Here is a 69,979-nt window from a genome sequence, read left to right on the forward strand (position 1 = left end):
TAAAGAGTGATGTATTCAAACCTATTCATGGAAAACTGTGGAAACTTTGGAAAGGTAGAGAAAGATGCTCAAGCAAAATGGAAAACCACAGCCTTGGAAGAACTGTAAACCTCAGAACAAATGTAACAGTGATTTCAAAAGGGTTTTGGTTCTAGGCCAGATTTATTAGAGCCACCAGGATGGGGCCAATGTTTTTTTGTTTTATGTTTTTTTCATGGTCGCTAAAAAGAGAAAGAAAAAAACTAACAGAATAGAGCACTGGTGCATTGTTTGAAATAAAGTGAGCCAAAAAGCCAATTGCAACCATTAACATCTAAGATTTAGTAGATACAAACTTGAGTCTGTCTGAGTATGACAGAAGCTAAACGTAGAACCATTGGCGTAGGTTTGCATAGGGACCATAGGGACATGTCCCTACCAAAATTTTGAACCGACCTAATTGTCCCTACCAATAATTGGATGTGAGCAACATGTTTATAATTTACAGCAGTAGTTCTTGCAGCAGTGGCTTCTATTCCTCTCGCAGCTCCTCTGCCTGGTCTCTCCTGTCCCTTACATGCAGCAGCGCATGGAACTGTGCTGCGCTGTTTAACTCCACTCTCATTGGTTGTTCTGAGTTCCGCCTTCTCTCCCTCTGATTGGCTGTTTTCTAGTCCGCGTGTGCTTGGAGCACTTCATTGAAAATTTATTCACACTAGAATGCAGCGGTTACTACAATTAATATTAGGCTACAAAACTAGTCCCAATAAAAAAAATTAATATCATGTACACTAAAAAACAAAAACCTTTTTTTTCTTTTTTAAAACGATATATTCTGAGTCAGCCAGGAGTTCTGAAGACTGCTGGAAAAATGGGCAAATAAAGGCTGTAAGCCATCAACATTTCTGATTCTTAGCAACAGCCAATTAAGAAAGAAAATGTGAGGGTTTCCTTTTTACCGATATTTAGTTGATATTACTGTTTTCATTTTTTTGTTTTTATTTTTACAATTTTAATATAACTTATCTAAGTGGGTTGCTCTGTGGTTTCCCACACACATTTTACATTTATATTACTGTATGTTTTAAAGTCTCTATACTCTAGTTAATGATGAATCACCTACTAAATTAGTTGACGATTATTGAAATAATCAATATGATTCATTTTTTTTCAGCCCCAGATGAAATACATGAAATGGGCTACACAGAGTAACTACAGCCCAGATGTTCAACTTTTATAGTGAAGTTAATATTTTAATGAATGTATTATTTTGCTTGATACAGAGAGAGAATAGTAGGTACAAATATTAGAGTGGGGTTTAACTCTGCACAATTCTATATCTTCAAAAGAAAATACTGTATTTACCCTCTCTTAGTCGTTCAAATGAAACCGTTTTCAAAGTGGAAAACAGTCCTAATTCCACATTCTTCAGAGCCGGTGATGCTTCAAACATTGATAAACAGCATCTAATGCGTGTAGAGCTTATAACATTTTTTTTAATGTAGCAAAATGTTGCTTTTCTCTTTTAACAATGAATTCCTCTTATCAGTACGGATGCTCACATCGAGCATAAAAAAGGGCATGCATATTGCATAGCACCAATGACACCAGACCAATAGTGTCCCTACCAAAGTTCAAATCAAACCTACGCCCTTGCGTAGAACAACTTCAATTTTATATTATTATATAAATGAAACCAAGAAAAGAAAAGTAATTGGTCAAAGCGACTTATCAGTTATAGTTTCTGTGTCAGCACATATCATATTTAGACACTTATTCAGCATAATGTCTAACTGGCCGCTGTTGGCCCCGGTCTAGAACCACCCATGGGGTTAGAGTATGTTTTAATTCACAGAGACATGATTTACAACTGTCACATTGTTTGTGTTAAGCCACCCACTGCTAAACCAAAAATATTGGCAGATTTTTCTTATCTGCATGAGAAAAAAAATGCTGCTGAGTGTATAAATGTCTTCTTTACTGATGAAAATAGCTTCTCTTAAATTGGCTCCCAGAGTCTGGATTAAGACTGAGGAGAAAGAAAATCTAAGCTTCCTGAGGTCCAGCGTGATCTTTCCTGTTTTGGTACCATGTTGTCTGCTGGGGTGGGTTCACTGCATTTTATCAGGTCAAGTAAAGTCAGAGCAGCCGTATACCAGGACATTTTAGGGCATTTCATATGTTCCTCAGCTGACAAGTTAATGTGGATTTTTTTTAAATATATTTTTTGGATATGACCAAACACCTGACTGAAACCCCACTAACAATATCTGGCTGTACTATTGGATTTTCTGTCCCAAATGTTTGTTCACACTGCAGATCACATGATCTGGTGCATGTTGGGATCTAATCTGAAAAGAGCATTTCTGTATCTACTCCTTTTTCCAAATAGCAAACAATGCTAAATAGACAAAAGGTTTAATTAAATATTTCGTACTTTTGTCATTCTGATGTTGGATGTTACATTTCTAACCAATGTTATCTACTTTGATAGGCCCAACGAGCTACTTCCAGACCTCTGATTTATATCTGTGAATTTCAAGTTCTGCAATAAATGTCAAAACATGAAATTTTTTCAGCCGTACCTGTGGTAAAAAAAAAAAAAAAAGCAGCCTTGACCAAACTAGAAAATTTTTAATTTTTAAATAAACTGAATGTTGGGTTTCCTTTACCTATAAAGAATAGTTGTTAAAGCTAAGATAGTTAATTGCTTAAAAATAATCTAATTATGCAGGTAATCTAGAGAATTTTAGTTACTTTGAAATCAACTTATCACTTTGAAAATTCCTCATTTTAATTAGATTATTTAGTAAAGAGAAGGGATCCATATCCTACAGTTTGTTTAATTTGAACGGCTTGTTCGGTTGTTATAATTAATTTCACACTCAGCTGGCAAACAGTTTGCATTCAGTCAGTCTAATTGGGTCCCGCTGCAGGACGGGACCCTGTTATCTGACTGGACAAAGTTTCTATCACTGTTAAATTCAGATGGGCAATTAACCAGTTTTATTGATTAATAATTTTTTTGTTTATAAAGATTTTGTTTTTGGGAAATCTGTTTTTTTTGTTTGTTTGTTTTTTCCCACCAATGCACTCCTTGGACTTCCATGGCTCACAGTAACATGAGTTCAACACTTTTTGTTCTTAGTTGTTTTCTCATAGTTGATAAACTGACTCACTGTGTTACCGCTAGCTGCTAACATTTACCGTTTTCCATTGTTTGTGGTCATGGTTATTTCACGAGCAAGTTTTACAGATTGAACTTTGTTTAATTATTAAATTAAGGTCACTTCCTGGAGGGAATGGCTGAAATCAAAGCAATATTTGTCATTTTTCTTATGAAACTTAAGAAAATATAAATGTATTGGAATTGTTAAGGGGGAAGAAAATCTTAGGTCCAGCTTTAAGCCATATTGCCCAGTCCCACTGTTAATCCCATCTCCTCACAGGTGTGCAGATTATAAAGTTATGATGCACTACAACCCATGACTTCAAACTTGTTTCATGTTGAAGCAGTTATATTTTAAACATAAAGTTATTCATATTTCTGTTATCTTTATATTCAATCATGTATTTATTGAATTTTAAAAAATGTAAATATTTGAGCAGCTCTATTTCCAGCAGGAAACTAATTACCACGTATTTGCAGCAAACCTATTTAAGCACTATACTCAGTAAAGTTTGGTTCTCCACTCGTTCTCGTTTTACAGTATGTTTTTTGCAGCGTAAATAAAAGCGGGATTATTTCACTTTAGTTTATGAAAATATTTTTTTCCCCCTAAAAGCTACCAAGTTCTAGACTGATTCCTGAAACAAACATACGCAAACAACCACACTGATCAGGATTAATACGCTGTAGTTTATTTTGGTTAAAGCAGTTTATCTGAATAATACTACTAGTGTTTTTTTTTTTTTTTATCAATTCTCCATCCGGTCGAAAGCATTTGTAATGCATGTTACCACTAAATCCCACCTTTCTGGATGAGGAAAATGTTATGTAGTGACAATTACAAAGCAGATGAATGTAAGAAAAAATAAATAAATGACAAGTTGAGTAAACATATTTTATTTATATACAGAAACCCTAAAATTAGGGTTTATATTGACATTTCTGAAGCGCTGTCCTTTCATTAATCCCATCATGAGGTTGAAGACCTCAAACAGCATCGTCACGTCGAAGTCTGGTACCAAGCTGCTTCCGTTTCAGTTCAACCTCATTCAAACCGGCTGTTGAGCTGCACAGCAAAAGTCCACAGATTTTCTATTCAAGCTCTATGTGGCTTCCTCTGCTTTTGGAACTACCTCCGCGTCTTTGTCTGGGCTCTGCTGTTTGATATACTGCTGCAGCACGGCGGAGAGATGGGCCGGGTGTCGCTGCAGCATTGAGGCAGTGCGGGAGGTTAGCATCGTGAAACCGCTGACGAGCTCGCCTTGAACGATAGTCATTGAGGGCAGTTTGGAGTAGCTCACTACGCCCTGGGCACTAAGCAGTGTGTTATCGATGCATGCGCCTGTGGAGAGGAGAGAGCAGAACACACATGTGGTTTAGAAAACACACAGTAGCTAAAATTATCAGCAATGAGATTTAAAGGAAAATTCTGGTTTTTAACACTTTAAGCCCATTTTCTGTAGTGTCCAGAATGAAATCGAATGATCGACACCAAAATTTTGACAATTGGTCCTGTCTCTGCTATTTGGCTCATGCAGAATCCCCCCCTGGCTGCTTCAGAATGGCTTCCATAGAGCATGTCCGATAATGTCCTTAAAACAACCTTAAACGTTCTTTTTTTTAAATATGCTACTCACCGGGTCGTCAGCGCTGTTCAATGACGTTCCAAAAAAAGTTTCGTAAAGAAAAAACGTTCCTGTAGTGTTTTATTTAGCATTTTGTAAATCCCATTGAGTTCTGTTGGAATAGTCAATATTCCTCCGCCACCGGAAACGGAAATGGGGCCTGTTTACACAGTTGTAGTCTTTTCGCTTCACTCTGTGTACTCCGACGTCGAGGTGCTAACGTCTCTGTTAAACACTTTAAAAAACTCTGAAAATGGAATACGAAAGGTGGATTCTTGAGGAGGACATATTGGACTTTGAGTTTGACGGTAGAGGATACCGTTTTGAACCGGAATATACTGAGGAGGAGTATATAGAGACATTGTCGCCAACTAGTGGTCTGGAGTGGACCACTAGTTGGTCAGCGGAAGCGGAAGTTTATAAGCGGTTGTGATGTATCGGAAAAAATAGTTCTGGGATTTACAAAATGCTAAATAAAACAAGACAGGAACGTTTTTTCTTCACGAAACTTTTTTTGGAACGTCATTGAACAGCACTGACGACCCGGTGAGTAGCATATTTTTAAAAAAGAACGTTTAAGGTTGTTTTAAGGACATTATCAGACATGCACTATGGAAGCCATTCTGAAGCAGCCAGGGGGGGATTCTGCATGAGCCAAATAGCAGAGACAGGACCAATTGTCAAAATTTTGGTGTCGATCATTCGAATGCATCCTGGACACTACAGAAAATGGGCTAAAAGTGTTAAAAACCAGAATTTTCCTTTAAGGTATTATAAAAAATCTGCACTTTTAGACATGAAAAACCGAAAGAAGCAGAAACAAATCAGATTAGCATGTGGGAAACCTACTCTAGGAATTGGCACTGGAAGAAGAGTAATACTTCTTGGATTTACCTGAACCGGTACTAAAAATTTTATAAAAACTGAATATGGAGTCTGTTACTAGCCAGTTTACAATCCTCTGCAGTTAAGTTTTTCCTATTGTATGTGATCTTAATTGGAAAATAAAAGCAAATATTCAAACCCAGTTGGTGTTTCCCTGCAGACATTCAAGTATATTAATAAAATAAGTTTTGTTTTAGGGATTTAAACCAGTAATCTCAAAGGTGTTTATGTTCTAATGGTACAAATTCAAACAGGAACTGTAATCTTATAGTTTACAAATACATCATTATCATGAAAAGAATTTTGAAATTATGGTCACAATGATGGAATTTATCTATTTTATCTGCTTTTTTTCAGCAGAGCACTGATAAATAAAAAAAAGTATATATTTTTTTTTTACAGTAAATATACATGAGTAGTTGTAAATGTTACAGTAAACAGTAATTTCCCTCTGGGATTATTAAAGTATTTCTGATTCTGATTCTGAAACAAGGTGCTGCAGGCTGGGTTACGCTTGATGTGTAGAACACAGCCTATGCAGCTTTTATACTCCATGGAGCTCCCCTCCCTCGTACCTAATATTCTGGCCGCTTTTAAGGCGCAGACCACAAGTTTACACGACACAATATGTAGAAGTAGAAAACACAATTATTGACCACATTTTCATAGTCTTTTTAGGTCATCCAAGAGAGATAGTCTTTTTTAAAGAGTTTTCTTTATAATCTGTTTATATTTATGGGCAAAATATAAGACCTATATAGATGTTTAAAAAGTTGCAGAACTTCGCCAATAGGAGCTGCAATGTCACAGGGTCCCACAATACTTGGGCGCCTGAAATGTATGTTTTTGATAATAATTACACTTGTTGTTTTAAATTATTTCTGTTTCTGTCAAGAACACATAAAAAAACTGTTAAAAATAAATTTTTTATTCAATTAAAATCTGGCAGATAGTGCCACTGTCAAAATTGGTTGAAGTTGTTTTAAATAATGTTCAAAACACTGTTCTAGAAATGAAGCTAACATAAACCAGGCTTAAATTTTCACTTTACAAAGTAAATCATGATTATACTATTACAATATATAGCAAAGCCTCATTTGAAATTGATAATCTCCCCTGCTTCTCCGTTTCTTTCAGGTAATGTCGTATTTTGGATGCTTTAACAATTCAGTACATCAGAGCTTATTCATGGAGGCAGGTAGTAAACATACCCAAAAGCGTCATCTGTGGGCTCGCCCTTAGAGCCGACAGCATCTCCTTCACCTTTGGCTCTTTGCTTACGAAGAGAACTGTGGGGCCGATGAACAGAGGAGCCATGTTGCTGTAAACAGAGTCAATCAGGAATGACCGCGTCACCTGGGGGGGAAAAAAAGGCAGAAAACAGAAAAGTTGGATAAGATCTTAAACAATAGTCTAATCCATTTAAATATTAATATTTATCACTAAAAGAGAAGCACTGATCATGCTTGTTAAACTTATAGTTTTGTCTCTATAATCTATCTGCCGGTTTTATTTAAATACCAAAAAATAAAGACTAAGTATAAAGGCTCAGATTTATGTTACAAGTTTATGGATCTGGATAGTAGTTCATAACAATAAAAGACTGCATAAATTATTAACACTGAAGATCAAACATGAGTTTGTGACACTTTTTCAGTATAACCTTTGCATCATAATGAACATGAAGTGTAGTTTTAATGATAATAAAGAAGATCCATTTTACCTGGTTTGGGAAGAACTTGATTCTAATGCCGTGTTTGAAAAGTCGATGTTTAAGAACCAACATGTCTTCAGCACTGCTGGCGTTTCTCTGAACCACAGCGATCATTCTGCACTCCTCAAACACTTTATTCAAGTCCTTCTTCAAGAGTAAAGCAAACCCATTTTCCTGATGGAAACAAAGAGAAGAGCTTGAGCTGCAGAAAACTGCAAATATATCATCATAAAACCGGTAAAATGTAGCAATGACATCTAAATGTGACCTGATTTACTTCTGTTTACATTATTTTAAACACAATAGAACACAAACATCAAAGAATACAGAGCAACACATGTAAAAGCAATGATCTGAAGTACCTTCAGTTCAGTTCAGTTTATTCGAACAACAAAACAATATAAGATGTGTAAATACAACACAACACAATGAATACATAAACCATAATAAATTGTTCGAAAAGGAATGGGACGAAGTATAAACTTTTAAGTTTCCCATCCCTAATGATTCAAGAGACCTAAGTTGCTCATTTAACTAGTTACATTCACTCTTCCATATTAATCTACCTGTTTTTTATCTTTCCTCTTCTACATATTTATCCAAAAGTAATTTTTTTTACCTTCTCTTAAACAAATTTATGTTCACACTCTGCTTTAAACACGGCTGTAGACTATTCCATAACTTCACTCCACTACTTGATATAGTCATTCTTTTCATCGCTGTTCGTATCGTCTTCGTTCTGAATACTGCATCTCCTCTAAAATTATATTTTTCATCTCCTTCTTGAAACAATTCATTTATATTTTTAGCCACTAGTTTGTTTTTTACTTTATACATTACTTGCGCTGTCTTGAATTTTACCAGGTCTGTGAATTTTAATGCATATAGCTGTATAAATAATCGATTGGTGTGCTCTCTAAATCCTACTTTGCATATTATTCTTATTGCTCTTTTTTGTAGTGTGCATATGGATTGTAATGTGCTCTTATAGATGTTGCCCCAAACTTCAACACAGTAAATCAAATATGGCAAAAACAATGAAAAATAAAGCATTTTTAGTGATTTTGGGTTCAATATACCGGTATGACTCGCCCTGCTAAGAATAGCACAGCATTTGGCAAGCTTATTTTTCACATAGCTTACATGTGGTTTCCAGCAGATCTTGTGGTCTAAAATCACACCAAGAAACTTTATTTCATTCACTTTTTTGATTTCTTTATTATCAATTGAAATGTTTCCATTAATCTCAGAATTCTTTCTTCCAAATATGATAAACTTTGTTTTGTCCAAATTAAGGGCCGGATTTATCAAGATCCAATTTTGCGTGCAGTAATTTGCGCTCGCAAACTGGAATTTTGCGCGAGGGGCTGAACCATGGTTTGCGGGTGATTTAACAAGAGTGATTGCGTAACTGGTGGAAGGTGCAAAACTGTTGGAGACGCCCTATTTAAATGATGGTTTTGCGCGTTTTGTGGTTTGCGGCAAAGTAGTTTGTAGTCTGTACAAACTAGTGCATTAAGAAATTTAAATCTTACAGTGACCCCCAACAAAAAAAATAAATAAGTAAATATATATATATATATATATATATATATATATATATATATATATATATATATATATTTATAAATTGACAACCTTTATTCCCTAAGGTGGTACTGTATGTGCTGCAGTAACAAAAAAAAAAAAAAAAAAAAAACAGGTGTTTTGTATTGGCCTGTGACTGTGGATGAGATCCCCGCAGCATTTGGCACGTTGCTCCACAGGCGCAGGGGGAGAACCCCGACCCCGTCGGACAGCACTTCTGAAAAAACGAGATTGGGAGATCCCAGCTCACGCTGCAACCGTACGCTGGAATGACCCAGATGCAAAAAAGTGCAATGTTGCGAGGAGTTTTGTGATATCTGGTATTGCGTGGGTCCTTCTTGTGGCTGGCTCCAAATCCATTCGGAGTTCCCCCAACAGCTCCAAAATGGCAATGCTGGATAAACGATATGTTTTGATGATCGTTTCCTCGTTCATTCCAAAAATATTCACACGGAGTGAAAAAATGCGTTCTCTGCGTCTCCTTGCTTTATTTCCATGTCTCCTTCTTGCGACAATAACCGCTGCCATGTGTGCGCAATTACGCATACAGACCATTTGCACCTTCTTTTGGAACGTGTTAAATATAGAGTCAGATACCGTTAGCAAAATTGCGTTCAAGTTTGATAAATCACTTTGCGAGTGCTAAATTAATATATTTACATGTTCTCCTCCCACAAGACGCACTTTAGCGTGTAAACGCCCCATATTGCATATTCATTGCAGAAAAAGTACTAAATGGATCAGAGGTGCTATTTACCACGTTTTAAAGACCAAATGCTTTTAGCACGCTGTTGATAGATCAGTTTGTACATTTTTTAGCGTGCGCAGTGAAATAGCTCACGTTTTAATACACGCAAACCTTTGATAAATCCGGCCCTAAGAGATAATTTATTTTTGTCAAACCAAATTTTAAATTTATTCATTTCTGTTCTAATTAGCTCCAAGATCTGCGGTAAACTTTCACCCGAACAAAATACATTTGTGTCATCTGCAAATAAAATCAATGACAGTGCCCTTGAAACTTTACAGATGTCATTTATATAAATGATAAATAATTTGGGGCCCAGCACTGAACCCTGTGGTACTCCACATGTAATTTCCAAGAGCTCTGATTTATGTTCCCCTATTTGAACAAATTGCTGTCTATTTCCTAGGTAGCTTCTTATCCAATCCAACCCAACTCCCCTTATCCCATACCTTTCTAGTTTGGTCAGCAATATGTTGTGGTCAATGGTATCAAAAGCCTTTTTTAAATCAATAAAAACCCCAACTGCCACTTTTTTATCGTCAATGCAATCTGTAATTTCCTCCATGAGTTGTAGTAGTGCCTGGGATGTTGATCTGTTTGACCTGAATCCATATTGATTGTCAGTGTATATGTTGTGTTTTTCCATAAAGATATCTAGTTTAGTGGTAAATAGTTTTTCAATTATTTTTGAAAATTGAGGGAGTAAAGAAACTGGCCTATAGTTTGTAAAATGGTGTCTGTTTCCGGTTTTGAACAGTGGAATAACTTTGGCTATTTTCATTTTGTCTGGAAATGTACCTGTTTGAAAGGACAGGTTACAAATATAAGTTAGTGGTTTAATAATTTCTTCCATAACAATCTTAACAGTCTTCATATCTATTTCCATCCAGTCAGCAGAGGTTTTATTTTTGCAGTTTTGTATTATTTCTCTAACATCAGTCTCAGTCACTGCACCCAGAACCCAGTCACTGCACCTCAGTTTATTGAGTTACACAGGTGATTAAGCAAAATCAACTGTTTATTAAAAAATGCAGCTTCCGGATTTGGATAATTTTGAAGAACAAACACAGATGAAACACACTGTGGACATGTTTTATTTGTTTTGTTTTGTTTTTTTATTCTAAAAAGGCTCATAGAATGATTATATAGGGTACTTGGTGCTGGTCCTTAAGGTCTCTGAATAGGGCGTGTAACATTGGTTGGGCTGAAAATGGCATACTTGCTGTTCTATGAGCCCTAATGTAAGCCTGGTTATAAGCCCTATAATGAAACGACAAGTTTTCTTCCTTTTATGGTAAACTCATGGATATATAGATGAGCTGGGTGCTTAATGGTTGGTTTACAACGAGCGAAGCTGCTGAGCAAAGACGCATCATAGCAACAAGCACTCACTTTACTGAAACATCAAATTGTTGATATGGTAGGGTGACCAGATGTCCGCTTTTTCCCGGACATGTCCTACTTTTCATACCTAAAAAAATGTCGGAGGAGAATTTTAAAATCATCCGAGATTTTGGTCGACTACAGTGCAACCCACCCACCAAACCCCACATGGGGGGCGTGACAAAAGTACAAGCCAGAACCAGAACATCCTTCAATTGCTTGTAGCTTCATATTTTTGGGCAATTAGCATTTTCACTATTTAATCAGGTGAGATAATGATAATAATTATGACGCCGGAATTAACCCCAGTGTCTCATCTAAAAATAGCCAACTTCCAGGTGTGTGACAGCAAAACTTTTTTTAATTATTACATTCTAAGTCTTCATGTTGTACATTCTAATGATTTCTCAGTTTTAGAATAGTGTAAGATTGATGGAAGAGGAGAGGGTTATCAGCCAGACACACCTGGATCAACCAGCAAAAACAGGAAACATAAATAAAGATAACATTTAAAAATCAGTTAACTTATTTTTATTTTTTCATCTTCCGTACTAATTTCATCTAGATGAGATGTAATTATTTTTTATCTATGAGCCTGAAATGTCCCCATATTTAATAACAGGAATCTGGACACCTTAGTCCAAATGAAATGTGTTGACATACATGTTCTGATAACTTCCCTATCATAAGCTACCTAATGCCAGTTAGGAAAAACACTTGTGCTATGTCATTATAATTAAGTATCTATTTAGCATCAATTCAGCTCCAATGAAAGGAAAGTTAATAACCGGGTCTCACCTCCTGAACCTGCTTGTTTTGGGACGGATAGACGCCCGGTGGAACGACTCTAGCTGGAGGAATGTACTCCGTTACGGCCAGGAGCTTCTGTTTGAGGATATGAAGAGGTTTCCTGTGACGGGTCACTGCTTTGGAGCCGTGACGGACACTTTGAACCAGCGGCAGCCATCCTGAAAGCCACAGAGTCAGTCTGAATTTGCTGCTACAACTGAAGCTGCAAAGTTAGCATCGGCTAGCAACGCAGAAAATCATCCAGTTCAATGGAAAGTTGGCAGACTATGACAATAACAGACATTTGTATAAACAGAAAACTACATTTACAACATTTTAAAGACTTAAATATGACTTCGAAACAAAACGAAGATGTTCTTTTTACCCTGGTTTCGTAGTAACGTTACACACAAGGTCGCGGCCATGTTGAACAGGAAGTACGTCATTCAAAGGGGAGAGTAGAACTAATGCTGCGTTCACTTACACGCCAATGAAAAGTATTATATACAACTAAACCAGTTAAAACTACTTTATTTTATCAGCCACTCCTTTTAAATGTTTTAAATGTTAAAGTTTACATGATGCAAGGAACTGTATCGTTGCTGAATGGATCTGTCTCTGTTAATTGTTGATTTTAAAACCTACATATGTTTTATGTAGTCATAGTTTTGGATGTTGCTTTTGTATGCTTTAATTGGTTTTAATGTAAGTGCATGTTTGTTTGTTTATTTCCTTTGCATTGCACAATTTAAGTTGATCTGTATATAAATTTTATTTTCTCTCTCTTTTTTTGTTTTTTGTAAGAATGCAAAGTGGAGATTCTTACTTGAGTTTGTAAATTATTGTTCTGTTCAATAAAGTTTTTTGGGGAAAAAAGACCTTTTAAATGTTTTTCATTTTGAGGGGGGTTAACATTAGAAACCTTTCTTTTTTAATACTTAATTTTTCATTAATAACTTCTTTTTACATTGCGTTTTACATTTAAATGTTAACTTTAAGTAATATGCGTGTTTATATGCAACTATATTAGCTACTGTACACAAATAACTTATTATTCAGATTTTACTTTGTGGCTATTTGTTTAACTAAATTTTAATATGAGTTGTATTCTCCAGACACTATTTGACTTCTCAGAATCAGACACACTTTAATAATCCCAGAGGGAAATTACAGAGGTGTTAGAAAATATGTGTTTCTTCCCCTCAGGTCAAGGGAAATAAAATGGGGGCAGATGTTGTTTCAATGTCACCCCATTCAGAAAATCTTTTTGTTGATACTGATACAGATTATTACATCCACCAAGGAGGTTTTTAGGATGGTTTTAGTGTGTGTGTGTTTATCTATCTGTGTACAAGATAACTTGAAAAGTTATGGAGAGATCTTAATGTCTTTTTTTTTTGTTTGCTTGTTTTTTTTTTTTTTATAAGAGGTGTCCCTCATGCCAAGGAACAATCCATAAAATGTTGGTGATGATCCAGATCGTGTATTTTTTTAAGATTCTGAGATTCTCAAAGTAAAAAAAAAAAAAAAACAAAAAAAAAAAATTTAAGCAGAAGCATCAAGACAACTTTGCAAACAAACACTCACACTTTTACTTAAACACTTACACTTTAACAAGAACATGCAAACTCCTTGTAGAAAGACCCTATAATGGGAATCAAACCCAGAACCTACTTGCTGCAAGGCGAAAGTGCAACGAACAGCGCCATCACGCGGTCTCTGATTCCAAAGTCAGGCACAGAAAAAAAAAATGGAGCTTTGCAAGAGCATGCAAGAAAACCCACGTTATTTGAACGCCTCATAACGTAATGACGTATTTTTTCATTGCCTTCAGTTAATTCCATTAATTGTCAACATTTTAATTCTGTTTTTGATTAATTCGGAGTAAATGTATATTGTTTTTCAGATTAACATTATTTTTACAAGATGAAAATATTATTTTTTAAGCGGAAGCAAAAACCCAAATGTTTCCATAATCCTTTACGTAAAGGTACGTTGCGTCATAGTCAGTGTGGTCAGCATGAGGCGCATACTCAGTGCGAGTTTATTAAGACATTTTAGCTTGTTTGGTAGAATTCCTCTCTGTCGAATCGGCCCGACTGTGCAGAAACGGAGCCCTTTTTACCTTAATTTCTGTAATAAAACGACCAGTAACGGCGGCGACATGGACCTGAGTAACATGAGGAAGAAATACAAAGGAGATGAAGAGGTGAGTTGCATTCAAAGCAGATGAGGTCAGTGGTGTTGGGCAATTAAAGCAGCAGTCTGGAGGTGTAAGGTCATGCAGCAGTATTTATTCTGTACATGGTTACTTAGACCTTGAGCTATGCCCTCTTACATCTATTTTTTTAAAGCATTAAATGAGCTGAGGGGACGTAAAGTGGAAATAAGTAGTGTGGTGTGCATGATGCATGGTTCATTATGGAAAATATAGACCTAAGTGAAATGATATGGAGTGTTTTGGCTGCAAGAAAAACTACAAAGTGAGATTTAATATTGATCAAAGATCAACAAAGTGGTGCATGCAAAATAGTTATAATTTGAATAATAATTTTAAATCCTCTCACACAGTTTTAAATGTATAGCTGAATGCTGAAATCCAGTAGGTCTGTCAAATCATTAGACGAAAAAAAATGCATCAATCAGCCACTATTCTTATGGAGGGACCTGGATTAAGATTTTATACAGAAAATGATTCAGAAAACAATTTCTGGGCATTTCTTCCAAATCACTCTGTACATGAAAGAATGTAGTTCATGTCAAACTGGGTTTTATTTTTATTTTTTTCTTTTAGACCAACTTGCTAAAATGTTTATATATAGGTTCTAATTGTTAGAATGTGTTACTGTAAAAAGCAGTATAGAACGCAGACCTTAACTTTGAGATTTCCAAGCCATAACAATACTGATGAATCCAGCAAAGATTGGACATTCAAACTAATTTAATTGCTGCAGTATTTCTAAACCAGGCAGATGAAAAATGGAATTAGAGAAGTTGGGAGACATACATCAAAGGTCACCTGGCTGGGACATGAAGCTTTGACGGCTGCAATGAGGACTAAGCCCCTGATCATCAGAATAATAATTTAACCTTATTGATCTCTGTGAGATAGACTAGCCAAGTGGATGAAGAAGGCAGTAGGCAGATGTCCATTGTAGCAGGTGGTTTGTTTACATTGCAAAAAGAAAAGGTGCAAAAATATATATATATATATTTACAAAAGAAATTTCCCAAAGAAATAACTCAGAGGTTTAACATGGCTCCACAGAAAATTAACTGAACTTAAATCAACCATAATTAACATCAAGTGAACACAGCTACACTGATCTGGTTCTTTCTTCTCTCTTCTGAACCTCACAATTGTCTGAAAGACAGGTAAGGTAAGTTCACCAAAATAAAACATGAAAGTTAAATAATCAAACAAAACCTAGAAAAGTTATTACCTGATTTAAACCAAGATGTTATAAATAATCTGTAAAAATGCAAACATAAACATTCCTGGGATAGTATATGAATGCAAACTACAGAATAAAGAGATGGTTAAATCAAGCTAACAAGAAAATAACAAATGAATAAACTGGGATAAATGGTGGTCTGAAACGCTTTGTCACAATCTCACATTAAAGAAATTTACCTCTGAATTTACCAATCTCCTTAGAGAGCAGTGGGTTGCCATCGTTCAGTGCTCAGGGAGCAATCAGGGATTAAGAGTCTTGCTCAGAGACCCAGAGTGGCAGTCTGTGGGAGTGGGGCTCAAACTCAGAACCTCAGGATTCCAAGCTCTATGCCCTAACCACTAGGCCGCCACTCCCCTTACAGATCCCATCATGGTTTGCGTGCTGTACTCCTGAGCCACCACTGCACCCCAGCCTTCCTGTTATCTGTTTAAAATTTTGTTCTCTTTAAATGGTACACTTAAAGAGAACAAGACATTTTTTTTTCTAGACTTAGAATCGGCTTTGCTCTGTTATCAGCACAGCAGACGGTGCAGTGGAGCGACTGCTGGTCAGTGTTTGCAGTGGAGGTAGGACCACCAAACAGTCATTCTAGGGTTACATTAAAACGACTTTTCTAAAAGCCAATTACAAACCTCTTAAAAGCATTCCCACATCACCCTTTGTCAACATTATTATCACTATCTTAAATTCTGCTGCCTCCTACACCAAAAAGAGTGATGCATTTATGAAGCAATAACTTACGGATTTGATGCTGTGATCAGTAATCGGCAGATACTGATTTTTGTGATTGGTGCTCAGCTCTCAAAATCATGACTGGTACTTTTCTAGTTTTTCCTGACATCATCTCTAATTTTGGTAGGTGGTATGACCCAGTAGGGCTTCCATACAGTCCCGCCACAGTAGGGGGGAAAAATAATTTTAGACATTCTAATTGGCTGATTGCCACTAAAGGCTTGTCAAATAATAGAAAGTCTGATTTTCTTTGTACAGCTGTGCAACATTCTCTAAAATTTCCTCTTTTCTGAATTATTTTGTGTGTTTCTTTATGCAGTGCTTTGAGGAGAGTCAGCTTGTATCTTTGGATCCCATCAAGGAATTTGGGAACTGGTTCGATAAAGCAACAAAGTGTCCCGAAATAGGAGAGGCCAATGCTATGTGCATAGCCACAGCCTCCAAGTAGGTAACCCTGTCATCTCCCAGCAGGTTTAAATCAATACATCATTGTTGAGTTTGTCATGGTGTCCCATCACCTCTGTCCAATCAGGGACGGACGTCCATCCGCTCGTATGGTCCTCCTGAAAGGTTACAGCCACGAAGGTTTCCGTTTCTTTACAAACTACGAGAGCAGAAAGGGTACTGAGCTGGTATGTCAGTTTATTTCTGCAGATTTAATCTAAAACCTGTATGTTTTCTTTTGGTTTTACAGGACCTCTATGAGGTTTTATTCAACATTTTTCCATTCAAATTTACAGAACAAATATATTTGATGCATTAAAAAAATGTACTGATTTGCTTAAAATTGTAAAATGTAATGAATAATGGTTTAACTTCAGTTTTCCCACCTCTCTTTGGGGAATTACCCAGTTATATCTGAGTGATGATGATGTTCATAGCAGGTCAGATTAAAAACAGATTATATGAAGCAAAAGCCAATATGGTCTCTTTTTCTAGTTTCTTCTTATTTTATATTTCTTTACTATGATTTGTATTGGCTTTTTTTTTTTCTTTAGGTCATGTGCCTCACTCTTAAAATTAAAAGTAAATTGTTATGCCTTCTATTCTAATATTTCATCAACCAATATGTTGATTAGAACGAGACATCGCTTTCCTTTGTGCTGTTTGATATTTTTAGCTATTTTGTGTTTGAAAGTTTGCCTTCAAAGTTTGTTTTTCACATCTATAAATCTAATTTAAATTTCAGTTTTTAAATTCACATTTTCACCGATATGATACTCTTTACTAATTTATCTGGAGCCATGTGGAGTTAAGTGGATGATTTGACCTATTGATTATTATTTCTTTTTATTGTTTGATCTCATTTGATGTTGATTTAATTTGGGAATTTTTTTTAAACTCTGATTTATTTTTCATTGGCAGGAGAGTAATCCATACGCATGTCTGGTGTTTTACTGGGAACCGCTTAACAGACAGGTAAAAGTTACTCTAAATTAAGTCCTGCCATTCATTCTGTTTCCCTGTTTTTCTGTGGTCAGTTTAAGCAAAGGTTTTGTCCTAGATCCGTATCGAGGGCTCAGTAGAGAGGATCCCCTACCAGAGCTCCTGTGACTACTTCCACTCACGGCCGAAGAGCAGTCAAATCGGGGCCGTTGTGAGCCGACAGAGTACTCCAGTTCCTAACAGAGATGTGAGAGATGGAGGACTGCGCCGTTTACATTCGTGCATTTAGGCAAATATTTGTTGGCTGATTTTGAGCATTTCTTTCAGTACTTGAGGCAGAAAAATGCTGAACTGGAGGAGAAGTACAAGGACACAGAGGTGCCAATGCCTGACTACTGGTGAGAATATCTATTATTACTAAATAATGTAACTCAGAACAGAATGAGTGATTCATTTAGTGCTCCAACTAATGATTATTTTGCAAATCGATTCATCTGTAGGTTTTTTAAGGTTAATTGATTAATAAGTGGAAAGCTAAAGGTTCCTTAAAGAATATTTTTTATAAAATTGAACCAGGTGAAACTAAAACTTTTCCACTTTAGGAGTTCTGGATAGAGCATATTGAGCGACAAAAATGTTTTTGTATTACATTTTTCAGTTAATTAATGTGTTCCATAACGTTTTGGATTATTAAATCAGTCATTTCAGGTCGAACAAAGGTTATTCTCGGCCGCCCTGGTGGTCTGTAGGGGAAATACCGTACTTGCAATTGCAGGAGCCCTCGGCCCGCACCCACAGGCTCAGAAGTCTCGTGCATCGCAAGAGTCTGTCTTGCTTTACGGCGAGAACTGCTACACGCCCCCAGTGAAAGGCATGCTTGTTGCTAGCACAGTGGCGATATTTGTGCAGTTATCATGTCGGAACCAGCGAGAAAACAGCGAAAGCCCATGTCGGAGCAGGCAAGAAAGAGGAAAAGGGCTCTGGACAGAGAGAGGAGTCGTATACGGGTGAACATCGGGCAAGCTTTTTCCGAATCGCGGGAGCTAAAAGACACTTTTACTTTCGCCCTCTGGGGGAGCCTCGCTGGAAAATCAACAGCGGTTGCACAGTATACCTTTAAATACAAAATGTTTATATATTTTTTTATTTTTAAAAGTTAGATATTATTACTGCTCTAAGTGGTTTGCCATGTCAGCTTTAGGCATGTTTTAGAATCTCTATACTCCAATTCATGATTTTTTATTTTTATAAAAACCCTGTACCCGCTCCTGAGAGGGAAGCTCTTTTAAACAAGTGCGAGAGCGTGCACGAGCCCATATCTCCTCGTGCATGCTCTCTTTAAAAGTTGCTATTCTCATATTTCATACAAGCTTACTGTGTCCGAGCGTCCACCCTAACCCCTTAATCTCTCAATCACTACATAGAGCAGGGAATATATAGTGAACTCAGTTAACTGACTGCTTGGACAGATGATCACTGCTTTTTGCTCCCTGTTGGTCACGTAAATCGTCCTCCTCCACTGCGTCCACTCCTCCATCTTTGTAATTAGTCGCAGCTCTCAGGTAGCGACTGCAAATCCCATAATGCTTTGCGAGGAGAGCTCTCTACGCAAAGCATTTTGGGATATATCAGCCTCTTCTGAGGTCTTTCTTTGCTTCTTATACACTTCGTAGACACTTTTTCTCTTACGACCCTCTGCCATTTTCAAAGAACCACACATATATGCCTGAAAGTGCACATGCACACAAAAAATAGCTAACTGGGGACGAGCACGTAGGACGGCCTTATGTAAACATATCACAGAAAGATTGACAATTAGGAGTACCACTTATTTAGATGATCCACCCAGAAATAAAAGATCGTCCTCTATACCTTTAATCGATTATTAAATTAGTTGACAATTATTACAATAATAGATTAATCTAATTAATTGTTTAAGCCCTTCATTAATTTATATATCCCTGGATGAAGAGCTAAGATGAGCTGTAATTGTAAAAATAAGAGGTTATATAAAATACAGTAGGGGGCTGAATATTGTTTTGTGTTGACTAGAAACATCAATAATAAACAGTGGAGTTTGTGGCTGTAATATGACAAAATGTTAAAAAGTTCATAAGGTATGAACAGATTTTTCAAGCTGCTTTTTTTTTAAGTAACTTTGCAAATGCTTAATCTATCTACAGGTAGGTATATCAGCTCGATCTCAAGGGTTTTTTTTCTCATTACTTTCCAAATGTCCTGTGATCTTCCAGGGGCGGCTACATGGTCAAGCCTCACTTGATTGAATTCTGGCAGGGTCAGACCAACAGACTCCACGACCGCATCGTTTTCACCAAGCTGAAGGACGGAGAGAAGCTGGGGGAGTTCCAGCACGAAGCCGAGGGCGGCTGGGTGTACCAGAGACTCTCTCCATGAGAACTCCCTCCACAGATTTTCCATCCAGAACATCATGAACTTAAGAAGTAGCCAACGAGTAAAATAGCTATTTGGAAAAACATTTGATGTTTGTTAAATCTGTGTCAAATGTGCCTGTAGTCTCTGACAGGAACCATCTGAATACTGTGTGTTGAAGCAACCTGACTGTACTGTGCAAATCCAAACTATATACATCATATAAAGAGTCAGAGCTTGTCTTTGCAAAAATATTCCAACCATTCAGTATATTTCTCCCATTTTAAATGTTATATTTTGGGCGCTTCGATTAGGGAGGGGCCTAATGAAGTGCATAACTGCTGTAAAGAAAAATATGAGAGATATGCATATGTATGCAGCCCTTTCTGAAGGCAAGGCAAGCTTACATAGAAAATTTCAGTTGAAAGGTAATTTAAGACAACCATCCACACAGTCACCATTTTTTCCAGCTGGGATGATGTATTAATGGTGATGTGCAAAGAGGAAGTTTTACAGAGTTTTGCATTTGGCATCTAAGTTTAATTACAGTACTATAATCATTGTGTTGGTCTAACACATCAACTCCTAAATAAAACATATTGTTGACACAATGTGAAAATAGTGAAATAGTATAAATTGTGCGAGTATAATCTAAAGGCTAAGTATGTGATGTCACCTTATGTGTGTCTTAAATAATTTTTAAATAGGAGCAGAGGTGGTTTGTGGAAGATTGCTGAATTGAGTTTAATGTCTTTCCTGGGAGTACTTGGAAAGGTAATTAGTAAAAATGGCATTTATAATAGTTATCAAGAAAACTTTTCATGCAATTTTTTTCCAGTTGCAATAAATATTCAAGTTTAAGTTGACGTTCAAGAAACTTCATGAATGATATTGATGTCATAGCCGTTTATTTAGCATTTACACTTTAGGATATTAAGCATTTTACCTCCGCTTATTAGCAGGGACTGTCATAAAATCCCTTCAGAAATTAATTTTAATGTTTCTTGAAAGAAATTCTTAAAAAGGGTATGACTTGTCTTTTAAATGGAAAAAGTTCTGACTTCAAGTTTGATAAAATGATTGTTGCAGATTATATTTGCCTTTTAATGCTGAGATTAAAAGTGCTGATTGTGTCAAATACCGTGCCAATTACCACGTGTCTTGTAAAATTTGTAAAGTTGTTCACTGTGTGATCTTTGACTTGAACTGTAATAAAGTTTCATTTTAAGCAACACAATTTTGACATTTTTCCAGCAGGTGGCAGCAGAATATGTACCGAAAAAATATAACATCCGAGAAAAGTTACATTTTGTAGCTTAAAGGTATATTTCAAATCAGAATTTGGTTGATGAGCTTGCATTGGCAGTGCTGCATCATTAAACAATGACCAGCAGATACGAGTTAAGTGTCAGTTGCTAGTGTCCGTTTACCATCACCAAGTCAACGAAACCTACCAGCAACTGTCAAGGGAAACAGCAAACTTTATAACATGATCTCACTTCTATCAACTTGCTTACAGCACAAACCATCTTAGAGTTTCCTCCTGAATTCAGAAATAATCAGCCAACTGAACAGACACCATTTACAAGAAGAGAATGACGGGAAGTTTAAGTTTTAAACAATTTTTCTACCTTGAATAACATACCTATTTCTCGAAAAGAATACTGTTTCTTCAGCTTTTTATATGGGTGCCTTTCTACATAATAGCACTATATGACCAAATAACTATGTTACTTTATGTTATAACAATTTATATTTGCATGTTTGTGGCTCAAAATTCTCTGTTCAATGAGCTTAATATTCAAGAAAAGGGAGAGAACTAGATTAAACTGCAGTTAAAGTTCAGTAGTCTAAAAGCTGTGAGGTAGAAACCGTTTCTAAGTGTGGTGGTTTTGCTATGGATGCTTCTGCCTGCCTGACGGGCAGCTGCTAGTGCCACTCAATGATCCAAGTGCAGAGAAGCCTCCACCAAACAGCAGAACTGAGGTCCTGAGTCCAGCTGTCTGCAGCTTATTGAGGAAGATGAGACACTGATGGGTTTCCTGACCAGACAGGGAACTGTTGGAACTCAGGGTAAGGTCACTGGAAAGATGCACCGCAGGTATCTGTAGCTGAAGACCAGCTCCACAGCTGCTCCTCAGTACAGAGATGAAGATAATCCTCTAACCTTCTGAAATCCACCACTATCTCTTATTCACATTGATACAGAGGTTATTGTCTCTGCACTACTGTACCAGGTGTTTAAACTCCTCTCTGTATTTGGACTCATCTGTTTGCGATGCATCCCACTACTGCTAAATCCTCTGCACACTTCCCTATATGACAGCTGGGGTGTCCGATTGAGAATTTCTATGTCAGCATAATAAACAGGAGGGGGCTCAGCAAGGAGCCAGGTGAAGGAGTGTTGAACGAGATGGAGGAGGATATTAGCGGATCCTAAAAGTTTGAGCTCTGTTGGTACAGAAGCCAGTTTCCCAATGTAGGACTTGGTCTAAGAGAGGAGAGCATTTGCACCAAGATATGTTTAATGAGGGATGCAGGTACCATGTATTTCTGCTCTCCAGAAGGCTTTGTAGACCACGGCTTTGGCCTTTTGCAATGTCTGCAGTTATTCCTTTCCTTGCCTCCCTGAGTGAGAGTCCTCATCTGTCTTGAGCACAGCATCCCTAGCTTTAAGCAAAGCTCTCACCTCAGCATGTACCGAGGGTCTCTGGTTCGGCTAACAGGTCTCTGTCCTAATGCTGGTCACTCATATGTGGCTAGTTCTCTGAAGACCTGCCAATAATGTAAACTGAAAACAATCCTGTAGCACAGCGGCTCTATCACAGAGCCACAAGTTGACTTCTTTCTTATTTGACATATTCTGTCTCAATGGTGGTGGATATGCTGGCAGCAACAGGATGGAGCTGTGGTAAACAATGCCAAGATAGGGTTGAGGATGAGCTCTATGTACGATGCACCATGAACTATAGTGTACAAGCATGCCAGAGAACTGTCTCCACACATGCATGGTGCAGGGTGTCAACATTTAAGCAATGGAGACAAACACCACAGTAAATTTGAATGGCAGATAGTATGGCAAACATTTCAGTGTCATTTGTTTTATTGCTTTAGAGCATTTCACTAGCAGGAAAAGAATGCATGGAGCCTCATAACCATGTAACTGGTATAGTGTGCAGAAACATCTGAGCATTATAGGAAGTAGAGGCCCCACAGGTCAAAATGGTGGTGAAGAATGATAGAGCTATGATGCTGTGAGACTTCCAGATAAAACAGACGCCCTGGTTGCTAATGTAGGGTTTAAAACATTACCAGCCTTGAGGAATGCTCACATTGTTTATTACCAGTCAAATGTAAAAACTTAACCTGGGGCTACAGTTTATGTATCTGAAAAGGAAACTGGAATGTGCTGGATTTATTTTCCCTCAGTTACCACCAGATAAGGAATCAAGACAAATGCTACAGAAGAATCAAAATTTAACGCAACTACTAAAAGCTTAGTTTGTCATATTTTAAATATTAGATAAACTAAGCCAGTGGTGGATGAAAATCTAAGTTAGCTTGGACTATGTAAGACTATCAGAAATTACACATCAACTCTGAAAAGAATAAAACTGCTGAGAACAGATTGAATATTATTGCAAGTTTCTTATAAGTAACTTCTGCCATCTGTAAGTATTTATTAGTGCAATACCTCACAGCCTTTTGATCTCTGAGTAAATCCTACATTTAAAACAGAAATGGACGACGTGCTTGGAGAAATTTAAAACAGAGAAAATCACAGGGTTAAAACCAAGTCAAAATACTGTTTAACTATTGGTATTTATGAGAAAAGGTATGTATATTGGATGTGTTTTAATAACATTACACTATTTAAGTTTTTTTTTTTTAACTAGAGATATGATGTACTTCTGGCACTAAAGGGATATTGCATATTTTTGTGTTCATTTGCACTGAGAGAGGCCATTTTTTCGCACCTAAAAGTGCTTGCCCGGAGGTCAATAAAACAGTTCAAGTATCCTATGATGGAGGCCCAAGGTAGGTGGTAATAAACCAAATTTGAAACTATTGTCATTGCTGTTCTTGTCTCTTAATGAAATCTACTACTTAAGCAGCAGCATCAAGACAACTTTTTGCTCTATCCATGCATCTTTTCCCAGTTAATGACTCAGGGTCGAGGTGGGGGCATTGCCTATCTTCAGCAGTCTATGGGAGAAAAGCAGGGTAGACCATGGACAGGTTGCCTTTACATTGCAGGGTGACACAGAGACACACAACCATGCAAACACACACTCACACTTAAGGACAGTTTAACCTAACAGTCATATTTTTGGACTGTGGACGGAAACTGTAGTACCTGGAGAGAGCCCACACATGCACAGGGAAAACATGCAATTTTTAATTTCATACTTTCTCTTAATTTTTAATTTATAAAGAAAATACTAGATGAGTCATAACACTGGAATTAAGCCTATTCTCAGTTTTCAACCTGAACCTTTCTGCAATATTTATACTACTATAAACAGACAAGACAAGTGAAGATTTAAATTCAGCTGCCTTATATTTATTTATCTTCTGTTCCAGTAAAAAATATGACTTTCAAAGAAAGACAGAGCTCTTTTTATTTTTCAAAAACAACAACTTTCCCAGATTTTCCTACCAACAAGTTGTGCCACATTGCTCAGACTTTATTAAAAACACACAAAAAAAACATTTCCTTTTTGTAGTTTTTTGTCTAGATAAAAATACGTACTATTTAGAGATGACATTGAAGGCACCAAATGGAGGTTTAGTACACGAGTGTCTAATGAGCTATCCTCTAAATTTAAAAAAGTAATAAAAAAGTCAAGTTCCATAAAAGTGCACTGCAATGTGATTTACTCTATAAAAGTACTATGAATAATACAATTTGTAAGCTTCTTCCCTCTGACAAAATAGGTGGCTGTCGTTGTGTCTCACCAACCATAATTGTTGTTATTGTTACATGTATATCTAAAATAACATTCGACAAAAATGTTGAAACAATTTATTCCAAGAAATAAATTAACGTTAGCCCCGAAAATCTTTACAAAGTTCATTTACAAAATTTATAAACTTGTATTAGATTAATAGAAAACTCATTAAATGACTATTTATTAGAACTATACAAACAGATAAAGAGCCCTTACAAAAAAAATAAAATAAAACAATTATGCAATTATGGGATGAAGTTTTTTTTTCTTTTTTCCCCCAAAGAATTTAGATAAATCTTTTCTGGATTTAGAAACCAGTTTTTCGTAAGAGCAAGTATCTTCTGGGGCTACAAAAAGCATAGAACATATTGTCTGACATCTCATATTTTCGTTGTTTTCTGTGGTCTCTCCATCAAATTTCAGCTTAATCGACCGTATCTTTTTAATAATGTCTAATTTAAAAAACGAAACCAATAACTGTTACACAACACAAAGGCAGTTAATCTACTTCATATTAACGCTTAGTTTCAAAAAAGAAAAAAAAAACAACAACGGCAACAATAATAAAACCAGCACAAACATAAAAAATGCTTGAGACCATTAAAACATTGGGTTTTAGAATTCAACATTTACAATCTGGAGAAAGGTGATTCCAGGACCAGTCCCTGATATGGTTTTTGAATATATGACGATTGGTTTTAAGATACTCATTGTTAGTTTCAGTTTGGGTATTCACTTGGGTTTGGTACATTGTGACAAAAACGGGTGTGTTTTTGAACCTTGGTCAAAGACGTGAGTGATTTATGACACATTTGTGATTGCCATGGTGTATTTTGCTATTTGTCCGTCGTGTTTTTATGATTCTCATTACTTTGCTCTGCAAACAGACTTGGGTTCTCTGTCAGTGTGGCCCGGACTTTCTTTTTCTCTTTGAAGCGACCGGAGTTGGACACTTTGACGTGGCGGCCCTTGGTGGCAGATTTATCCACTATCTTCTCCAGTCTGGCATTGAACTGGCTGTCCTTATTGTCTGGAGAGATGCCTGCTTGGTCTTTGTTCTCATTGTTGCTTCCATGCTCTGCAGGGATTTCATACAAAACCTTAGGTTCAGATTTCTTCTTGCGTGAGAAGGTAAACTTCCACCAGCTTGACTCAGCCATGGCACCAACACAGACTGGAGGACGGGCCTGCAGAGACCAGAGTACACAATTAAGCCTGCTTTTACCATTCAGTCAAATCTACTTTCTTTTATTCCCCAGTCAACCAGGGATGTCACAAAGTATGTGGCAAAGATTTATTCCAAGATGGCTAATGACAGGCAAATATTTTCTACCCAAAATGAATCACATTTTAGTCACAGAAATATAAAAAATGCATTGGAGAAAATCTACAATTTATATCCAGAATAAATGAAAGATTAAAGTTTTCCAAAGAATTTTAGAACTACATAAAAGAGGGGAATGGTGGTCTATGTGGTTAGGGCACTGTGCTTGGGTCCTGGAGGTTCTTAGTTCTAGTCCCACTCATTCCCAAAGACTGCCACTCTGGGTCCCTGAGTAAGACCCTTAATCCTAGACTGCTCCATGGGCAACACACAATGACAGCCCTGTGCTCCCCAAGGGGATTTGTTAAATGCAGAGGGTGAATTTCCCCATAGTGGGACAATAAAAGGATTTACATAAACATACATTTGCAAGAAAAGGCTATATATGAAGTTTTACTTTACTTTCTACAAAGAGATGAAATTAAATTCTAAATGTACAGTTATAAAAACTGTATTTTATTTTAGTGCTATAACATAAATGATTATTAACATATTTAACATGGAGAGATGATACTTTTTTATAATCTACATAATTGGAAAAGAGATCAATTTCTGAGCCATCCTTTGCATGTATTGCAGCCACACTGCTTGCTACCATAAAGCTACTGTTGTCTGCCCTCTGTGCTTCATAGATAAAGTTAATGCTTATAAAAGAGATAAGCTTACTAACTGGATATTCAGCGTTAACTTTCACAAGGCAAAAAATCATAACACATAAAAAACAATCCTGTTCGAATCATTTGCACATTGGAGTTACTAAATGCTATTTTCCTAACTATTTTTACTGTATATTTTTACATAACTACAAAAGAAAAATAAACAGTGGGTATTTTCTATACTTTTACAACATTGTGAGGATCTTTTGCTCCTCATGGGAGACAAAGCTTTGCCCTGATACAGAAAAGGTGTTGATTTGGGGTTAGGTTTAAAGAAAAGGAGTGAAATGATTAGGTAAAGAATAAGGATGCATATGTAACAATTAAGTTTAGAGTCAGGGTTAGGCCATAGAAATAAATGGAATGCAGTGTGCTTGTCATGGTGTGTGTGGGTGTAGGGTTAAGATAAGTTGCTTTGTCCTTTGGAGCATTGTAACCCTGGCTGGCTTCCACTTCCTGCTGTATTCGCTACAAATAAAAGTAGAAGAAGAGTAAAAAAAAGTGGCTAATTTAATGTCTAAAATAACAAAAGAATGATTTCAAAAGACTATCTTCAAACATGCTTTTGGTTGCAGCTTTGTGTTTGAATTAATCTCTGTCCATTAGTTCAAACGTACAAATAACAGTGTGCTCTCCTTATGTACAGAAGGTTCTGCTCTATAGGCCCTTTCTTAGAAAGCTGAGCGTAGCCATTGTTGCTCTGTTTCACCTGCTCCTCATCTCTTTAGTGAGGAGTTGGAGTGACACCTGACACCTTGGTCTCAGCTGCTAAATTAATGATTATCTGAACAGGATCCTGTGTGACACCGTGTGATCTGATATCAAATGGCTTCTCACTGAGCTGTCTGCAGTCTGCAGAACAGAGACTACTGTATGGTCTTACTGCTGATGTTGTAACAAGTAGCTGTGCAATTATCTGGATTGATTTTATTGTGTGAATACATGTACACTTCTGTATCCCACTTAAGTGTCCCAGACATCAAAAATCTTTGAAAAGATAACACCAGAAAAAAGGCATTTTTTTTTTTTTTTACAGGGGATAATATATATCCTGAACCAACCTGACACTATGTGAAAAATTAAACAGCCTGCAACTGTGATTACCTACTTTTTTTTAAGCTGGAACCAATTGATGTTGCTTAAGTTGCCATGTCTACGTCGGTAGAACCGAGAAATTGTTTGTCTGACTAAATTAAATCAGTAAAAAGTTTTCAAAAAGCAATAAATCGTTCTCAGAGCTGAATAAATTTAAGAAAATGTGAAAAAAAAAGTAATTGAATGACTGGAAAAAGGTTAAAGGTTAAGTCATTATCCACAAATAAAGAAAACATGGAACAGTGGTGAACCTTCCCAACAGAATATCAGCTGATCGACTCTACCCGGGACATGGTAAAATCATAAAATAACAAAATAAAACAACGTTTTCTCTTGCTTTGTTTGCTTTCAGTATCTACGATTCAAGAATATGAATAAGATGAGAACAAAATGTTTTTTTATGCGAGAGATATAAGGATAATCTATTTAAAGAACAATGAATATAAAGGAATGTTTCGCATTGGTCCAAGAATTTTTTCATGTTTTTGAAACGAGAACTTTATGCTAATTGTAAGGCCAATACTGTAGCTTTTCAGCAAAAGAACATTATGCTACTAGTCAAACACGGTGGTGCTGGTATTGTCAGTGTCTGCTCTGCAGCTTCAAGGTTTAGATTATTTGTTATAATGTAATAATATATAATAATATATATATATTGATATATCTATAATATATGTATTTGTTCAATTGAACCATGAATTCTGCTGCACCAAAAAATCCTGACAGAGAACGCCTGACCATTACCTTGTGGTGATAAATGCAACTAGTAAGGATTGCACACAAAGACAATAATCTAAAGAACACCATCAAGTCAATGAGAGAAAAATGAAAGTCTAAGTCTGGACCTTAAATCCAGCTTAAATGCTTTGATCTGACTTTAAACATAGCACCTCATGCTGCAAAACTCCCCTATGGAGCTAATGTAAAGAAATTCAGCAAAAATGGGTAGGTCAAATTACTATGTCACTTTGGTTTATCTAATTAGAAAATAAAACTATTATTAGAAAACGTTTTTCTATTCACTCATTGTCTTGTCTAGTATTAGATTTAGTTTAATGATCTGAAACATGCAAAAAACACATGTTTGAGAGGACAAACACTGTTCCATAGCATTGTAGATACACAGGAAACAATAACCTCTGTAATGCACCGTTGCCTGGCAACCATACAGCTAAAACAAATAACTTTTCAACAAAACAATCATTAACTTGGTAATCTGAGTGGATGGATCATAAACCGGTTTATGGAGCTCTTTTCGAAAATGGTCCCTGATACATCAGCCTGTTCAGTTGCTGTTTTTTTCTCAATACCTTGTTTTGAAGGTTTTCTTAAATGTTTCTATTGTTATATAAAACGGTTTCTCTTAGTATTTCTTTGTTTTGATTTACTGTTTTATATTACGACAGATTAAAGATATAATTCGCAAAAAGCTTCAATAATCCAAACACTCTGATGATGTCATAACTCAACTTCAGGGTTTTAAACGAATGTTTAACTCTGTGGAAAAGTAAAATGGCGGCACGTTACTTGATTTGCGTTGAATCGGGAGGTGTGCGAATAAAATAATAGTTACTAAGGTTTTGTTATTGAACTCATATCCAATTTCTAATTTCAAATGTTCTTTATCTCTTATAAGCCAACAAGCTACTATATTAGTTTTGTTAATTGAGTCGGATGTTTAGATGTGCTTACATTTAAAGACTGAAGCTTTTTTTTAAAATATTATCTCCTTCAACTGAAACGGTTAATCAAGCAATAAAAGATGTTAATTTTTATCAGTTTTTAAATACTTGTTGGAAAGTTGGGAGAGATCAAACTGAACAATTCATGGTCATATTTCAGTCTTCTTTTATTACTCATGTGTTTAAAAACTTTGATAATTAACTTTTAGTTTTTCTATCTATTGTTTTAAAAATTTAATGATCAGTTTAAAAAAAATTAAAAGAAACTAAATTGCTTTACATGAACATTGTCTTCTATTAGATAATGTTTTATGATAGTCAACACATTCCTGAAACCAACCGCTTACTTTCCCTTTTGATGAAAGAGTGTCAATCGTAAGCGAAACAATAAGTGACTCCAGGTTGCAGAGATATAATAGCACATATAGTGTGTTCTTTTTTGCAATAATTATGTGCATTATTATATTATTTGATTTTTTTTTTTGCACAACCGGTCCTGGTCTAAACTGCTCTGTGACTTTAAATAATTTAGCTCATCATTACATCTGACCTGTACTGGACCTCAGTCCTGTGGTTCCAACACCAGTCAATTCGAGCAACTACTGTTTATGGCCAGAAGTCTTCAACGTTTTCCAGGTCGAGAACCCCCAACCTAATAGCGAGATGGAGCAGGGACCCCCTAATTATATATTGCAGAAATTGTGTTACATCAAACTGGTCCTATATAGTCACTCTATTACAGATGAAGTTACGTAATGAAAGTAATTTCTCCCTGGGATTATTAAAGTATTTCTGATTCTGATTCCTGGTTAATGGGACAGGTGTTGTGAATGAAACGGTGCCCAGCTTGAAAGAGCTCCTGTGTGTCGCTGAATGTGTGCATTGATGACTGAAAGACATCTTCTGCTCCATTTATCTGTTTACTACAGTGTGTTGAATTCATGTTAATGTGATTTTAAAGACATTTTAATTAGTGGAAAAAATTGCAGGGGGGAATATAAAAAAAAGTCTAATCAACCAAAACAAACCAGTCATGTGATCACTAAACTCTTAACATTTCCTTGTGATGATTATACTGTATATTATATGTTCTTTGTTATGTATTTGCCTGCCTAGGGTCTACGGATGAAAACTAGCTTTGTAGCTATAATCCGGCATATTTACATTTGTTTTTATACTGATGTTCATTAATGCGCTTTGTCCCTATTAATCTAAAAAAATAAAAGGTTTCACGACCCCCGTGCAGTACCTCCGTGAACCCCCTAGGGGTTGCGGACCCCCTGTTGAAAACCTCCGGTTTAAGGTGTTCAAGTAAAATGCATTAGTTAGCAGTGTCCTAATTGAACAAAAGAAGAAGACATCTTCAGGGCAGTAGTAGAAGTATTCAGTATTGAAACACAATACTGTAAATACTTATCAATATCTAGCACATATGTCTTTTTTGAAAAATTTTTTTGATCAGCTGTTTTAAAGTATGTAGCAACATAATATGTGTAAAATAATTATACTTTCAGTCACCCAGTAAAATGGTGGCAAATGTTTCCAAATCATACAAAATGCAGACCTTTTATGATTGGCCATGTTCATTTCAGGAAGAACGATTGCTTTATCTTTAAAGATATAAAAAAAAGTATCAGTGATTATAAATCTAAATTAGGTTGTATTAAATTAATTCAAATTACCCTCCTTTTCCCAGCAAAGGATGGATTTAATTCCTTGACATATCTTAGTGTGCTTTATTGGACCTCTGGGGACTGTCTGAACACACCCGAAACTAAGCTGACAATGAGCGCTGCAGATTGTAGGCCGAGCTTTATGAGCTTCATAAGAGCAACAATATCCCTTTTATGAGGGCTTAAAGGAAGCAAAGAGGCGCACAGATCTGCCTTTGGTGTGGTCATTTTTATCATGAAGCACCTATGCAAATAAAGAGCCCGTGCCCTTTCACAGAAACTCTCATCGGACTCTTATCTGGATCATGTGACACCCGGCACTTGGCACGGAAAGTCAATGGCCCGAGGCGAGGATATTTCAGATTTCATTTTGCATTTTGAGTTCCAACTTCTGATTTTAGTCTGTTTAGTGAGTTTTACCATCCAACCCTGTTTTACATAATTAAAACAAATGATTATAGTATTCCAAAAGGATATAAAGGATTTGATTTCTCCAGTTTTAATAGTTCATAATGCTCTATTTCAATCATTTAAAGGAGATTTTTGACTCTCTGATGTGCATTTTCTGCACGCTCACATCAAATTTGTGACAACAATGCAATATGCACACATATTTCTGTTAGTGAGTCGTGTTTGACTTAGATGTGACCTTTGAGACGAAATCTCTTGTTCACATAAAGGACCCCCCCCCCCCCACTCGTTTTTAATAAGTCACCGTGTATTCTGTTGTACGTCCGGGCAGCACAGCTTGAGCAACTTCCAGAGATCTCAGGCGGGGGGAAAAAGAGAACAGACTTGGAAATGACTAACCAGAGGCGATATGTTTAAGCAGAGACGGAGGTATGGGGGGGCCTCTGAGGGCATCGGCCCCTCCTTTACTTTCACCATTAGAAGACTCACTTCAGGTCCTCAGGTTTCCCCTGTAGTAACAATCTCACTGCTGACTCTTGGCAGACAAGTTGACTTTGTTGATAAAAGAGGCGCCATGCACGGCGTATTAACTCCCATGTCTTGGTAATAAAAGGAACCAATTTATTTTATAGCAGCAAAGTCCAAGAGATTATTATCGCTTTTATGATTTATCTTGTGACAGCGAAGACTGGTATCACGTCTTCCCAGTTTCAATTGTGCATAATATTAGATAACAGTATCACTAGACAGGTTTCTGCCAACTACCTGTTGATGGCTGCAATTAAAAACTTAAAGTGTGTTTAATCCCCAACTGAAAAACAGCTGTAAAATGTCAAACTTAAATATCAGTAACAACAATAACAACAAAATTATAGTTTAACAAAATATTTCTGCATTTGAACGCCTAGAAAACAGCCAGAAAACAGACTCGACAATTGTTTTATGAAGCATCCATATATATTTCATCCATAAATGCTCACGATTGATAACTGAAAGGTTGCAGTTTTCTAAATTTCAATGCAATATTAGAGTTTAAGGAAATATTTTCTCTTATATCACTGAAACTCTTTCATACATAGCGTTACAGACATGGTACTACCATCTGTTGCAGACGCGAATCAGGTTTCACATGGAGCTCTTCTCTTACCTCAGGGACAATGAGCTGCCTGCCTGAAGGATTCTCTCAGATATAAAGGTGTCCCATCATGTTGATCAACTCTGTCCCTCTTCACACTGCAGCTCTTTAAATCTTCTGATTCTTCTCCTCAGGTGATCATGAACAGGTGTAGCATCTCTCTCCCTCTGCCTAACCCTGCAGCCTTGCTCCCCACGTCCTCCTCTTAAAAGCACACCCTTCCCAAACACACACATAACTAAGGCCCGCCCAGCTGAGTGCAAAGCAGCGCTGCAACATTGTCACCAAGCGACCTTCAGCATTGCAAGGAGCAATTAAAATCTTTCTTTGTCTCACCTTGAAAGGGAATGTTGTTTTCTTAAAGAGGAAATTGTCTGCAGGAAAAACAATATTTTTCCAGTTTTAGAGTGAACAAAACTGGAAGCTTAGAACTGGAGCAAAGGAGAGGGATTTAGAAGTGTTTTGCATGGCTTTGTTTAAAAATCACAGACAGCAAGCGGATGCCTTGGTGACCATTCAAATGAGCTGAAAATAAGGCCTTGTGTGAGAGTTTCTACCATTGCTCCTGCAGGGATTGAAGCAGGAGATTTTCATGACTTTCTAACTTAATTTCAATAATTCATTGCTTATTAAATAGAATACATAAAGAACTTTCATTTTGATGTTTTTTTTCCCCTGACAGTTGAATGTTTCAGATAATAATACACATTTTGATATCAGAGATAACCAAAATAAATACAAGAAAGAGTTTTAAAAAATAAATTTCATAATAACTATCAATCCAAGTGGTCCGATGTGAAAAAGGGATCACTCCCTACACTGTAGGCTGCCATTAAGTATTTATGATAACAGGTTGTGCGTGGGTTATTCAAATATGGACTTTGTGGTGTGCTTTAATCATCATGAAGCATAATCCAATTGCATTAAAGGTCCCAAATGCATCCTCCAAGATTTTCTGCTCAAGAGGAGAATGCATTGTTCCAGCAGCCAAGCAGCTCCAGACCATCACACTACCACCACCATTCCAAAAAAGTTATAAAGAAAACAATCCACTGGACTTTGTTTACAAATTTGAACACATCTTACCTCGTATCCAGGAAGCTTTTTCAATTCAAAATATGTCCAGTGGATTGTTTTTAAACTTTTTTGGAATAACTATGACCTGGATGACTGAGAATCTCCACCAGCATACCACCATGAGACTTTTAAAGTGATGTTCCACTGACATGTTTTTGTGTGTTTTCTGTGAGATGTTACAGGAAGCCTGCCTTCCAAAAAGTTCTACTTTGGTCCAATCACTCCTCATAATGTTTTCCCTGAAATTCTTGTCAAGTATCTAGATGTTTTGTATGAGAGATAAATGTCATGCTCTTCTCGTTCAGCAGGTGTCTTCACATTGAATCATTACCTCTGACCTTTACGGCAAGTGAGGCCTTCTGGGTCCTTTTGTGATCTGCTTTAAAAGTAGCTGACATACTTTTTTGAGTAACTTAGAAGGTCAGATACTCCTGGAAAGATTTGCCAAGTATGATTTCCTTCTCAGTTTGTAGATTATGGCTCTTATTGGTATTCACTTGAGTCCAAAACTGTTTTTAAAAAGTCTTTATAAACCTTTATAGAATGATAGTATCTTGGTCAGTATCTATGCTTGAAATTTTAGACTAAAATATGGTGCTTTTAAATGGTTTACTTACTTTCCTTTTTTTATTTTCTTTTATGAGTCTGGCAGTAGTTATACAAGAGGCTGCAAATAGTGAATAATGCTTTCCAAAATTTTTTATTTATTTTGTAACTAGTTACATTTACTCATTTACATTTACGTGATCAACTTTTTCAAAAGTACTTATAGGACTAGTTTTATAGTGTTCTACTTTTACTTGAGTAAACTTAAGTAAAATTTCTTACTTGAGTAAAATTTCTGGCTACTCTGTCCATTGTCAGTAACTTTATTTAATGAAAACAAGCTTCTTCATATCTTTGATCAGATATTCACACGTTCTCCCTTTTTTGTATCAAGACATGTTGGTCAAATATTATTTTCCATCTGTTGAGTCTGCCATGTCATTTGGAGGTTGAGTGAAAATAAAGTAAAAAGTATACTATTATTTCACATATTCTTACATATTGTAACTACTGTTGTTTTGTAAGTTTTATTACTCAAAAAAAGTGATTTTGAGAAGTGTGAACCTATCAGTCATGTTTTTGGACTGTTGGAGGAAGTACCCGTAGAGAACCCAATCATGCACAGGGAGAACATACAAACTACGGTACTCTAAACCATTTAAGTATGGAAAAAGCAAAACGATTTAAAAAAATCAATTAATTGATCCATATGTGTGATTAGAAAATTAATCCAGATACTAATTTCCTACACTTGCTTGATCATTTCAGAAGCTGGTAGCTATCTAATCGCACATGAGTAAAAAGTGCCAGGGATTACATGTCTAAGAAGTGATACTTATATGCAGGGTTAAAATAAGGTGATCATCTAGACCCAAGGAGGCATAAACTATAGAGGATCTCAGAAATTATTATTATTACTACACCATCGTACTACTATCTTGGATGTTGCCAAAAAAAAAATTCCAAAATCTCACACTTTTTTTTTTTTCTAATTGTGATTGGTAATATTGCAGCAGCATTTTCTAGACTTTAAACCTGAATCAATAAACTAAAAAATATCCTTACCAAATCTAGAGACATTGAAATTCATATGACAGTATTTAAATGACTGACCTGACTTTTTTTTTTTTTTTTTTAAGCTTAATTTAAAAATATGTTCTACTTGTCTATTAGGAGCTCAGACACTTGTTAGGTCTGAACTCTCCTGATCACCAAAGTTAGATTGACCACTGAGCCGGAAACCAGTTTAAACTGTTTTCCAATTAGTCCAATGATTTAATTGTTCTTAACTTTGCTGTTCAAACATATTTTTTAATCAAAATGTATTCATATTATTTTTTTTATTTTTTTTATTATTTTATGCCCTATGTTTTCCTTTGAACTTTGACTTGACATGATGCAAATTAATGTAAAATTTGTACATTTACATTTTCTTGATATTATTTTTATCGAATTTTGTTACTACTGAGATGAAAATATGTAACCGCTATTGTCTCCATCTAGCGAAAGTGTTTAACATTGCAGCTAATGAACTTCAATGAGTTTCTACCAATCAGATACAGCTGTTAGTAAAGTAAATCCCCATTGGTTTATTCCTGAGGGCAAGCTAACGTCGTCCTTTCCCATTGGCGAGGTTTCATCTAACGTGTCACATCAACACTGAGAACCTGATGAGTTTCACACACAAAAAAATATAGATACAAATGTCAAAACCTAATGATAAACTGACATCCTGGAAGCGTTTTCTTTTTGAATAAGCGGGGAAACGATGGAGGTGAGCTAAACGATACTTTCTCCGTTTCAGCTTTTGATAGCCTGCTAGCTAACTTCAGCTAGTTAAGAAACAAGCAAAGTCCAGTGATTCACTGGACAACATCCAACCTTTTTTCCTAAAGATTTGTGGTGCAGTCTTTATTCTGTCTTTCTTTTTGTTCATTTGATTATCTATACTGCTGCTAAAGTTGAACTAAAATATTGAGAGATGATTACATTTTGGATGTGTTGTTTTTTCTCTACCAGAATATTCAAAATCTTCCCATCGACATCCAGACCAGCAAGCTGTTAGGTGATGAACCTCTCACGCCACTTTCTTAAAGATATGATTTCTTCTTCTTTTCTTTATATTTCCCTACCCAATCTCTAAAAGTGATGCCGTCGTTACGTCATGAGTATATATCCAGAGATGTTTTATATTGTTTCCCCTTTGGTTGCTTTTATAACTAACTTAAAGTTCACATTTAAATGGTTTTCATTCTGTCCAGAATAAAATTTAATTTGATTTAAGTTCTATTCGAATCTGTTAACTTTTGTAGAGGAAATTCACAACATATGTCATCTGAAGACATTTTGTAAAAATCAAAGCCTAGTTTACCCTAGTTAACAAATAACGCTTTTAGTTCAGTGTTTTCCTCTAATTGGTTAAAAGTTTCCTATCTAAGGAAACCCAGCAAATTGCATCTAGTCATTGACTTGCAGCGTCCGCCTGTCTGGGATGAGCAGGTAGTGACAGCAAACCTTTAAACCAAATATTCATGAAGTGACAGTGGCATCAAGCTTATAATCTGCTGTTTAAGTGTGATCTTCTAAATCAAGTTCCTTTAAATCAAGACTAAAATCACATTTGTTTAGGATTGCCTACGACTGTTCTAGTTAAACAGTTCAACTGAAACATTAGTTCAACTTTTTTATTTTCTTTAGTCCAACTGTTTTTAATGTTCTTTTTTGTTTCTGCATTTTTTATTAATTTCTTTCCCTACTTGCTTTGATTCTGTTTTATTTTCCTATATTTTAATCATGTAAAGCACTTTGCATTGTCTTTGTACTGAATTGTGTTATACAAATAAATTTGCCTTGCCTTGCCTTCTAACTGCTACAAGTGTCTCTAATAATCCTGCAATCCTGGCCTCTTGTCATTTGAAATTTTACTTTTTTTTTCTTCCCAGACTGGCTACTTGATCGGCGTCACTGTAACATTAAGTGGCAAAGTACAGTGAAAACGGTACGAGAGAAGATCAATGCAGCCATTCAGGACATGCCAGAAAACGAGGAGATCAAGCAGCTTCTCTCCGGATCCTGTAAGTTTTCTCTTTTTCCTCTGTCAACACTGACAGAGAGAATAGTGTGCTTTTATATCCTACCTTTTCATATTTAAACTAAATGTTGTTCTATATAAAGTAGATCTACAATGCATTGGTTTTAATTCCTCATTAATGTAGCTCTATGAGCCCCATTTACTCACAGGACATTTTATGATGCAGACTTTTTAAATGCAAATGAATAACTTCTCCAACATGGAGAAAATAAGGAAAACAGTTGTTATTGATTTGAATGATCTGCACTAATTATAACTATTTTGGTTAGAGGACACATCAAATGTTAAGGATACTTTTTTTACTCTGTGGGTATAATATTTACCTGATAACTATTAAGTCACAGACACTGAATTTGATATTATCTATTAAATTAAGAAATAGTTTATTAATCCCAAAGAGAAATTAAATGTTGCAGTAAGTCATAGGGATTTTGTTTTTATTTTTTATTTTTATTTAGTTGTTTAATCAATGGTCTGACTGTTTACTCCCTGCTGGAACTGTATCTAAGCAGCGGTGTAATCTGGTTCCAATTGTTTAACCAATCCGGGGTCAAAAATAATTTCCAACAAAAAGACTGTTGAATGTAAAGTAACCTCTTCAGAAATGCTCACATCATCAGTTTTAGCAAGAAATAGTTAATTTTGTATCCTTTGAAATACTTGAAAAAGACTGCTATGATTTTTTAAATAATTTTTTTATCATTTCAGTAAAGATTTTATGAATATATAAATATACCCTTTACCTACTAAAAGAAGGTATTGATGTGAAATCTTCTGTCATAAAATAATGGAAGCCATCTTGACTTTTTTTTTTGCTTTTCAAATAAATGTCAATCTCTTTTTTTGATGTTTCCACCAACAGACATCCACTACTTTCATTGTCTGAGAATAGTGGAGATACTGAAGGGAACTGAGGCTTCGTCCAAGAATATCTTTGGCAGATATTCTTCTCAGAGAATGAAGGTAAAACAAACCTGATGTACTGCCGTTAACATTCTTTACTTATTTTTGACACAGCCGGAGGAAATCTGTCAGAAAGTAACAACTTCGGTCTGGTTTACAGGACTGGCAGGAGATTGTGTCGCTTTATGAAGCAGATAATGTCTATTTAGGTGGGTGGATCACAGAAAATCCATTGTCTCTGGTTTAGAGGGTTTGGTTTTTCAGAGCCTTACAGATAGTTTGCAGTTTTTCTAGTAAGCTGTGTGAAGATGACGATTTTTAACTCTGTAAAATTGTAAATCCTACAACCCAGCGGAGGTGGCCAGCTTGCTGATTCGAAATGTCAGCTATGAAGGGCCGGCCCTCAGGAAGCAGATCACCAAAGCTCAGCAGCTGCAGCAGGAGCTGAGCAGGCGGGAGGTGGAGTGTCAGAGCTCAGCAGCCGAGCTGAGGGAACGCTACTATGCTGCCTGCAAGCAGTACGGCATTACTGTGAGTGCAAGAATGAAAGATAATTACATGTTAATCCAGTGTTAAAAATTCAAAAATAAATATAACAAAATGATTCCTATCGGTTCTGACAGGGGGAAAATGTTCAGCGGGAGCTTCAGGCTTTAGTCAAGGATCTACCTGCAGTCCTGGAGGAGGTTGGGAGGGATGCAGCAAAGTTGGAGGAACAAATCCAGCTTTACGCTGCATTCACAAATTTTCTGTGTGATTGGTGAGTAAACATCACCCAAGCTCTGCCAGTCCTATCACCTTTCATCTTCAGCAGCTTCCTAACGGAACATCATGTTTCGCAGTGAAGTCTTCTCCTCAGGGTCTCCTGCAGTGCTAATGCTCTCCAATACTAAGTTTTACATGTACAGTAGAAGAAAAACTAAAGCTTAGTCTGTCTTGATGAGAGCCCCTTGTAGATTTCTTATAAGAAGCAGCAGTAGACCTAAGAAATTTTTTTGAAAGATTTCAATAAACCAAAGATTTCAAAAAGTCGTGCAGATGTGAAGAAAAAATTGAAAAGAAATGTTTAATGGGTTGAAACTTCTGCCCTGCAAGATGTGTGAGCAGACTGGGAAAAGAAGTATAAACACTTTGTTTCTACAGCGATCTCTAAGCCTTCTCGCTACTATTAAAAGAGCCTTTCTGTTTCCTTAACTTCTGGTTTTGATCAGTTTACACAGGAAAAAATCTAAATCTAGATAAGTATTTTTTTCTTAAAATAAGTGCATTTGCTCTTTGATTTAGAAGGCAAAGGAGCCATTTTGCCAATGGAACAAGACAATTTACACTTAAAATAAGAAAATACAATTGAAATGTCTTTTTTCAAGTACATATCTTATTTTAAAAGTAAAAATACTCATTCAGTTGGCAAAATATCTCATTTACCTCCTCAAATTAAGGTGAAATACACTTAATTTAAGACATTTTTACTTATTTCTACATCATTTTTCAAGTGTAGTGTTGTAGTCAAAACCCCACCAACCGAGACCAATCAGTACCAAGACAAGACCAAGCCTATGTAAGGTCTTGGTTCTCCTTGGTCTCGGTTTCTGTGGTCTTGACTACAACACCAGTGAAAAGATTGATTCCTCTGGTGTTTTTTCCCACTTCAGGATTTGACTAAACCACCAATCTTTCCAATCATTCTAAGTAAATATGTGCTCTTTTCGGGGGAATGAATCACATGGGTGTTTATTTGGCTTAGATTTTCTTTTATAAGCTCCCATGTTGTTGTTTTTTGAAGGTCCGAGCCGGTCCTGCCTATACTAACATTCACCCAGAAGATGGGGAATGTTACCTTTTATGAGTGGAGGACAGGGAAAGCCCCCAGCCTGGTTGAAAGGCCGGTCGTGGAGGAAGCGCCTCCTGATGCAGCAACAGAGGACACGGTTGGTTTGATTCGTGTCAATATTTAGAGTCATGCATGTCTTATCTAAACTGCGCTCTAATTCACATCACAGTGGTCAGGTTTTACTGGGAAATTTTGGAGGATTCTTTATTTTTCTCTTTCACAGTCTAGTTTATAGATAAAATGATTTTTCTCTCCAGACTGACTTAAATTAGAGCTTTGTTTATTTTCATATTTTTATGTCTCAACATCCTGTTTTTTAACCATTTCAGATTGACTGGGGGGATTTTGGCCATAAAGCATCAGATGATCTGGGCGTGACCGCCGGGATCGCAGTGGAGGAGGGAATCGACTGGGGCATCTCTCTGGAGCCGACATCTGAGGTTAGATTGGCAAACAACCTGAGTGATGGTTAAGCACGAGATAACTCAGCTGACTGGAGAACAGGCTGCAAGCTTAAATCAATTAAACACACTTTGTACAGATCAGTTAATAGCATCTACAGGTGCTGGTCATAAAATTAGAATATCATGAAAAAGTAGATTGATTTCAGTAATTCCATTTAAAAAGTGAAACTTGTATATTATATTCATACATTACATACAAACTCATATATTTCAGATGTTTATTTTGTTTAATTTTGATGATTACAAATGACAACAAATGAAAATCTCAAATTCATCATATCAGAAAATTAGAATATTGTGAAAAGGTTCAAAATTGATGGCCCCTGGTGCCACACTCTAATCAGCTAATTAACTCAAACCACCTGCAAAAGCCTTTAAATGGTCTTTCAGTCTAGTTCTATAGGCTACACAATCATGGGGAAGACTGCTGACTTGACAGTTGTCCAAAAGACGACCATCGACACCTTGCACAAGGAGGGCAAGACACAAAAGGTCATCGCTAAAGAGGCTGGCTGTTCACAGAGCTCAGTGTCCAAGCACATTAATAGAGAGGCGAAGGGAAGGAAAAGATGTGGTCGAAAAAAGTGTACAAGCAAGAGAGATAACCGCACCCTGGAGAGGATTGTGAAACAAAACCCCTTCAAAAATGTGGGGGAGATTCACAAAGAGTGGACTGCAGCTGGAGTGAGTGCTTCAAGAACCACCACACACAGACGTATGAAAGACATGGGTTTCTGCTGTCGCATTCCTTGTGTCAAGCCACTCTTGAACCACAGACAGCGTCAGAAGCGTCTTGCCTGGGCTAAAGAGAAACAGGACTGGACTGCTGGTGAGTGGTCCAAAGTCATGTTCTCTGATGAAAGTAAATTTTGCATTTCCTTTGGAAATCAAGGTCCCAGAGTCTGGAGGAAAAGAAGAGAGGCACTTCATCGACGTTGCTTGAAGTCCAGTGTAAAGTTTCCACAGTCAGTGATGGTTTGGGGTGCCATGTCATCTGCTGGTGTTGGTCCATTGTGTTTTCTGAGGTCCAGGGTCAACGCAGCCACATACCAGGAAGTTTTAGAGCACTTCATGCTTCCTGCAGCTGACCAACTTTTTGGAGATGCAGATTTCATTTTCCAACAGGACTTGGCACCTGCACACAGTGCCAAAGCTACCAGTACCTGGTTGAAGGACCATGGTATCCCTGTTCTTAATTGGCCAGCAAACTCTCCTGACCTTAACCCCATAGAAAATCTATGGGGTATTGTGAAGAAGAAGATGCAATACACCAGACCCAACAATTCAGAAGAGCTAAAAGCCACTATTAGAGCAACCTGGGCTATCATAACACCTGAGCAGTGCCACAGACTGATCGACTCCATGCCACGCCGCATTGCTGCAGTAATACAGGCCAAAGGAGGCCCAACTAAATACTGAGTGCTGTACATGCTCATACTTTTCATGTTCATACTTTTCAGTTGGCCAACATTTCTATAAATCCTTTGTTTTTATTGGTCTTCAGTAATATTCTAATTTTCTGATATGATGAATTTGAGATTTTCATTTGTTGTCATTTGTAATCATCAAAATTAAACAAAATAAACATCTGAAATATATGAGTTTGTATGTAATGTATGAATATAATATACAAGTTTCACTTTTTAAATGGAATTACTGAAATCAATCTACTTTTTCATGATATTCTAATTTTATGACCAGCACCTGTATGGCAGCATGATGCAAAGGTAACAGGTTCAGGACTCCCCCCTCCTTTTCATTTCAATACATTTTTTATTGTTCACTTCAAATTATATACGGCAGCAATTTTGCTGATAACAAAGCAGTAATTTTACTTTTAATGGTAAAATTTGACTAGATTGGAGCTTGTTTCCACTAGAAGTAGACCAATTCACCATCCGATCCTTATTTGGGGCCAGTATCTGGTGTCTGTATACAGATATGTGCATCCATTTGCTGATTCTTTATGCATTCAATAGAATAGAATGCAAATTTATTGTCATCACATTGTCAAGTACAAAGCAACGAAATTCACTCCGCATTTAACCCATTCCTTTGGGGAGCAGTGGGCTGCCATTTGTGGCACCCATGGAGCAGTGGGGGTGTTAAGGTTTTTGCTCTGGAATCCAGGATGCAATATGGGGATCAAACCGGGTACTTGCAACCTTCTCAGAGCAAAAACACACTGCTCCAACCACTAGGCCAACACTCCCACCCTGTAGCCATACCTTGAAATCCCATGAAGCACATGCAATGCTACTCCTTTCATTTGTTATCCATTACGGATATTTTCTTTGATTTCCTGATAGATGTTTTACAGCATTTGTAATTCCCTCTCAAGTCGAAAATCAGGAAACCAAGTCGTTCTTTAGTTACTGGCTTTAATCACACAGAACCATGTTGGTGTGCCGTGAGAACTGTTAAAACATACAGAAAGAAAAGCAAAAAAATAATAATTTCCCAGTAAAGACATCAAAGGAAAAAAGCGAATACAATATATGACTCAACAGAAATTTTTTGCGTTACATCTTAACAGTCAAACCAAGTAAACAGTAAATTAAACTAAAATGTACCTCATTTGCCGCTTTCCCATGAGAGAAAATTAGAATCTTCAGTCCTTTACTATGTACTTTATCAAATCTCCTTATCACTGGTGGCTTAGGCAGAGGAATCAGCGATGTGTCTGCCTGATAGTTTGTTCCAGAACCATGTTACAGATCCCCAGGTACCGACCCTTAAAGGTAACACTCCATCAACCCGCAGCCGCAACCTTTTGGTTCCCCCCTTAATTGAGACTTGTTCCTTCGTATCAAACAAACAATATACAAGAAACACATGAAATTATGCTTGAAATATTTAACCTTTATTACTAGAAATGTATTTATGAACTCTATATTTTTAACTTAAATATTTATTAATCTATTATTTATTTATTTAATCTGACTTTGATGGCAGCTACAGCATTTGTAGAACATTTTTTATTATTGCGTCTTTTTAAATCATGTAAATAGAGGAAGAAAACGTAATATTGGTTTTTAAAAAATCAGCCATTTGTTGGTTTGCAATCATTTCTTTTTAGGAAATAACAAGAGATGCCAGTTGCTTTGCCTTTTAATGAATCCAGTTTGTTCTGTGATACATCTGGTCTCCCTAAAACAGGACCCTGGTGCTTCCGGCATCGACTGGGGCGACGGTGAAGCAGCTCCAGTTGAGATAGAAATTGTGGATACAGGCACAGACTGTAAGTTGTTTTCTTAAAAAACGGTCATGATGAATCCAGAAGTTGAAGAAGCTGAGGGGTAAGTGTGTTTGCTTTCAGGTCCTGAGGGTGTGGCGAGGGGGGATGATGCTCTGAGTATACTGGAAAACTCCCAGTCACGCAGCCAGTTCATTGATGAGCTTATGGAGGTAAAAACCATAAGATGGCATCCGCAACTAAATCAATCCAACCTGCTGAAACACAATCCTAGAACTTTTTCACCTTTTGCAAAGAAATCACTCTTTACAACTACAAATTATTAGTATTTTATTGGGATTTAATGTGGAAGACCCACGAACAGTCGCCACTAGTTGTAAAGTGAAAGAAATATCCGGTTTTAACAGTTAATATATGCATATAAATCTGATAAGTGTGATGATCCTTCTTAATGACAAGAAATCCAAACCTACCAACTTTATTTTGAGACAAAGAGAAATCCAAATCATACAGAATTTTTTTGGACTTCACAAGTATGACCATCTTGCAATGAAAGGTCTTTACTGTGTAATTATAGTAGCCATTATCTGTGGGCCTGTAACTAGAAACCTATTGAAACACTGAAGTTTTTTTTTTTTATGTGATAAGTTCAGGAATTTAAACTTAAATTATTCAACAATTATATATTGCTTATTGATAATTCCTACATTCAGTATTTGAGCGACCTGTTCTCTCCTCCGGCTTTGTTTGTTGGTGCAGCTCGAGGCGTTCCTCACTCAACGGGTCACTGAGATGGGGGATGAGGGCGACGTGGTGGCCATGAGCCAATTTCAGCTGGCTCCGTCTGTCATCCAGAACCAAACCCGCGAACACATCCGAGAAATGTTGTCCCAGGTGCAGGACCTCCTGGGCCGGCTCACCTCCCTCCGCATGCAGCACCTGTTCATGATCCAGGCATCACCGAGGTACGCTGGTCAGGTTATATCTGGCAGCGGGGGGGACACGTCTCAGTCTTATTGAACAAGAACAAGAACAAGATCTGGGGTTAGCAATGCTTTGCAGGGAGAACAGAGTCTTTTCCAATCTTCTGTCTGTTCTGATTAACTTGTCTCTGCAGTACAAAAGGCAAATTGGGTTCATATCCAGGTTTTAAAATGGAGGAATAGATGGTTAAAAAAAATGGGTGTCCACTAGTGTTAATTTCGTTAACGAAAACTAAACGAAAATATTTTCGTCAACGCACATTTTTCACCAAACGAAAACTAGACGAGACGAGACGAAAATCCCCACTAATAAACAATAACTGGGAGTAAATCAGAAATCATTTTCGTGGACTAATAAAGACGAGACGAAAATGCAGTTCGGTAAATAAAGACTGGACTAAAATCTATGGACATTTTAGTTCACGAACAAAGACGAGACGAAAATTATATATTATTATTTTCTGTTTTTTCTTTTCAAATCCTGTCTCGTCTCCTCCTCCTCCTCCTCCTCCTCGTCAGCTCCCACACACCCACTTTCAAACCCGGAGCGGGCACAGAGTAGCCTACTCCGGGACTCGGGAGAAAGAGGAGACGTGCTATATGGACACATTTTCGCTTTTAAGTGGAGAACAAAACCAAATGCTTGATTTTAGTGGAAGGGAAGGAATATGGCCACATGATGGCTGGAAAAAACACAACAAACCTGAAGAGACACGTCGCAGTTCACCACAAAGACATTACGGTAAGTTACCAGAAAGATTGGTGGTGATTGTTTATAATGTAACATTAAATCAACGGCTATAATATCCCAATGATATACTAACTGATGTTGGCTAATTTTCATAGCATTTAGTATCCAGGCTGGCTACGTTACGTTAGCTTGTTAGCACGTAGCGACGGTAGCCACTTGTTGATAGCATAGTATGTAAAGTTAAATTTATGCTAACTTGGATATGTTATACTGGCCGGGCAACTATAGTTTCTGTTAAATTGCAAGTTTGATTAAAGCAGACAGACGTTTTAGGTAATCTAGGAGCAGCAAGTGAACTATAGTTAACAGAAAACACCTCGGCAGCTACACATGTATGCTAAATGCTAAAAGGAACTGACACTATTTATCAGGATAAGACAAAATAAAAATAATATGCCACACATAATTCAGAGCAACTTTAACCTAGATTTTCATATACAAATAGTCATTGCTAGGGGAACCACTGCAGGGGTGTCTTTATTTGGTGACATAAAATGCTGCTCTTTTTATCTGCACATTACTATTACAAGGACATTTGAATTGAATTGGCATCAATATGTGCAATCAATATATGCAACCAAAATGCATGCACACCTAAAAATGTCTGCAATTTATTCCTGCATTAAATGATAGTTAGGTTGTTTGTATGAGTTTGAAATGGATGGTCAAATGTAGTTTTTATAGAGACTTAGTTTTTGTTAAGGAAAAAAAGAGACCTATATGCTACTTATACACTTGGAATTCGTGTTATGCTGTGCATCTATCCTAACATTGTATTAATTTCTGTTCCAGATTGAAGATACACCACCACCACCAACAACAACAACCATCCAGCCACCCAGAAACAATGACAGGCCAGCTAAAGCTGGAAGGAAAGCACTTTTGTTGTATCAGTTGGAGTTTTTTATTTAAATTTTTTTTTAACAACATTGACCTCAAATCTATTTATTTTATTATTCAATGTGAACTAGCTTTAAACAGCCAGCACTTGTGTAAAGTTCATAAGACACTTTATTTTATTTATTTGTTTCCTTTGCCAGGTGTGTTTTATTTGTTTTAATGCAAGCATTTGTGTTTGTGTTCAAAATAAATATGCAAATATTGTCAGAACATCTTCCATGTCTGCATGTGTTCCTTAAAATTGTGTTTTTTATTAAAAAGATGAGAGAAAATGTTGAAATAATTTTAGGAAATCTTAAACGTTATCTGCTGACAAAAAAGTAAAAGGTTAAAATTATATCCTGACTAAAACTAGACTAAAATGTTGACAGTTTTTGGTGACTAAAACTAAACTAATAAAATTATGTTTTCTTGGACTAAAATAAAGACTAAAATGCTCTGACTTAAGTCGACTAAAACTAGACTAAATAAAAATGCGATGATGTCGACTAAATGTGATAAAAACTAACAAGCGATGCTGAAACTGGACTAAGACTAAAACTAAATTTAAAAATGGCTGCTAAAATTAACACTAGTGTCCACATTAGAGCTGCAACTAATGATTACAGGGTTCCCGCGGGTCCTTAAAAAGTCTTAAAAGGCATTGAATTCTTCAAAATAAAACTTAGGCCTTAATTGGTATTAAAATGTCTTAAATCAGTCTTTCATGGGTCTTAATTTTTAAAACATCATAAATAGGATTATTTTTATTATGATTTATTTTTGTAATCTAAATAAAACATTAAAATTTACATTAATTTTTTTTTATTTACAAAATAGCTGCTCGCCATTATTGGTTCCGTCCCGATTGCGGAACCAATAAAAGCGTTGTTGCGCCCGGGACATTTGGGAGATGCACGATTACCTTTTTGTCTGGAAAATATGAGCAAGTGTAAATGTAACCAAAATTGGCTCCAGCCAAGAGTTTTCTCCATGGCTAAAACCAGGGAACATATATGAGGCTCAGTGTATTTTGTGCAAAAAGCGATTCAAGCTCGGAACGATGGGAATTAAGGCAGTGGAGTCACATGCGAAGTGCGAAACACAAAGCGTCAAAATCGAGTTACAGAGAAACAGCCGGTATTTCTCAGTTTTGTTCCACCCTTGTCTCTGCAACGCCTCCACTTATCACCAAATCAAACATACTAAGAAAACGATACAAAAAAAATTTGTTTTTCTTGTGTTTCTTGTGAATTTGTTCTTACATTTTTATTTCAAGTGGCATTAAAAAGTCTTAAAAAGTCTTGAATTTAACTTGCCTTATGCTGTATTAGTATTAGCTGTATTAATCCTTATCCTGGATTAGTTTGCAAATCGATTCATCTGTCGATTATTTGGTTTGATTAATGGATTAATTATTGGATAGCCAAAGGTTCTTTAAAGAAGACTTTTTACAAAATTAAACCAGGTGAAACTGAAAACGTTCCACTTGAGGAGTTCTGGATAGAGCATATTGACAGATGGAAAAGTTTTTATATCTTAAAGGTAAAAACTTTTTTTTTTTTATTGTTTTTTTTTTACAATTTTGGTATATTTATTGTTGCTCTGTCAGCTACAGGCATCTTTTAGGGTCTCGATACTCCAGTTAACAATTAATCGATTACTGAATTAGTTGACAAGTATTTCAATAATCGATTCATTGCTATTAATCCGATTGATTGTTTCAGCCCTAGTCCACCTTCCCTTCTACATGGTTACTGATCTATGAACATATCACATGGTTTTATCACATTAACAGAAGCTCTGCATCCAGAAAAGGTATGTAATTAAGTTCCAGCTTAACATTTGTATGTAGAATATGAAATTAGGGCAATAAAACATAAAAAAATGTGCTGCAGTTTATTTAAACTATGTTGTTTTAAATACAACAGAAAATTTGCAGGGTTTCCGCGGGTCATTAAAAATAATAAAAAGTCATTAAATTATTTTTTAAATTAAGGCCTTAATTGGCATTAAAATTAATTAAATATAATTATTGTGGCATTTAAAAAAACTTTGTTTAAAAAGTCAGATATATTATATCGCAATATATATGTGCGGAACTGCTTCTGGTTGATCGTAAAGCCGTGTGTTCGGAAAAGAAGGAGTTTCTTTAACATAAAAAGATGAGAATCAAAATACATTTGGTGGGTTGATGTGTTTATAGACTAAAAATAGTGTAAGGTTTATGTTTTGATGCATTGAAGGAGTCGGTCCAGCTCCTGTCTATATCAAGCGAGTTCCGGATGAGCAACACTTAAAGATGAGTCAGTCCTGATTGTTATGCAGGTTTCTTACACTGCAGCTGAATCTTATCTGCTTCTTCTTCCAGGTGGAGTGTTGATAGCAGTTGTTTTCTGCCCTTGAAGACATTTATGTGAAGCAGTGATTTCTTTGTTTATTTTTAGTGGTTTCCTCTGAAAACACATGAAGACACTGATATGTTCAACCCTCTTTGATTGAAATCTGTCTTTTAAATCAGATAAAGTGATTTCAGATGGACATTTTACAGCTTCACTTATACAGCTTAAAAATGGTTAATTCATTGTTTGATACATTTTTTTCTTGTGTTTTTTTGTCTGTATTTTCAGGTATGTTGAGCGTGTGTCAGAAATGCTGAGACAGAAGCTAAAGCAAGCAGATATTCTGGTGCTGAAAGCTGCTACAATGGCTGAGAAAAGGCAAGAAGCCCTTCAGGAACAGTCTAGACTGGAGCCTCGTGTTGACTTGCTGGCAGGATGCACCCGCGAACTCCAGAAACTGGTATTGGATTACTTTCACTTTTATTTATGTTCACAGGGGTTCTTTTGGTGCTTTCCCAGTGGGGAGGCCACAGAAAATCAGATATTTTCTCAAGAATACGAATGTGATACTCAGTAAACTGCAAAACAAATTATATCCTCAAGCTTCTCTGTAACCTAACTGTTGAATATTTGTCTCTGCAGATTGAAGCCGACATTTCAAAGAGATACCACAATAGACCAGTCAACCTGATGGGGGTGAATATCTAGTAGACTGTGTTGATGTATGAAGTCATAATCTGCAAAAATAAAAAGATATTTAATTTAAACTTCTTTGGGTTTTATATTTTGTAAAAAAAATCCTCATACAATAATTTTGAAATTAACATTAAATTCATGTTTAATTGTGTTAGGAGGAAAAAAATTAAATGGAGCTCATTCAGACCCCTTTTTATACAATTTTTTATTTCTAGGGTTCGCACTAGACATTGGCTTATGTATGCACAGCCATTTGGATGTAGCTTAGCAACATTAGGAGTTTACCATGGTTTATTTCCCAGTCTTACACACAATAGATCAAAAGTTACACAAGCAGCAACATTTACTAACTGCCTACAGGTAAATCCCTGGTTGTTGCAATCACCCCTTTTGGTAGAATATAGATGGGAGTGGAGATAGCAAAGAAGGCTAATGTTAGCATCCTCAGAGTTTTGATGTCAATAAAAGAGGAGGACCTCTTGTAAGCTTTTCTGGTTTGCACAACTACCCCACATAAAAAAAAAAAACTGTCATACAACAGATTGTCTGGTAGGTTTTAATTGAAGTCTAACATTAACATTTGTTTAAACATTAAAGAAGTCAGATTATCAGGTTATGACTCCCTTAAATGAATGACCACATGACTAATTTCTTTTTAAGTTTTAAGAAAAGTTTTGTTCCTCGATGGATATGTAAATGATTAAATCTGCAAAGAGCTACTATGCCTACTATAAAGTATGTGCCAGCATCAAATGTAAATCATCAGTGGTGTAAGGGGCAGCCTTTGCAACGGGTTAGCCAATGGGATGGTGAGATATAATTTTAAGAAATAAATTCCTTATACTGAAGTTATTTTATTTAAATAATTTACTTCAAAAATTTTAACTTGTTTATTATTTCCACATGGAGTGATATGTCTTGTGTTTTTTCTTCTCTATTTTCCCTCCACATAACCTTCCATTAATATGCTTGCACACAAAGGTCTAAACTGCTAGCTTCTTTAATTGCCATTTGTGGCTTTCCCTTTTTGTGGAGGATGTCAGAGATGGTCTGTTAGAAAAATGTTGAGGCATCTTTCCTGATTCCGTAGCTTAACAATTTTGTTTTATGGGGGGAAAAAAAACAGGTTTTTATGATATTATATCATAAAGAACAGTCCATGGTGGGGATGTGACCCCTCACACCTCCACGCAGGGCCTGTTTTGGGAAGAGGTTTTGCAACATTCAATGCAGGTTCAGCAGATTCTGAAACAGCTTCTTTCCCACTGCCATCAGACAGCTGAATGAATGTTGAAAAAGTATAAATCACAGTCACAGGCTCTGCATCAAACTGACCATATCAATGCATTTTTTTGCACCATGTATTTTTTTCTTCTCCCACAATGTTTACATTAGATCCCCGCTGCACTTTAAGAAATGGAAATGTCATGAGAGCTGTACAATACAACATTTTGTTTTGCACACACTCTGTATACAAAATGACAATAAGGTTTGTCTAAGTATATGATGTTTATTTTTAGCTGGATTTCAAATTATGTTGCTTGATGCCACAGTTATTAACGCTGGTACGTTCCAGCAAGAATGTGTGCGGCTTGAATCCTAGCTTTGAGTTTCCCTCCATGGAGTTTTCATTTTCACCCTAATGCAGGGGTGCTCAAGTCCAGTCCTCAAGAGCTACCACACTGTAACTTTTAGATTCCGCTCTTCTTTAACACACCTGAATCGAAAGACTCAATCCCCTCATTTAGCCCAGCAGAGGCTTGGTAACGAGCCACTGATTTGATTCAGGTGTGTTAACAATGTGGTGCATAAAAAAGTGAGGGACAGGAAGCTTAATTTAAGTTGCAGGAGAGTAGCTTTTGAGCACCCCTGCCCTAATGCATACTGGTACCCCAGGATTCTACCCCAGTACCAAAGTATGCATGCTATACCATTGTGTCTTTCAATTGCCCTTAAGAATGCTAGTGATTTTGCATGGATGGAGGTTTCTATGTTTTCCCTGTAATGGCTTGTAGCCCTGTTTAGGGCATACTCAGCCTCTCACAAAATGACTGCATTTACACAGTCCCTGGCCCTGCAAGATTGGACAATGGCTGAATTATACTGTAGGTTTTGCATTAACAGTAAGCTGTTACTTTTACATTATAAGACAGAATAACCGTTTAAAATATTTTTTTTTCTGTATACTAAATCTATAACACAAGATTAACTTATTGAGTGAAATTACATGAATACATATTTTTAAATGCATACATTTTCAAATAAAGTAACCAGTTTGTATTTTTCATGGTTTTTACCTAGTATATATATCGTATTTATAATATATTATCCAGATCTAAAATACATTAAAAAATTTCTAATGGGGTTATTATTGCAGGAAGGCTTTTCTTTAAGTTGGTTTCTAAATGAACTATATCACACTCTCGAGGGGATTTTCCGTCAGCTGATGAAAGCTTATCACTAGAATGTTCTACGCATGCTCCTTGTGTACGCATGTTTTGGGCTAGGCTAGCCGGGGTAGCAAGGGATTTTGCAAGTCATGGTGGGCCATTTAGTGAGGGTAGCAACTCAGTGGAACTTTTAATGTCAGGCGGATAAAATCACCGGTCTGGTGTTAGCCGACATGTGGGCATGAAGACACGGTAACAAAATCTTCATGCGTAAGTATACCATTTAAAGCTTTTAATGAATTATTGCGCTGACCGATATATAGGCTTTATTGTTTAACGACAGGACATTAAAAAAATGACACATTATTATATTAGTGTTTGGGTATCAGAGGCTGGTCTTGGGTTGGTCGATATAAATTAATTTTAAAATATTTAGAATACATAGCTGAAAACTAGCTTATATGGCTAACTATAGTTTTTTTTTTTTTTTTTTTTACTTCCTGTATCCCTGCCGCGTCGTTCTCAAAACCCCGCCTAAGGAGTGTTCCTATTGGTCGGAACTCGCTGGCGTCATGTCATATCACAGTACTTGGGCTTGCTGAATGGCTGAGCTGACTTGTCAATCATATTTTCCCCACTTGTTGCTAGGGAGATTGTTTGACACCAGCCAGGGAGAAAGTAAATAGTAGCAGAGGCACCTGTCACTTTTTACCGAAAGAGAAATTTCAGTAAAGACGCTTGAATTGCTAAACATTTCATAGCAGCAACTGTATGTTGCGTCAGAAGAGGTTTATAGGCGTGTGCTAGCGGTAGCTTGGTGGTGAATCGGTGAGTAGCCACCGATTGGAAGGACAAAGATAGGCGCAGCTGTGTTGGAGGAGGGAGGGAGGGACCCCGGCGGCCACCCAGCCTTACTGTTGGTGGGTGTCAGAGCCAGTCGAGCCAGCTTTCTGCTCTCCCTCATTCACCTTCAGCAGTAGCCAGCAGGAGTAGTTTCCCTGTCAAGGGTGGGGTGATGCCTGGAGCTCTGTGTTCATCTTATCTGCTCTGCCGAATGTCTTAAAATGAAAAGAGACAGCGTGGTGCGATCCGACATCAGTCCTGCTCTGTTAGGATGAAGTGGTTAGCACATCCTGCGCTTTCTTTCTCCTTCCATAACCTATTTAAAGCAAATGTGAATAGGTAAGATGTCTTAGTTTTTAAAAGCAGTGTGGTTGAAGTGTGTGAACTGATGCAACAAGGACTTAGATCATTAGAAAATGGAAAAAACCTCAACATAGAGATCTATAAATGTAGGCCTTACTGTCTTTATATGCCCTGATTTTCCATCACATCTCTTAAATTAGTTTTTTATTTGGTGCTTCCTTGATTCTATGTTGTAAAGAAAGGCTTTGATTTCTTCTTAATTTAGTTGTTTAAAGATAAGAGAATTCTGGGCTATTTTCTTTTACTATTGAATATTTGTATAAAAAATGTATGTTAAACGTTTGTTTTCAGCTGAAGGGCTATTTAGATAACTTTTAAATTATGTTAAAATCATGTTTGTTGCTTCAAGACAAATACTCCTGTTTTTAAGCTTATCTGGGAGTAATAAGCAGCAATCATACATTTGTTTCTCGATAAAGTTTTTTTAAATAGTTTTTTCTATCACTTCCTGCTGATAAACAAGCGTTTCCGTCATATAAGAGAAAAATGAAGGATTTTTCTATCCTGTTCTAATTTATTGGCCCCAATTTGCACTGAAACCTATGAAAGGCTGTGACCCAAAATCACAGATTATCCCAAGTATAGAAATTGCCATGAAACAATCTTGAACAAATGTTCTACTTTTTTAAGTTCTTTGTTTTTTTGTCAGCCCAACGTGGCATTTGTAACTGCAGAACAAAGGACAGAAACCGAGGCCTTGATACGAAAATGTTCTCAGTTTGCATTGTTTTCAAATAAAATAGTTACCAGTACTTTCAAATCCTGAAACAAAATTTAAAAATATGTAGTGTTATAAAAGAAAGCAGGACTTCACCAGCTATCTAAGGCTGGGCTCACATATATCAGAAGATTAATGGCATGTAGATACTAAACTGTAACCTAATGGTCCATTTGTTGGACTAAAATTGTAATCGTTACTATGTTGCTAACAGAAATCAAAATTATTTTAATGTAAAAGTCAGTGTTACTCCTTAAAATATGATGTTTCCCATGATGGCAGAAAGTTAAATCCATATTTAAATATATTTATCATGATGTTGATCATTTAATTACACTTTTTATTTTTGTTAGTCAAGAATAGTTAATAAATTCTGGTGTTATGTTGTGGTGCAATGAAACTACCAGGCTTTTTATTATATGTGGATCAAACTGTGAGCCATTAGTCCATAATACACCTAATCTCACTGGTTAATTATGTAAATGTTAAATTTTTTCAGTTTGACTGCTAATTCAAGAGGTTAAAGGTTTAATGCTATCCACAAAATAAGCAGTAATAAAACCAAAATAAATAATAGATGGTATTATCTATATGATTACTTTAATTAATCAGAAATTCTTCAATGTTAAACCTTTAATGCTAAAACAACCTATTTAGAAGAGAAAGGACAGTCGGTTGAGTTATCAGCAGTCAGGTGGCTTAAGACTGCAGACAGGCTGATAGGTTCTTACTGCGTTTAGAGGTTATTATCTAAAAAAGTCATGCATGCATCTAGATTATAATTTTGTTTGTTCCTTTATTACTTCTTCCACAAACTGTATTTATCCATTTAGAAATGCAATGGTGGGCTTCATTTTTTAGGGCGGAGAGCTTCTGTGACACATACACACTGATCAAACATTTAATCTTCTCTCTGAATGTTGAATATTATGTATTAAATTGTGTAGCCTTATAATGTTTTAATTTGAATGTAATGAAATTTAAAGAAATCCTATTCAATGTAACTTGTTATTTTTGGCAGGAATGGGGAGATAACTCTTTGAAGAACCTTCACGGAGAAGTGGACCCCTTACTTTGGATCTTGAACCCGTATAAATTAGCTTTCAAGGCTCTTTTCCCTCTTCAACCACTTTTATGTTCTCGTATCTGTTTCCATCCTTTAGTTTTAGTAGCAGAGAGTTATTGATTACGAGTAGTCGCCCCCGTTTTTGTTTTACTTTTTTACTTTCATTTTTTTGTTCCTTTGTAAAGAAATGCTTTACCTGAAAAAGTACTTCACAGAGGGCCTGATTCAGTTCACCATCCTTCTGAGTCTCATCGGGGTGCGGGTGGACGTTGACACATATCTAAGCAATCAGTTGCCCCCGTTGAGAGAGATAATCCTGGGGCCCAGCTCAGCCTACACCCAGACCCAGTTCCACAACCTGCGCAACACGCTGGACGGCTATGGGATCCATCCAAAGAGCGTGGACCTCGACCAGTTCTTCACCACCAGGCGGCTGCTGAACGAAGTGCGCCAGCTGGATCGCCTCTCCGTGCCCAGTACCGAGCTCAACACCTGGCTAGTGCATCGCGACTCAGAGACGGTGGTGTCTGCAGGCAGTCAGTCCAACCCCGGCATAACCCTGGACAATGGGGCCAGCCTAGAGGACATTAACAACATTGAAGCTACCCCGGCCATGAGGGGAGGAGGCGGAGCGCCTGAATCCACTTACGACCTGAACGCAGCGGACAGCAGCCTGGGAGCGGTGGCCCCAGAGGGAAACCAGGAGCAGAGCAGCAGGGGCGGCAATGACGACCTCACCAAAGAGGTACGACGACCGCTTTAGACCTAAAGGGTTGATTTTTACATGAGATTGGTGCTGTCTTTCAAACTGTATCTGAGTAATTTAGATAAAAATTTTGATTATTTCAAACAGAAACCGTTTGAAACTAAAGCCAATGAAAACCCAATAATCAATCTTAATAAAATATATAAGCTCAAGGAAAAGTTAATTTGGTTTAGGCAGCATGGCATTGAGAAGAACAGCCTGTGGTTCTGCATAGGCAGCTTTAGCATCAACCTTCAGCTTATCTCTGTCCTTAAAATGCTGGCCAGTCCAGCACTGTATCACAGTGGTCATTGAACCAGCGTTTGGTACCTTTGCCAGTATGGACCTCCGCCAGATCCTGCTGGAAAATAAAATCTGCATCTCTATAATGTTTGTCAGCAGAAATTTCCTGATAGATTGACTCTGATTTCCCCAAATCCCAGTTTCTGGTCCGTTTCCTACCTCATGTTTTCCTTCCACTACACTCTTCATTTATGTGGTTGAACCTTCCTTTCTTCATGGAGGCTCTGCTTTACCAACCGCCACAGTCTGAATTAATCTAATGTAATATTTGAACTCAAAGCTATGATCATCAAACTTAGATGTACGATGATTTGACACAAATCGCTCAGCAATGTTTTGATATATTATGAGATGAATTGAATGTTAAGATTTGGATCCATAAGATTGAAAAGGAAACAAAATGTCATAGGAGAACTTTTTGAATTTATAATTTCAGGTTTATAAACTATAGATCTTAAGTGATGGAATAATCTTTCTAGTTTAGGCGAATGTGTTCAACGTCCACTCAAACAGCCACAGCATTCAGTCCAGTTTATTTAAGCTTTAAACTTTATAGCATTTAATGTTTCTAATGCGCAAACTGTCTTTTTGTTTTTCTTCTCCCTCAAAGGAAAAACAGGGGCCTAAGTGATGAAGTTAAACATTGATGTTGAACATTTTTTTGCAAGATCACAAGAATAACCACCGTGTTAAAGTGTTTTTATCATGGTTGAAACATCTGATTTTTTTTTTTTTTTTTTTTTTTTTTTTAACATGATCTTCCCTTTAAAAGAACCCTTGAACTCTGAAAACAGGTTTTATAAAAATGTGAAAGTAGGTCATTTATCATTAACTAGGGACCAAACCAAGATCTGTTCTATCCCTTGATGTGAGAACAGAAAAGCGCTGTAGTAGCTGTTTTCTCGTGGTTTTTCTTTTTAATTTTAGGACATTGACTTGATTGACATCTTATGGAGACAGGACATCGACCTCGGTGCAGGAAGAGAAGTCTTCAGCTACAGCAATCGGCAGAAGGACACAGAGGAGGAGAAGCCCAATACACAGCACAGCAAAGATGTCAGTGAGGAGCAGGAGAGCTGGAGGAATGGGATAAACTTACAGGGTTCTCAGCTGGTGGATGGAGAGACTGGGGAGAGCATTCCTGAGCAGGTTGGTTAAAGCGGCAGAAAACGACGTACATCTAGGTGATATAATGAGAAACGTGTTGCTTCATTTAGTAGTTTTTTTTTTTTAAATAAGCATTTCATGGGAGATTATTTTAAAAGGTTTTTAAACTTGTTAATAAGCAATCGGTGTTCATTTCCAAACCAACTGGTAGAGCTCATAGAAAAGGAAAGAAATCGAACTTTATTGATCTCCAGGGTTCCTACAGCATAAGGCAAGTTAAATTCAAGACTTTTTAAGACTTTTTAATGCCACTTGAAATAAAAATTTAAGACCAAATTCAAAAGAAACACAAGAAAAACCTGCTTGCGACAACTTTACCCAAAGGTTTATTTTAACATAAACCACTGCACTAATGTTTCAAATTTTGAAAAGCTTCCCATACAGGAAGAAAGCTAAAAACACACAAATGACAGATATATTTTAACAATTATTTAACAGAATTCACAAACTTTGTTTAAGAAGGGAACAAAACAAATCAGTTTTAAAGCCCCAACATAACCAGTGCTAAGTCTTTTTTGCAGCTATTTTTCTTTGTATTTTCTTAGTATGTTTGATTTGGTGATAAGTGGAGGCGTTGCAGAGACAAGGGTGGAACTAAACTGAGAAATACCGGCTGTTTCTCCGTAACTCGATTTTGACGCTTTGTGTTTCGCGCTTTGCTTGTGCGACTCCACTGCCTTAATTCCCATCGTTCCGAGCTTGAATGACTTGTTGCACAAAATCCACTGTGCCTCATGTATGTTCCCTGGTTTTAGCCACGGAGAAAACTCTTGACTGGAGCCAATTTTCATTACGTTTACACTTGCTCATATTTTCCAGACAAAAAGTTAATGGTGCATCTCCCAAATGTCCCGGCCGCAACAACGCTTTTATTGCTTCCGCTATCGGGACGGAACCAATAATGGCGAGCCATTATTATTTTTTTAATACAAAAAAGAAATGTTGCCAATTTAAATGTTTTATTGAGATTACAAAAATAAATCGTAATAAAAATAATCCTATTTATGATGTTTTTTGAAAATTAAGACCTACGAAAGACTGATTTAAGACAGTTTAATACCAATTAAGGCCTTAGTTTTATTTTGAAGAATTCAATGCCTTTTAAGACTTTTTAAGGACCCGCGGGAACCCTGATCTCACAATGGAGAAATTAACTCTCTTCGTTTAACTCAGGGATGTCAAGCTGGTTCCAGAAATGGTCGTGTTTTGCTGCAGGTTTTCTTTCCAGCCAAGCAATAGCACACCAGACTCCATTCATCTCATCCAATGAGTCCCGTCTTAACATGATGACTTGATGAGATGAATCTGTGTGAGTCTGGTGTGCTATTGCTTGGTTGGAAAGAAAACCTGCAGCCACACGTCCCTTTCTGGAACCAGTTTAACATCCCTGATTTAACCCATCCCCTTAGGGAGCAGTGGGCTGCCACTGTGCAGCACCAATGGAGCAGTTTGGGGTTAAGGGTCTTGGCTGTGGGGATCATACCGGGTACCACTAGACCAAAACTCCCAAAGGCCAACACTCAGTTCAGTTAACTATTTCACCATACAGCTAGTTGGGTGTGACGCTGGCTGCACTGCTACAGTAGCACCTGTTGGGTCGAAAGCCCCCTCCAACAACTGTTTGACCTGAACGTAACTAAATTTAGGCAGATGTAGGCTTGGCTGGTGGGAGATTCCCACAGCGTGATAACCTGGAGTAAAAATACAGCAGAATGAGCTATCAACCGTCTTCAACAAGATGTGTAACAAGATTTGAATACGGGGAAGCTATAACCGGTCCTTATGAAAGTGGTTAATGGAAAAGTTATGAAGGGTTATCGCATATTTATTTGTCAGGAATATGTTTTGCTATGTGGAGACTAAATTTAGAAGTAGTGTCCTCTGTGCGAAATATTATCACTGGCCGTTCTGCTCTTTATAGACTATTGCAGGCTGATATCAGTTAGTCAGGTTTTCTGCTTGGATAGTCTGCAAACTGCAACCTTAACAGAAGTCATTATTGGAGCTGGTTTCATTATCAGATCATGTTCGGCCTAATTTAACCTTTCTATAAGTGAAGAGAAACTCTTCTAGTATTTAAACCATTCGAACCATAAGATAGGGTAAGCCTAGATTTTTTTAATTCAAGTTTTGATGAAGGTATGCTTTGCAGAGGAGATACAAAGACACTAATTTGAAGGGACCCAGATTAAATATGTATTCAGTGCCTAGATTTCAGACCTAATACTCCCCCAATATCCATCAGATGATGCAGATTGTTTTTATTTCGCTTTTTACCCGTTTTCTTTTAGAACCCAAAGCAGTAGCAGCACTAATATAGCACACCTCTCTGTGTTTTATTGTTGTTAGCTGCCAGTTCTTGGCTCACAGACTTCACTGTCACTGCAGGAGTGCTTGAGGCTGCTGGAGGCCACGTTCCCTTTTGGAGAAGAAGCTGAGGTAAGATAACATCTGAAGTCAATTTCACTAAAATATTAGTGTATATATATATTTGTATTAACCTGTCCATGTGCCTTTATTAGTTCCCAGTCCCAGTCAGTAACCAAGAGGTGTCAACTCCCAATGAAGAAGTTCCCTCCACATCCCAGGGCCTCCCTCTGGCTCCTCAGCTCCCTGCAGCAGAGCCACAGCTGGACCTGGAGCAGCAGTGGCAGGACATAATGGCCATCATGGAGCTGCAGGTACAAAAAAACCAAAGCTGTAATTAGAAGTTAAGAATGACTTCATTGGAGAGAAATCTGTTGATTTTTTTTTTTACTATAACTGAATTAAAATAAATACTAAATACATTATTCTGCTTATACTGTGGCTGGCAATAGTATTTATACATTTATTGCAGCTGCAGGTCTTAAAAGGACAACTCACCCCAAAATCAACTCTTCCTTACTTATAAACTGCATATACTCACTGGCTACTTTATTAGATACATCTTGCTAGTACCTGATTGGACTTTTTTTTTCCTTCAGAACTGTCTTAACTCCTGGTGACATAGATTCAACAAAGTACTGGAAACTGAAAGAAAAACTAACCTTAAACAGAGGGGGTAGAGTCAGGTTTCGCTCTCAATAACTTACAAAACAGCAATAGAGTTGATTCCTTCCTGCATTGATCACGATACAGGGGACCAAAACATCTCGCCTGTTCAGCCAGGCCAACAATTCCCCCTAACGACCCTCCTTTCTGAGGCATAGACCAGTATTGGGTAATGTGAGCTAACAAAGAACCCAGATATCTGCCCATTCCAAAGGGGTGGACCGGTTCTTCTAGTTCAATTAGCGTGTTTTTCTAAGCCAAAACCAGGCTTTGTTTTTGTCCACTCTATAAGGCCTCAAACTCAACGCTAAGTCTGACATTTTGGATTGAAAAAGCTTCCTGCATTGGGAAGCAAAACGTCTTCAAACTTGGAAACAAAGTCCATTGGATTTTTTCTTTTGCTTTTTTGGAAAGTACTGGAAACATTCCTCTGAGAGTTTGGTCCATGTTGACATGATAGCGTCATGCAGATGCTGCAGATTTGTTTTCCTGAACAACCACGATGTGAGTCTCCCATTCTACCACATCCCAGAGGTGCTCTGTTGGATAAATTTCTGGTGGATGCCGGTTATTTGAACACAGTGAATTCATCATAACCAGTCTGAGAAAATTCAGGCTTTATGACCTGGAGTCTTATTCTGTTGGAAGTAGCCATCAGAGATTGGGTATAATGGGGTCATAAAGGGATGGACACAGTCGGCAACAATACCGAGGTAGGCTGTGGCGATGCTCGTTGGTACCAAAAGGGCCCACAGATGATTACAACACCACCAACAGCCTGAACGGTCGATGCAAGGCAGGATAGCTCCATGCTTTCATGTTGTTGACGGCAAATTCTATTGCTTCAGCATTCTGCCAAATGTCCACACGTGTAATTAATACTCATACGAGCGGTTTTATTAATAAAACTCGCATGGAAACTACTATTATGCATATTTTGAATGTTCTGTGTGCAGATTTAAAACTGCAAGGCCCCAAATATATCAAACCATGAGTACATGCTCCTTTTCTGCACTCATGGTTTGCTATTGATATGTCTATAGAGTCTCTCTTCCTCGCGTATTGACCTGTTTCTATGCGTTCATGTCAAATTCTGTCACTTTGAAGGCATTACCCACCAGACAAAGCAATTTGTCTGTGATTGGCTACCTTTCAGGTAATCCCACCTCTTGAGGCTGTACTCTACTTACTACTATCAAATAAATTTCAGCTTAACCATTTCTCTTCAAGAGTTGGAAGTTGGTATTCAAAGTCATCATTAGATGCAACATGATCTGGATGAATACTGGATTCTGATTGGCTGTAGGGTGTCTGTTAAGAAGGTTTATAGGACATCTAAAAGAAGGTTTCGGTATAGCCAGATAGTTTCTGCTAGCTCAAATGTTAGCTGGAAACAGGAACAGACTTTACACTGGTTACCTTGGCAACACGTCTAGCTCAAGATGCTGGATTTCCTAAGTGTAGCCAATCACATGCGGGTTGCTTTGTCCGGTGGGTCTTCAAAGTGACAAAAGTTGAAAAAAGTGAACAGAAATGAGTCGACATACGAAGAGGAGGGAGGCTGGGCACGCGTAGAAATAAAACCACAAGAGGATAGGATGAAAAAGTATATGTGTGTGATTTATTGGGCCTGCTGGGACTCTATTTTTTCATCTAACACATTAAACATAAGTGTGAGGAATAGTTTATGAGCCTCTGTATTAGTAAAGCTGCTTTTAAGAGTATTTATTGCACGTGTGCCTTTTGGGTAGAATCCTGTCGCCATAAAATTCTGACCAAACCATCCAAATGTTGAATCAGAAATCTACACTCATCAGAGCAGGCAACTTTTTTTTCCAATCTTTTGTTTTCAATTTTTGGTGAGTCTGTGTGAATTGGAGCCTTAGTTTCCTGTTCCTAGCTGAGGAGGAGTGCCATCTGGTGTGGTCTGCTGTCATTGTAGCTCCATCTGCCTCAAGGTTCGACATGTTGTGTGTTCAGAGATGCACATACCTCGGTTGTAACGAGTGCTTATGTGAGTTGCTGCTTCCTTCTTTCAGCCCAAACCAGTCTGGTTATTCTCCAGTGAATATTTTCTCTTTTTTTGCCCCATTCTCTCCCAGTAGATCAGCTGTTTCCGAGATACTCGGAGCAGTCCGTCTGGCACCAACAGCCATGCCACGTTGAAAAAAAATCACTTTTCTTCCTCATTGTGAACTTCAGTAGATCATCTTGTCTTCATGCTTAAATGCATCGATATGCTTCCATGTGATTGGCTGATTAAAAAGGTGCATTAATGAGCTGTTAGAAAGGTGTACCTAATAAAGTGGCTGTGCGTGTATAATTGCTGTCTCCATGTCTCAGGTATTTTAACAATTTAATTCAGATTTTGTTAAAATCCTGCTTTTGAGCCCAAAGCCATCCGTTTGGCGCCATGTGCAGGTATAAATAAAGGTACTGCATCTGATTTTTAAATCATTATTTGTGTTGGCTCCATGTTATTGCCACATCACTGCCCTTTTTGCCTTCACTACCATAGAATCTAACCCAAATGCAGGTTTATAGTTGTGATGTCATGGAAGTTGTTAAAGTTTAATGATTATGGATACTTTTAAAAGTTCCTGAATTCGCCACCCTTGACTTAAATGTTCTGTTATTTCTGTTCTAAGGCGATGGAGGTGAACAACACTTCAGTCCAAACAGTCTCTAACACTGGAAGTGCCAGAAACAGGACGGCAGAACCGAACCCTGCTGGAAACTTTGGCCTCTCTGACCGTCCCACACCCATAAACCAGGATGTCAGCCTTCATCAGGCCTCGCTGCCCAGCTGCAGCCAAGACTTCCCACAGATTTTTGGCCCCCAGCTGGAATCTGTCAGCGTTGCCCCTAGGACCAGTTTGCTCAGACTGTCCTCCAGCAACTCCACCAACATCAACTCCACATTCGGAGCGACTAACCTGACCGGGGTCTTTCTGTCACCCGTCAACAGTTCCAGTAACAACATCACGGCTACGCCAAACCTGCCTGATCCTTTCACCACCCTGCTGGAGGAGTCCATGCTGGATGAAATCAGCCTGCTGGACCTGGCCATGGAAGAGGGCTTCAGCCAGGCTCAGGCCTCCCAGCTGGAGGACGAGCTCGACTCGGATTCCGGACTCTCCCTGGACTCCAGCCACAGCCCGGCCTCCCCGAGCAGCTCCGAGACGTCCTGCTCGTCTGCAGCCTCTTCCTCCTCCACCTCTGCCAACTTCTCAGAGGAGGGAGCGGTGGGGTACAGCACTGACTCTGAGGTGGCTGCTGCGGAGACGGAGGAGGGAGCGGTGGGGGGTTATCAGCCTGAGTACAGCAAGCTCTGCCGCATGAGCTTCCAGGACCTTTCCCAGTTCCACGGCCTCCCGCAGCTCGACAGCATCGACCACAATCACACCTACAATGTGCCGCTCTCCTCCGCCTTCTCCGAGCACCCAGATCTGCCGCTTTCAGCTGGAAAGAAGAGCAGTCGTGACAAAAAGCTCCAGCCTTCTCAGGACCTGCTGGATAAGCACGCGAGCCGCGACGAGCGCCGAGCTCGGGCCATGAAGATCCCCTTCTCCAATGACAAGATCATCAACCTCCCGGTGGAAGAGTTCAACGAGCTCCTGGCCAAGCACCACCTGAGCGAAGCCCAGCTCGCCCTCATCCGCGACATCCGCAGGCGCGGCAAAAACAAAATGGCCGCCCAGAACTGCCGCAAGCGCAAGCTGGAGACCATCATTAACCTGGAGCAGGGCGTCCAAAACCTGAGGCGCGACAAGGCCCGCCTGCTGAAAGAGAAGATGGAGTTCATCCGTTCCATCCGGCAGCTGAAGCAGAAGATGCAAAGCTTGTGCCAAGAGGTTTTCAGTCAGCTGCGGGACGAGGAGGGCCGGCCCTACCCACCCAGCGAGTACTGCCTGCAGTACGGCACCGACGGCAGCGTGCTGATCACGCCCCGCGGCGGAACGGCCGCGCAGCAGGGCCGGAAACCTGAGAAAAAACAGAAGGACAAAAAAAAGTGAGCTCGCAAACGCCGCCGGTAATTCTACCACTTTGCTAAATCAGTCAGATTTGTGCAGATGCAAGAGAGATGCCCTTTTTTCCTTTAAGAAGATTCTGTTGAAGAGAAATGGCATTTACTCCTCCTGGGTTCGTTTCTCCCTTTTCATTCTCTTCCTACGTTTTTTCTAGAAACAACTCTGAAGCAGATTAGCTCTTGGCTCGAGTACTGGTGTTTCATTATTTAGACGAGACAAGGAGGGATTTAACGGCCAAAAACTGAGCTACTAGAAAAAGAAATAGCTGCTCTCGTTCCTTTTGCACCAAACCACTAAGGATGGAGGTTTATGAGGTAAAAGAATGGACTGATGTCGTCATCGGTGGGTTCTACTGACTATCAGATCACATCCCACCCTGGAGACCTTTAGGAACCTCTTTTAAGTTGTAGATCTTAAGGCAAACATCAGAACCTAAAGTTGTGAGAGACAAGAAACCAAAGGTTAAAGGAAGTACATTGTTAAAGAATCCCATTAACACCTATACTAACCAAAGGTTATAGGGCGCTCCTGATCGTTCAAGTCCAAAACGCTCAAACGCTGCACTCTTACCCTGTAGGTTTGTAGTCTTTGAGTCTGTTTCTTGGTGGCATTTAAGCATAGGAGGCCATAAAACGGCAGGTTGGATGTGTGTAAGGCTGATGATTGGATAAGAAGTCGGAGGCCGAGTGTTAAGAGGGCTGGCTGCAAAGTCCTGCAGGAAGGAGCCGAGAGATATTTCTGGGATGAGGCGCACTGCGTTGCAAAATGTATCGAGTTCCTTATCAATTATACATAGCACTGTAAGTTTTCCTTTTACCAGGTTTGCCTGTATGCATTTAGCCTTTTCTGTTGCTGATCTCTTGCTGCAGGTTTGAAGATGGGCGGGCTTCATTTCAGAAAGGTTTAATTTACTGGTTCTAAAGTGTATGAGCAAAGTTATAGCTCTTCAACGCCGCCTCGTATGTTTTCAAATGAGGATTTCAACTTGCTGCAGTAAGCAGGGAGTCTAGCGGTTCACATTTATAGGTTCATCTCAAATTAAAATATCAAGAAGGACATAAAATTTCAACGATTTATTTGGTTTCATTACGTACAGTTTCCTCTTAGAAACTACAAAGGTGTTTAATGCATAAATGTTCTGTTATGATCTACAAAATCATTTTTTAAAAGTGCTGTGTCCACATGAGCGGAAAGTTTAGTGGCAGGAAAAACTACAATGAACTATTTGCACAGGTTACAGGAATCGGAGGATGGTGGACTTTTTAAAGGGTTTGAAATGAACCTATGAATAAGTTTAACGCTTTGATATGAATTCCTCAAGTAAGTCTTTTGATGATACTGTTCTTTATGGGATGTTCATTGCTAGTTAGAGACTCCATTTTAAGCATTAAAACAAATTGGGCCCCGTACATCGTATCCATTTGAATGAACTTATTTACAGATTGTACACAGCCACGATGCACTAGAAGCAGATCTTTAAACTGCTGTGAAGCCACTTAGTTGTCTTTGACTCTCCACTTGCTGCATTTGATTGTTTTTTGTTTGTTTTTTTCAAGAGTAAGCCACGTTATGCGAGGTGGAAGTGAAGCGGATGTGAGCGACGGTGGGAGGCATGAGGCCACTTGGATTTGAATGCCCTCTTTTAAAAATCTCCTTATCTCCCTTCGAAAGGGTTTTGGAGAACAGCAGGAAGGTTCTCGAAGTAGAAGTGCTATTACCCGTCTGTTTGAATGAAGTGTGTCAGTGAGCGTGTTGTGAAAATAAAAAACGGGGGTGTTTGTTGCTACAGCTAAGATAGCAATTAGGTGCAAATATTTACAAGAGGCTGAAAAGAACTTGCAACATTGGGATGATGTCCGGATAATAAAAAAAAAAAAACAATGGTTAAACAGGAGAGATGTCTTTATTAAATGTAATATTAAGGCATGAATCTCTGGTTAACATTCACTTTTATGTAACCCAGTGCAACACCAACTATTAAGTACTGCTACTACTTTAGTGCACTTTTTTTGTCTGTCTTGTTCTGTAAATATTTTCCTGTTTTGTTTTCTGTAGTTCGTTCAACGTCTCCATAAAAACCGCATTCTCTGCTTTGAGTTTGCATCGTAGTTCCCCGTTTTTGAATGTTTGCTGGCAATCAAGAATTGTTTTTATTGATTAATAAAGTGTTTTTATTTTCACCTGTGACTCCATGCTTGAGCGGATCATGGCGTTTTAGATCACCTTTATTCTGAAAAGACAGTTTATCAAAGACACAACAGGAAATATAAAATAAAAAAACAGAATAATTTCAGCATTAAATGCCGTGGTAATTACATCATATCATTATAGTAAAGCCAGTGGGCGGGGCTACTATTGGTTTTCATAATTGGTCTGCAGTGAGTTTCACCTACAGGTAAAACAAATTATTTAGAAAGATTCAATTTCTTAAGTAGTTTCATTGGTAATCAATTAAATTATATTTAAAGAAAAATTATGCTTTTACCATATTGTAACTACTTTTCATTTAAAATTAAAGATATGTATATACATATAACTAATTAGATTCATTTCCTAATAACTGTAGCACTTTTATAAAGTTTTCAGAGCTGCACTTTTTGGCACCAAGTTGTTAAAGCTGTAAACTGAATTTTATTCATCTCCAAATCTCCGCACAGATTCCCATCAGTTCAATGTAAAAAGCAGATCTTCAGAGATTTTCTTAATTGTATTAAATATAGAAAATTAATAACTTTAAATTGAATGCCCTTTGCTTAAATTGGGACTGGAGAAGAAATACATTACATTTTATGTTCTCTTCTTTAAGGACTTTAAGAATATATTTCCTCTTAACTAAATTAAGAGGATGGTATTGGAATAAATGGCTTCTCAGAAATGTATTGTTGCGTATCAGAAGGTAACTCCACCAATACAAGAGTAATATTAGAATATAATGTTTAATCATGGCATGAAAACCTGATGGGTTAGTGTGTCATTTTGGTTGTTTTCTGCAACTTTTCACTGAATTTCAAGTGTTTAAAAAAACTCCCTTCATTGTCCATAAAATGAGCAACAGCCCAAACTTCTTAGTACCATTAATTAGCTTTCTACTGATGAAAACATTAAGTACTGATTCATCAAATTCTTTAGTGATGGGATTCTGTTCTTCAAAAAGAGAAACCCAACATAAAACGTAAGCCGTCCCCTCCAACAGAAGCACATTCAAATCACAATCGCTCCCAATTTATTTCCATTTTCTCTTGGATCATAAATCAACATCATACTGAGACCATATTAAAAACAAATCCTTAATGTCATCACACAAACACAATCTAGTTATTTTATTAAGTTAAAAAAATCATATTTTCACCCCTTTATATCCTTAGAGCAACTTAAGTCTGAAGGCTTCATCTCCCGACATCTTGAGATGTTCTGCTAATTAGTGTTAATTTTAGCAGCCATTTTTAAATTTAGTTTTAGTCTTAGTCCAGTTTCAGCATCGCTTGTTAGTTTTTATCACATTTAGTCGACATCATCGCATTTTTATTTAGTCTAGTTTTAGTCGACTTAAGTCAGAGCATTTTAGTCTTTATTTTAGTCCAAGAAAACATAATTTTATTAGTTTAGTTTTAGTCACCAAAAACTGTCAACATTTTAGTCTAGTTTTAGTCAGGATATAATTTTAACCTTTTACTTTTTTGTCAGCAGATAACGTTTAAGATTTCCTAAAATTATTTCAACATTTTCTCTCATCTTTTTAATAAAAAACACAATTTTAAGGAACACATGCAGACATGGAAGATGTTCTGACAATATTTGCATATTTATTTTGAACACAAACACAAATGCTTGCATTAAAACAAATAAAACACACCTGGCAAAGGAAACAAATAAATAAAATAAAGTGTCTTATGAACTTTACACAAGTGCTGGCTGTTTAAAGCTAGTTCACATTGAATAATAAAATAAATAGATTTGAGGTCAATGTTGTTAAAAAAAAAATAAAAATAAAAAACTCCAACTGATACAACAAAAGTGCTTTCCTTCCAGCTTTAGCTGGCCTGTCATTGTTTCTGGGTGGCTGGTAGGTTGTTGTTGTTGGTGGTGGTGGTGTATCTTCAATCTGGAACAGAAATTAATACAATGTTAGGATAGATGCACAGCATAACACGAATTCCAAGTGTATAAGTAGCATATAGGTCTCTTTTTTTCCTTAACAAAAACTAAGTCTCTATAAAAACTACATTTGACCATCCATTTCAAACTCATACAAACAACCTAACTATCATTTAATGCAGGAATAAATTGCAGACATTTTTAGGTGTGCATGCATTTTGGTTGCATATATTGATTGCACATATTGATGCCAATTCAATTCAAATGTCCTTGTAATAGTAATGTGCAGATAAAAAGAGCAGCATTTTATGTCACCAAATAAAGACACCCCTGCAGTGGTTCCCCTAGCAATGACTATTTGTATATGAAAATCTAGGTTAAAGTTGCTCTGAATTATGTGTGGCATATTATTTTTATTTTGTCTTATCCTGATAAATAGTGTCAGTTCCTTTTAGCATTTAGCATACATGTGTAGCTGCCGAGGTGTTTTCTGTTAACTATAGTTCACTTGCTGCTCCTAGATTACCTAAAACGTCTGTCTGCTTTAATCAAACTTGCAATTTAACAGAAACTATAGTTGCCCGGCCAGTATAACATATCCAAGTTAGCATAAATTTAACTTTACATACTATGCTATCAACAAGTGGCTACCGTCGCTACGTGCTAACAAGCTAACGTAACGTAGCCAGCCTGGATACTAAATGCTATGAAAATTAGCCAACATCAGTTAGTATATCATTGGGATATTATAGCCGTTGATTTAATGTTACATTATAAACAATCACCACCAATCTTTCTGGTAACTTACCGTAATGTCTTTGTGGTGAACTGCGACGTGTCTCTTCAGGTTTGTTGTGTTTTTTCCAGCCATCATGTGGCCATATTCCTTCCCTTCCACTAAAATCAAGCATTTGGTTTTGTTCTCCACTTAAAAGCGAAAATGTGTCCATATAGCACGTCTCCTCTTTCTCCCGAGTCCCGGAGTAGGCTACTCTGTGCCGCCCGCTCCGGGTTTGAAAGTGGGTGTGTGGGAGCTGACGAGGAGGAGGAGGAGGAGGAGGAGACGAGACAGGATTTGAAAAAAAAAAACAGAAAATAATAATATATAATTTTCGTCTCGTCTTTGTTCGTGAACTAAAATGTCCATAGATTTTAGTCCAGTCTTTATTTACCGAACTGCATTTTCGTCTCGTCTTTATTAGTCCACGAAAATGATTTCTGATTTACTCCCAGTTATTGTTTATTAGTGGGGATTTTCGTCTCGTCTCGTCTAGTTTTCGTTTGGTGAAAAATGTGCGTTGACGAAAATATTTTCGTTTAGTTTTCGTTAACGAAATTAACACTACTGCTAATAAGAATGGACCATGATAAATGTGCTAAACCTGAGGTTTTATATTTAAAAAGACTTCAGATGGCTCAACAACTGATAAAGCAAAGCCTGATTTTATTTCAATACACTAGCACTAAACAATGTATATTATTACCATTTGGGATGAGGCTGCAGCATACCCGAATGAGAAAAACACTGTAGTGCTGTGAAAACTTATCAGATGCACTGTATATAAAAGTATATATGTATTTAAAATTTATATATATATAAACATGTTGATTGGAGACAGTGTTGTAACAAAGAAAATGGTTTTATTTTCGAAAAGTGACAAGTAAAAAAAGAAAAACACTAGGATAACAATG

General features: G+C 37.3%; 5 protein-coding genes across 7 annotated transcripts; 3 read left to right on the forward strand and 2 right to left on the reverse strand.

The window, feature by feature from the left end:
• Positions 1–4,029: 4,029 nt before the first annotated feature.
• Positions 4,030–12,370, reverse strand: mrpl10 (mitochondrial ribosomal protein L10). The gene is made up of 5 exons (XM_038283442.1): positions 12,265–12,370; positions 11,889–12,058; positions 7,382–7,546; positions 6,870–7,014; positions 4,030–4,490 (listed from the first exon to the last, which is right to left on the reverse strand). The coding sequence occupies exons 1-5, from the start codon at positions 12,323–12,325 to the stop codon at positions 4,252–4,254; spliced, it is 780 nt and encodes a 259-aa protein (XP_038139370.1). The 5' UTR covers positions 12,326–12,370; the 3' UTR covers positions 4,030–4,251.
• Positions 12,371–13,874: 1,504 nt separating this feature from the next.
• Positions 13,875–20,184, forward strand: pnpo (pyridoxamine 5'-phosphate oxidase). The gene is made up of 7 exons (XM_038283421.1): positions 13,875–14,088; positions 16,389–16,513; positions 16,602–16,701; positions 17,435–17,488; positions 17,574–17,702; positions 17,783–17,853; positions 19,708–20,184. Exons 1-7 carry the CDS (start codon positions 13,900–13,902, stop codon positions 19,868–19,870), a joined length of 831 nt encoding a protein of 276 aa, XP_038139349.1. The 5' UTR covers positions 13,875–13,899; the 3' UTR covers positions 19,871–20,184.
• A 4,674-nt stretch (positions 20,185–24,858) lies between these two features.
• prr15lb (proline rich 15 like b) lies at positions 24,859–32,979 on the reverse strand. The gene is made up of 2 exons (XM_038283481.1): positions 32,787–32,979; positions 24,859–25,985 (listed from the first exon to the last, which is right to left on the reverse strand). The coding sequence occupies exon 2, from the start codon at positions 25,956–25,958 to the stop codon at positions 25,635–25,637; it is 324 nt and encodes a 107-aa protein (XP_038139409.1). The 5' UTR covers positions 25,959–25,985; positions 32,787–32,979; the 3' UTR covers positions 24,859–25,634.
• Positions 32,980–36,015: 3,036 nt separating this feature from the next.
• cdk5rap3 (CDK5 regulatory subunit associated protein 3) lies at positions 36,016–49,584 on the forward strand. The gene is made up of 14 exons (XM_038283480.1): positions 36,016–36,171; positions 36,417–36,462; positions 37,340–37,471; positions 38,351–38,451; positions 38,552–38,600; positions 38,744–38,922; positions 39,015–39,151; positions 40,175–40,319; positions 40,552–40,662; positions 43,846–43,927; positions 44,006–44,094; positions 44,642–44,847; positions 49,126–49,297; positions 49,480–49,584. The coding sequence occupies exons 1-14, from the start codon at positions 36,166–36,168 to the stop codon at positions 49,543–49,545; spliced, it is 1,521 nt and encodes a 506-aa protein (XP_038139408.1). The 5' UTR covers positions 36,016–36,165; the 3' UTR covers positions 49,546–49,584.
• Positions 49,585–52,016: 2,432 nt separating this feature from the next.
• Positions 52,017–66,372, forward strand: nfe2l1b (nuclear factor, erythroid 2-like 1b). 3 transcript variants are annotated; one of them, XM_038283456.1, is made up of 6 exons: positions 52,017–52,193; positions 54,869–55,658; positions 56,889–57,110; positions 59,478–59,567; positions 59,651–59,809; positions 62,810–66,372. In XM_038283456.1, exons 2-6 carry the CDS (start codon positions 55,101–55,103, stop codon positions 64,175–64,177), a joined length of 2,397 nt encoding a protein of 798 aa, XP_038139384.1. In that variant the 5' UTR covers positions 52,017–52,193; positions 54,869–55,100; the 3' UTR covers positions 64,178–66,372. The 3 variants fall into 3 exon arrangements, with proteins under 3 accessions (XP_038139384.1, XP_038139386.1, XP_038139385.1); XM_038283458.1 differs by having other exon boundaries at positions 59,517–59,567; XM_038283457.1 differs by lacking the exon at positions 52,017–52,193 and adding an exon at positions 52,559–53,105.
• Positions 66,373–69,979: the final 3,607 nt, after the last annotated feature.

The sequence above is a fragment of the Cyprinodon tularosa genome, unplaced genomic scaffold (assembly GCF_016077235.1).
Source record: "Cyprinodon tularosa strain WSP-4 unplaced genomic scaffold, ASM1607723v1 ctg194, whole genome shotgun sequence".
Classification (NCBI taxonomy): domain Eukaryota; kingdom Metazoa; phylum Chordata; class Actinopteri; order Cyprinodontiformes; family Cyprinodontidae; genus Cyprinodon; species Cyprinodon tularosa.

Excerpts from the sequence above, each read along its gene's own strand:
- cdk5rap3 (XM_038283480.1), top strand. Across the intron at positions 38,601-38,743 it reads AGCAGATAATGTCTATTTAG|CGGAGGTGGCCAGCTTGCTG; the intron begins GTGGGTGGATCA and ends CCTACAACCCAG. Across the intron at positions 44,095-44,641 it reads TCATTGATGAGCTTATGGAG|CTCGAGGCGTTCCTCACTCA; the intron begins GTAAAAACCATA and ends TTGTTGGTGCAG.
- prr15lb (XM_038283481.1), bottom strand. The coding sequence starts at position 25,958 with ATGGCTGAGTCAAGCTGGTGGAAGTTTACCTTCTCACGCAAGAAGAAA.
- pnpo (XM_038283421.1), top strand. The coding sequence starts at position 13,900 with ATGAGGCGCATACTCAGTGCGAGTTTATTAAGACATTTTAGCTTGTTT. Across the intron at positions 14,089-16,388 it reads AATACAAAGGAGATGAAGAG|TGCTTTGAGGAGAGTCAGCT; the intron begins GTGAGTTGCATT and ends TTCTTTATGCAG. Across the intron at positions 16,514-16,601 it reads TGCATAGCCACAGCCTCCAA|GGACGGACGTCCATCCGCTC; the intron begins GTAGGTAACCCT and ends CTGTCCAATCAG.
- nfe2l1b (XM_038283456.1), top strand. The coding sequence starts at position 55,101 with ATGCTTTACCTGAAAAAGTACTTCACAGAGGGCCTGATTCAGTTCACC. Across the intron at positions 57,111-59,477 it reads GGGAGAGCATTCCTGAGCAG|CTGCCAGTTCTTGGCTCACA; the intron begins GTTGGTTAAAGC and ends TATTGTTGTTAG. Across the intron at positions 59,810-62,809 it reads TGGCCATCATGGAGCTGCAG|GCGATGGAGGTGAACAACAC; the intron begins GTACAAAAAAAC and ends TTCTGTTCTAAG.
- mrpl10 (XM_038283442.1), bottom strand. The coding sequence starts at position 12,325 with ATGACGTACTTCCTGTTCAACATGGCCGCGACCTTGTGTGTAACGTTA. Across the intron at positions 12,059-12,264 it reads AACGTTACTACGAAACCAGG|GATGGCTGCCGCTGGTTCAA; the intron begins GTAAAAAGAACA and ends TGTGGCTTTCAG. Across the intron at positions 7,547-11,888 it reads AAAACAAGCAGGTTCAGGAG|GAAAATGGGTTTGCTTTACT; the intron begins GTGAGACCCGGT and ends TGTTTCCATCAG.